This window comes from Lampris incognitus, chromosome 19 (genome assembly GCF_029633865.1).
Source record: "Lampris incognitus isolate fLamInc1 chromosome 19, fLamInc1.hap2, whole genome shotgun sequence".
NCBI classification, from domain to species: Eukaryota; Metazoa; Chordata; class Actinopteri; order Lampriformes; family Lampridae; genus Lampris; species Lampris incognitus.
In genome coordinates this window covers 31,424,484-31,496,572 of record NC_079229.1, presented here as the reverse complement: position 1 = coordinate 31,496,572, position 72,089 = coordinate 31,424,484, and positions in this window count along the sequence as shown.

Sequence of the window (72,089 nt, the reverse complement as noted above, 5' to 3'; positions counted from 1 at the left end):
CCCAAAACTGGATCCCGGGAACACTTAACACCTGGTCAGAATCAGAGGAGATGAATGTCCTTGACCAGGGCTTAGCACACAGCTGGGGCGTTGGTCAGACTGACTGGTATGATGATACACTCAAAGTGGCCAAGGCACTCCAGCCTTCATAAAGTAATAGTTATACTCATTGTAGTGGACGGGCAAGCGTCCCACAGCCTTGGAAGCAGCCGACCTCCTTGTGTACCATGTCTTCCGCCTCCATAGAATCCCCACAGATATTGTGTCCAACCATGGTCCCCAGTTAATATTGCAAGTCTGGACAACCTTCTGCCAAGCCGTCGTTGCCACATTGAGTCTGTCTTTTGGTTAATTCCCTAAGACTACGGTCAAATTGAACCCACCAACCAGGACCTGGGAGCGACGCTTTCTTTTGTTGCCTACAAGAAGCCCTCCTCCTGGAACACTCGCCTGGCCTGGATTGAGTATGCTCAAAACTCTCTGTCAAGCATAGCTTCAGGTATGTCACCATTTGAATGTGCCGCGGGTATTCAACCACCTCCGTTCCCAGCCCAGGAAAAGTAAATCCTCTATCCCCTCAGTCCAGCCCCACCTTTGTCATTGTCATAAGGTTTGGAAAGAGGCCCATGCCACCTTTCTTCACTCTGCTGACCACAACCGACACGTTGCTGACCGTCGCTGGACGCCGGCCCCCAAATACCAACCAGATAATAAAGTTTGGCTTTCCTCGAAGGGATCTACCGTTGCAATCCACTTCAAAGAAACTCACACTGCCTTACATTGGTCCATATGAGATTGACTCCATTATTAACACCACTGCTGTAATACTCAAGCTACCTTCCTGCATGAAGATTCATCCTACCTTTCATGTTTCTCAGCTGAAACCTGTCTCCTCCAGCTGCAGCTCCTTCACCCTGCACTATCAACGGCCATCAGACCTACACCATCCAGCGGTTGCTGGATGTATGCCACTGGGGCTATCAGTATTTAGTGGGTGGGGAAGGCTATGGACCAGAAGAGTGCAGCTGGGTTCCCCACCAGCACATCCTGTGCCTACCCCTGGTCTGGGACTTGCATCAGGAGCATGCAGACAAGCCCGGCGGGTCACCAAGAGGCACCCATTGAGGGAGGTGGGTACTGTTAATGGCTGTGACTGTATCCCAGCAGTATGTCCAGTGTTTCGCGCTCCCCCGTCTGGCTATCATAACGTCAGTTATAGTCTTCTATAGCTTCAGTCATTCTCCTAGTTCAGTCAGCTCATCGTACCCCTATCGTTATCCGTCTTCCTATTTTATTTTGAAGTACTCACCTGTCTCGTCGTCTCCAGTTTCTGCCACCGGTCAACCCCTTGTTTTTCCACACCTGTTCCCCATTCCCCAATTAGCTCCCTAGCACTTATATTCCCCTGGTTTCCCTGTGTCCCTACCAGGTTGACTAGTGTATTTTACTACCTAGGTGTCAGCATTTTTTAAAGTGAATTTTCTGCCCGACCTGACCATGTTTTGACTTCTGGATTCTGTGTCTTCTGCCTGCCTGGTTGCCTGTTTTGATATGAGTAACCTGAACTGTGTCAGAACCCGTTTTCCTGTCTGCCTGCTGGTTTGTCTGTTTTGGTTGCGTATCGTACTGATTTCCTTGTGTTCTGACCTCAGCTTACCTTTGTTCATTAAACTGTTACCGTGCCAGCCTATCTGGGTCCTTCCTGGACTCACAACACCCAGTAAGGACTCGATTGCCTCAGTCCACCATATTACTCATCAGTAACGACTGCACGTAACACAAAACCATCGGGAAAGTTTCTCTTTAAAGCTAAAACCAAGACACACAGTTGGAGTGGTTGCAGCACACTACGCCTAAAAAGGCCAAAAACACAAAGTTTTGAAGCCAACTCTGTATTGAGTAAGTTCTTATTCATGTAACAGCACAAATTCACAGAAGTAAAGCACAGAGTCAGGGGTCTTTTTCATCTCTAGGAAACCGCTACCTTTTATTCATGAATAGTTCATACAGTATGTAATTTTAATTCGGCTGTGGGTTTGGAATCTCTACATCAGCAGATTACTTGACTGAATGGATGGTTTGGATTGAACCGACTCGGTGTTTCTATGCTTTTCCCCACTTCTTTTTTTTTTTATTCTCTTCCTTTCTTTAAATCCCAGTTGTTGTGAGAGAGACAGCCAAAGGAAAACCAGACATAAGACTCATCATCCTTCTAAAGATGTCTTCCTGTCGTCCCGTGCTTGTCCTGTATATTGCTGACTCTAGACCCGCCAACAGTCTCTGCATGCGGCGCTGGTGCTTGGCCCATTCGTTAAACAACACCTGTAGTCCGGCAGTGTGGGTACGGTAAGCCTGCTGTGTGTTCTCCATCACCCTTATCGAGACCACGTTAAAGGCGTGGCGAATAGCCGTCGGTTTAAACGCCAACACGAGCGCCACATCGAAGTGCGTCAGCTAGGCCCCAGCATATCCACACCCTTGCTCAAATGCACGTCTTCCTCTCCTCTCAGATTAGTCACGCTCATTCTTCAACCGATAGCCGAGTCTGTGCAGTGCCAGCAGTGTTCTCCACGAGCAGGGCTCCCACCGTGTAAAGGCCACCAAAATTCCCTGTATGTCGCATTTGTTTTTGGCCCGGCTGCACATCCCGAATGTCCCAAAACTCTGGCCATGAAAAGTTAGACGTGCCCCCCCCCCCCCAAAAAAAAGAAACAAAGGAAAACAAATGTAAACCACATCTATGTAATGCTTAATCTGATTGTGTCATGGGGGTGTGAAGTCTATCCCAGCATGCAGTGGGTAGAAGAGAGGGAGACACTCTGCAGTCTCCATGCCCCTCCCTCCTCCTCACACACTCACACCACACAAACCTATGGACAGAGACTGAAACTGAACCAGCATGCATGTGTTTGGACTTAGAGATGAGACCGGAGTCCACAGGAGATCCGTGTAAACACGGGAGAGAACGTGAACGCCACAATGAGGGGCAGGGAGACAAACTCCAAAATATTTGAAATATCATTAATGAATATCAGCATTAATAATGAATACCTTACATACAATAAAACAAACACGTTACAACGTAGCGCAGACAAAATACATGCTAAAGTCGCTGAAAAGCAGGGGTTCGGGAGAACAAAACCAGCACAATTCACAAGATAGGTCAAGAAAAATGACATTAAAATCAAGATTTGTTAAATTGTTTTTAATAAATGTATTTTCCATTTGGTTATGAGGACCGTGCTGATGTGGTCATGGGAACATCAGTCAATCGATCATTCTGTTATCCATCAATCAGTCATTCAGTCAGTTCCATCAGTCAGTAAACCACTAAGTCAGTCAGGCGAAGATGTGGTCAGCTAAATCAGTTGCGACCCCAAGTAGGCGGATTAGAGCCATGGCTTAGTCTTTCTGGTGCCCACCTCGTACTCAACAGATTGAGGTACACATCTGGTTTACTGAGGCCGCCATCATTTCAGACCACGCTAAGGAAGCGAGCGTCGTACTTTGGCCGGGCTGTAAGTAAAGCATCTGTCCGCGCTAAGCCGAGAACCTCAATATATGTCATGTCATTCATGATCTGCCCAGGTTGTCCGTTACAATGCCGGTACAAAAAAAGAGCATTGGGGGGGAGGGGTAAAAAAAGAATTTAGGTTACGATTCTGCTTTGAAGTTTGTGGTGTCTACTTAGGTACCAGTAATGCTCCATTTTTTTTATTTTCCCCCTTTTTCCCCCCAATTGTACCCGGCCAATTACCCCATTCTTCCGATTCGTCCCGGTCTCTGCTCCACCCCCCTCTACCGAGCCGGGGAGGGCTGCAGACTACCACAGGCCTCCTCCCATACGTGTGGAGTCACCAGCCGCTTCTTTTCACCTGACAGTGAGGAGTTTCACCGGGGGGACGTAGCGCGTGGGAGGATCACACTATCCCCCCCCTCCCTCCCTCCCTCCCTCCCGAACAGGCGCCTCCAACCAACCAGAGGAGGCGCTAGTGCAGTGACCGGGACACATACCCACATGCAGACACGGCCAAATGTGCCTGTAGGGATGCCCGACCAAGCCGGAGGTAACCCGGGGATTCGAACCAGCGATCCCCGTGTTGGTAGGCAGCGAAATAGTCTGCTATGCTACCCAGACACCCGTAATAGGCCATTTTTAATCGATGGACTGCAGCACGTTGTACAGCACTACTAATATTCAAGACGTTTCATTCTATAGAAGAGACGGCACCATTAGCTCATACTTAACCCGTCTGCTAGCTTACTAAGGTCTCGTCACTATGGAAGAAGCGAGGGGGGACAAAGGCTCGATTGTTGGAAATAAACAGTTCCCAACATTGTATGTCCTTTTAAGTCCTCTGCTGTCAGAAGGCATGTAGTACTGCTTAACAGGTAGCCCTTTTTTTTCCCCCCTTTCAATGAAAACCCGAGGTAATGCAAAAGGATAACTGGGATGCATTAAAGTTGACAGGTTATCTGGCAGCTATTTCCAAATTTATTTCCTTGACAAACATCTATTTCGAATGCATCATGCGTTGCGCCAGGAAAAAAAAAATTAATCTCACCGACGGCAAGTATTGATACAAACAAGGTGTCTCGGCAATGGACATTAATCATTGTTTGGATAATGAGCCGCGGTTTTCACTCTGGGAAGGAAAAAAAAAGAAAAGAAAAGAGGGAGCAGAGTTTGAGATATAATCTCTCACCGGCCAAATACTTCTTGTCATTAGACTTTTAGAGGGGGGGCCACCGTAAAGCCACGTTTGGTGACTGTGTGGTAGAATAATAACAGCCATGATTAAAGACTGTCTTAATACCGGCGAAAGTTAAGCGTACCTTACATTATTTACGTGTTATGTTCAAGGGGCTGTTTCCTCGCACGCTGCATCACACATTATCTGGAGGGGGTCCTAATTTCTAACAATGACGGGGCACCGATCAAAGCAAATACAAACTCCCATTGATCAAATATTCTTTGAAAATGTAGCAGTCGTGACTTCTGATCTCTGTGTTTTGACGTTGTCTTGTATAATTGATAAACGATATTGGAATAAATTGCCCAGTATTTTGCAGATCCAATCCGGCCATTTGCATCCCTGCACAGAAAGTATTTCAGCCACGCCTCCGCTGTTAATTTTAGGATTTCTTCCCACTTTTTTCTCCCCAGTTGTATCCGGCCAATTACCCCGCTCTTCCGAGCCGTCCCGGTCGCTGCTGCTGCTCCACCCCCTCTGGCGATCCGGGGAGGGCCGCAGACTACCACGTGCCTCCTCCCATACATGTGGAGTCACCAGCTGCTTCTTTTCACCTGACAGTGAGGAGTTTCACCAGGGGGACGTAGCGCGTGGGAGAACCACGCTATCCCCCCCCCCAGTCCCCCCGATCAGGCGCCCCGACCGACCAGAGGAGGCGCACTCTGGTCTGGACATATACCCACGTCCGGCCTCCCACCCGCAGACACGGCCAGTTGTGTCCGTAGGGATGCCCGACCAAGCCGGAGGCGACACGGGGGTTCGAACCGCCGATCCCCGTGTTGGTAGGCGACAGAACAGACCGCTGCGCCACCCGGATGCCCACACCTCAACTCTGAAAAGCTTTCAGGTAGTTCATTTTATTTCAAACGATATGTTCTGTTTCATCTAGCTAAAACGTGTCATACAGAGGTGGACGCCCTCCGTGTACTCGAATTGATCCGTTTAACTGACACGTATTTGACAAGTGCAATATATCAGTGAGCGAATGTAAATGCATTTAAGCAAATTAAAGATGTGAATAATTGGCTTACTCTGCCGAAATTAAGGCGGCCGACCGTGCTCGCCGAGCATAGATTACCACTGTCATTACCAACAAAACAAATTGATATCATATCCTCCACCTGCTACGCCTCCCCCGCACCTGGACATAGGTGGCCTATTTGACACTAATAAGAACCTGAGGGGGAAGGAGAGCTGGGGAGGTCCAGCTGAAAGCAAGCCAGTTGCAGACAGCTGAGGCCTATTTGGCACCGAGCTCCTAACTGCCTCACTGAGAAGTTCACAGATGGCTCACTTATAGCAGGCTCGGGGTGCAAAGTAAACAAAACGCCACTGCTGCTGCTGCTAGTGCCGCTGATCTGACGCCCCCCCCCCCACCCCACGGCTACCTGTCGTATCTGCCTGTCAGGTAACATCATGGTGCCGAGCGAGCAGGTGTGATTACATCACTGTACACAGGGGATGAGCAGGTTGGGGGGGGGGGCACATTTCTGGATTTCCTAATTTCACAAGATTCTGAATTGTTTGTTTTTCTCTGGATTGGGCAATCTGAGTTTGGGTTATTTATTTATTTTACGTGCTCTGTGTTTTGTTTACTACTCATATATATATATATATATATATATATATATACATATATATACATATATATACATATACACACACATATATATACATATATACATATATACACACACATATATATATACATATATATACATACATACACACACACATATATATACATATATATATACATACATACATACACACACATATATATATATATATATATATATATATATATATATATATATATATATATATATATATATATATATATATATATAATCCGCTCCTCATTTGTTGATCACTTTTATCAACACCATTGACGGTTTCTGGGTGGAAAAAAATGCACTCTCTCTCGCGCCCTCTCTCTCTGTCTGTCTATCTACATATATATATATATATATATATATATATACTTTATATATATATATATATATATAAATAAAACTTTGATCATCAGGGCACATGTCGAGGACTGGGTATGTTAGATGATAAGTGAACAATCAGTTCTCGTAATCAATGTTTAAATATAATTCTAAATTTAATGTAAGTATAACGTGTGGGATGCAGGAGAAGAAATGGGCAGAAGTAAAGACCAAAGCAACTTTGACAAGGGCCAAATTGTTTTGGCCAGACGACTGGGTCAGAACATCTCTGAAACAGTAAGGCTTGTGGGGTGCTCCCGGTCAGCAGTGGTCAGTACCTACCGACAGTGGTCTGAGGCAGGACAAACCACAAACCGGCACAAGGGCAATCAAGGCTATCCCGTCTGGTCCGAACCGACACAAGGTCTACTGTGGCACAAGTCACAGTAGACCTCAGAGTGCCCATGATGACCTCGTATTCACTGTCGAAAGCACCTACAAGCATGTGAGCATCGTAACTGGACCATGGAGCAGTGGAAGAAGGTTGCCCGGTCCCACGAGTCCCGTTTTCTTTTAGACCACGTGGATGGGTGTGTATGTGGGCACCCTTTACCTGAGGAAGTGACGGGACCAGGATGCACTGTGAGAAGACGACAAGCTGGTGGAGGGAGTGTGATGCTCTGGGTAATGTCCTGCTGGGAAACCCTGGGTCTGGCCATTCATGTGGACGTCAGTTTGACACGTGCCACCACCTAAACATCATTGCAGAGCAGGTACACCCCTTCATGGCAATGGCATTCCCTGATGGCAGTGGCCTCTTTCAGCAGGATAATGCACCCTGCCACCCTGCACACCTTGTTCGGGAATGGTTTGAGGAACATGAGGATGTGTTCAAGGTGTCGCCCCGGCCTCCAACTTCTCCAGATCTCAGTGCGATTGAGCATCTGTGGGATGTGCTGGGCCAACAACTCTGATCTACAGCGGCTCCACCTCGCGACTTGCAGGTCTCGAAGGATCTACTGCTAATGTTTTGGTTACAGTTACCACAGGACACCTTCAGGGGTCTTACAGAGTCCACCCCTCGGTGGGTCGGCGCTGTTTTGACGGCACACGGACCATCAGCGTATTAGACGGGTGGTCATAATGTTTTGGCTCGCCAGTGTGCGCATCAAGAATGTGGGGCACATTAAAATGCAACGTTTCCTTGAGACCATTTGCATCTAATTTGGCACAATTTTTGCAAAAGAATCGCACGCTGCTACATCCTATGGCTGCCCACCTCATTGATATTCCACTGCTGTTTAGCGCTAAATAGCCACGGCTTGATAGACTGATTCACAATATAATGTCAATCAAACATTCTGGACAGTACCACCAACAGGCAGGAAAGATATTGGCCATGTTTTATTCATACAGCTTTAGATTTTTCATTTTCATTTGATTTCCCACAAAGTAATAAAACAGAAATAGCTGCAGAGAAAGGCAAAGGTGTTGCCTGTAACAAAACTGCTCACCGCTCCTGTTTGTGCGGCACCAATTTGTGTAATTGGCATCATTAGAATGATTTATTAACCCGCGTACAGACTCGGTAATATGAAAGCAAATGGATTAACTCTTAAGTTTCCCAAGGATAGCAGTTTTTTTTTTGTTTTGATGCGCCGGTTCGATTTCAGAGCTGGACGCCGCACGTGTTGTGTATCATGCTGATCACTTTGTGTTTTTGGGATTAGAATCAATTCAACGTGCACGCTGTGAGGAGAGGCCGTCTGGGTTTGCCGACCCGCCCGACACGTCGGCCTGACTTGAGACACGAGGCCCCGTATTAAGATACCTCGATCTTTCTCTGCAGGTCTGACCTTAATAAAAGGGGCTGCCCACTCAGTCTTCTTCTTCTTCTTCGGAAGAGGAATGATTTATGTCTCGCGAGCCGGCCGAGTCGCATACTTAGTATACCCAGCTGGTATACATCCTGCCCAGCTACATGCAGCTCGCCGCTTTCAGTACCGTTACAGCTCTTCAAAAGTCAGTGCACGGCAGGAATTAGAATAATGGCTTTGCGTTGAATATGACTCGTTATGTGGATCATGTTTAATAGAAATAATGTCAAAGGGGGCCAACACGGGGATCGCCGGTTCGAATCCCCGTGTTGCCTCCGGCTTGGTCGGGCGGCCCTACAGACGCAGTTGGCCGTGTCTGCAGGTGGGAAGCCGGATGTGGGTATGTGTCCCGGTCGCTGCACTAGCGCCCCCTCTGGCCCTCCCACGTGCTACGCCCCCCTGGTGCAACTCGCTGTCGTGTGAAAGGAAGCGGCTGGTGACTCCACATGTATCGCAGGAGGCGTGTGGTAGTCCGCAGCCCTTCCCGAATTGAAAGAGGGGGGTGGAGCAGCAACCAGGATGGCTTGGAAGAGTGGGGTAATTGACCGGATACAATTGGGGACGAAAAGGAGAGGAACCCCCCCCCCCAAAAAAGAAATAATGTCAAAGAAAGTTGAATCAGTTCATCCAGGTGAACTCTGGGCGGCACGGTGGCGCAGTGGTTAGCGCTGTCGCCTCGCAGCAGGAAGTTTCTGGGTTCGAACCCCGGGGTTGTCCAGCCTTGTTGGGGGGGTGGCTCGTCCTCTGTGTGGAGTTTGCCGTGGGATTTCTCCGGGTGCTCCGGTTTCCCCCACCATCAGAAAGACACGCATGTTAGGGTCAACACTCCGGTCTGTGCCACGGCGAGGCGGATTGGCGTTGGTCCCCCTGGGGGCTGCACGGCGGCTGCCCACTGCTCCTAGCTGCTCGGCTGGGATGGGGGAAATGCAGGGCGTGATTTCCCCTACGGGGATCAATGACGTCTCTCAAAATCTTTCCTCGGTTGTCTTACCTGGATTATTGAGCAGACAAAATAGAAACAATGGTCGCTGATTTACTGCAAAGTAAGATTTCAAGGGGGTCTATAAATACCCTGCGACGTCTAATGACTCTCTGGCTGTCTGTCAAACGAGAAATTATCCCTCCGCTTGTGCGGATAAGGGGGGCAGAGTGTCTGCAGGGGGCACCTACACGCGCGCGCGTGCCGGAATTCGTTCAGGCCATTCGGAGTCGTCGAGCAGACACGCGACGAGGGCGGTTGTCAAGGGGAACGAGCGCGTCGCTTGTCAACGTAGCTTTTTAATCGCATCATTCGGATAACGATTATCAGAGGGAAACACGAAATATGAGAAGTCGACGTCAAAATAATGATCCAGGAAAACACATTTCATTATAAAAGGGGGGAGGGGGAGGGGTTAAGAAGTTGTGGTATCAGGCTCCGATAGGTGACCTCCATCATCGAGGCTGGACTTGGCTAGAACGGGCCTTACTCTTGATTAGAATCAGGGAGGTGTAATTATTTTACCCCCCCCCGCCGCCCCCCCCACAGTTTTACACCCTATTTTAGCTTCGTATGTGCATATCGAGAAGCTGTGAAAGGGATTTCGTTTGCGGTGTACTTTACATTGTGACAATTAGCCCGACGTAATGACACGATGCTTCATAATTACACTGAAGAACGAGGGAGACGGCCGTGCCACGCGCGTACAAAGTTAGATCTACACGTGGGAGAAGTCGAGCGTAGTGTTAACTTTAATTACACAGCGTGATGGGGATGAAATGAGATTCAAGAAGCGAATTAACAGATTTGGAATTGATATAAGTAATTATACGGGGGGGGGGGGTTTGATGGTGAAAAGATGCTATATGATTTTGAATAGCTGTTTGTCTTGATTAGATTAGTTGCTTCTCCAGACAGAAACTCACCGTTACAGTACGCATCTCCCTAGCCGTGCAGGAGCGATGGTAGACAAAGCCGTGCCCACGAGACCGACGCGCGCATTATTGTCATGTTTGGCTACGCTCAAAAGGGACGACGACGTACGTCTTGATGATTTCAGTCAGGAACAGGAAAGAAGAAACAAAACAAACAAAACAAAAGGGCTGTTGTTCGACAGGCAGCCCTCAGTCCGCTTTGTTGTGTACTTCAGTACCGTGTGTTTTTGTTGGGTTTTTATGGCAGTTGGCGGCTGTTACGCGCGGGTGCGTTGTGGCGTAGAGGAGATGATGGTGCATCTAACTGCCGTGTGGACCTCCGGTTGTTCTGTCGGCCCCTTCAATATGAGATTGACGATGAGAGATGGCCGAGTTTGGTCTAACGCCACTGGCACCATTCCTGGCCGTGCCCCGTGACCCTCCAGTCTCGTGGACCACCTGGTTGGATAGCTTTTTTTGGGGTTTTTTTTTAGATACTTTATTGATCTCCGTAGGGAAATCCTTTCTCTGCATTTAACCCACCCTAGCGGTGTAGCTAGGAGCAGTGGGGCACATTTCACCAGAGGAAGATGAAGCAGAATTCATACAGATGTTGTACTGTTGTACATGCCCCTCCAGCCAGCCATCGCGTTGGACGAGCTCAAACAGGCATCGCAACAGGACCCCATACTAGCAAACCTCTGCACACACCGGATGGCCATCACAAGTGCCTGCTGAACTGGCACCTTATGCTAGAATCAAACATGAGCTCCCCTGCTCGGGAGGTGTCTGTCTCTGGAGGGCTTTGCACTGTGGTCCCGAGTGGCCTACATGCACGTGTTTTATCCATGGTGCACGAGGATCACTTCGGCATAGTGAGGCTCAAACCGGTATGCAGAGACCTGGTGTGGTGGCTAGGCGTCGACCATGACACTGAAGCACTGGTCAGGGATTGCGCCAAATGCGTCCTCACTAGCAAATCCAGCCAGCCACACCACCATTACAGCCTTTAGCATGGCCAACCCGTCCCTGGCTCCATGTCCAGTTGGACATCTGCGGTGAAGTACATGAGCAAAGGGTCCCTCATCATCAGCGGCTCCTGGTGGAGGTGTATGACCTCCATTCAAAGAGGCCGGAGGTTGTTGCTGTGGGAACAGTCACCAGTAGGGCCACTATCAATGTCCTTGACAGCTTGTTCGCAAGACGGGATCCCCCCCCCCCTGTCCATTACCACAGAAAACGCGCCGCAGCTAACCTCCGCACAATTTCCTTTCCTGCATCGCCAGCGGAGGCATTAACCACCACCGCACTGCCTACTTTCACCCCCTGGCCAATGGAGGGGTCGAGCGTTTTAATCGGGTGCATAAGAACGGCATTAGATCACGGCTGCGGGGGGTTTCCTCCAGGTGCTCCGGTTTCCCCCACCCTCAAGAAGACACGCATGTTAGGGGCAACACTCCGGTCTGTGCCCCTGACCGAGGCAATGGAGTTGGGTTGGTCCCCGGGTGCTGCACGGGCACGGCGGCTGCCCACTGCTCCTAGCCACACAGCTAGGATGGGTTACATGCAGAGCATGAATTTCCCCACGGGGATCGATAAAGTATATCGGACTACTAATACTACTACTACTACTACTACTACTACTACTACTACTACTTTCGGCTGCTCCCGTTAGGGGTCGCCACAGCGGATCATCCGTTTCCATTTCTTCCTGTCTTCTGCGTCTTCCTCTGTCACACCAGCCACCTGCATGTCCTCCCTCACCACATCCATAAACCTCCTCTTTGGCCTTCCTCTTCTCCTCTTCCCTGGCAGCTCCATATTCAGCATCCTTCTCCCAATATACTCAGCATCTCTCCTCCACACATGTCCAAGCCATCTCAATCTTGCCTCTCTTGCTTTGTCTCCAAACCGTCCAACCTGAGCGGTCCCTCTAATATAATCGTTCCTAATCCTGTCCTTCTTCGTCACTCCCAGTGAAAATCTTATCATCTTCATCTCTGCCACCTCCAGCTCCACCTCCTGTCTTTTCGTCAGTGCCACCATCTCCAAACCATATAACATAGCCGGTCTCACAACCATCTTGTAAACCTTCCCTTTAACTCTTGCTGGTACCCTTCTGTCGCAAATCTCTCCTGACACTCTTCTCCACCCACTCCACCCTGCCTGCACGCTCTTTTTCACCTCTCTTCTGCACTCCCCGTTACTTTGGACAGTTGACCCCAAGTATTTAAACTCAGATGTCTTTGTCACCTCCACTCCTTGCATCCTGACCATTCCACTGTCCTCCCTCTCATTCATGCATAGGTATTCCGTCTTGCTCCTACTGACTTTCATAAAGTATATCGGACTAAAGATAAAAAATCATTATGTTTCAATACTTTTTCCTGTTTGAGTGACAGGAAGGTGTGTGCCGCTGCAGCAGTGTTCGTCCCACCCCGCTGAAGATACCAGTTAGTCTTCTGTAACCTGGCTCCATGGTGCAGATGGTTAAGATGACTATTTAGTAATGGAGGAAAATCCCGGATTTCAATTTTTAACATAGTCGATCGATTGTAGGATCGCTTTGGAAGTGATTTAGTAGTAACTGGATTTAGTAGTAACTTGATTTAGTAGTAACTTGATTTAGTAGTAACTTGATTTAGTAGTAACTGGATTTAGTAGTAACTTGATTTAGTAGTAACTTGATTTAGTAGTAACTGGATTTAGTAGTAACTTGATTTAGTAGTAACTTGATTTAGTAGTAACTGGATTTAGTAGTAACTTGATTTAGTAGTAACTTGATTTAGTAGTAACTGGATTTAGTAGTAACTTGATTTAGTAGTAACTGGATTTAGTAGTAACTTGATTTAGTAGTAACTTGATTTAGTAGTAACTTGATTTAGTAGTAACTGGATTTAGTAGTAACTTGATTTAGTAGTAACTTGATTTAGTAGTAACTGGATTTAGTAGTAACTTGATTTAGTAGTAACTTGATTTAGTAGTAACTTGATTTAGTAGTAACTTTATTTAGTAGTAACCTGATTTAGTAGTAACTTGTGGGTTTCGGGTGTCATCTCAGCTGCCGGTGCAGCGGCAGTGCGGTGGTAGTCGCACACTGTAAGTGAATGAGTATGAAATGAAAAATGAATAAGTTTGAAATGAAAAGTGTGTATCGTTAGCTCTTGTTCCTGCACTTAAATCAATTTAACATTGTGTTTTAGAAATTCATGAAAAAAAAAATCATGTTCGTGTTTATGTGGACGATGGTTTTGTGTTTGTGAGAAATAATAATGACTTCTTTTCATCAAGTCAACCTGCACGTGTGTTTATTGGATGAATGGGAGCAAGACGGGGCGGCGGAAAATTATTATATATTTTTTTTAATGATTTTTTCCTCCTTTTTCTCCCCAGTTGTACCCAGCCAATTACCCCACTCTTCCGGGCCGTCCTGGTCTCTGCTGCACCCCTCTGCTGATCGGGGGGGGGGGCTGCCTCCTCCGATACATGTGGAGTCTTTTCACCTGACAGTGAGGAGTTTCACCAGGGGGACGTAGCACATGGGAGGATCACGCTATTCCTCTCCCCTGCCCCGACCAACCAGAGGAGGCGCCAGTGCAGCGACCAGGAGACACACCCACACCGGGCTTCCCACCCGCAGACACGGCCAACTGTGTCTGTAGGGATGCCCGACCAAGCCGGAGGTAACACGGGGATTCGAACCGCCGATCCCCTTGTTGGTGGGCAACATAACAGACCGCCATGCTACCTGGACGCCCCCAAAAGTGAGTTTGTTGTTTTTTTTTAATAACCACCAAAGTGAAACGAGCCAATGGCGCGTAGATGTTCAGATTCTTCTAAAATGGCCTGGAGCTCAAACCCGCAAATGTTTGCCGTGCCGTAAATTATCTGCAAAAATCCTTTCGGGGTCTTTTGTGAGCCTACTTTAGGGGAGCACCCGTGACCTTCGCCGTCACCTCTGACATCCAAATCCGGCTTCTGCCTTGAGGGGGGCCGGCCTCCTTTTTAAGTGCGAAGCGTACTTGGTGCTGGCCTGGGACCGCTACCGCGAAAGTCGCTGACCTTTCCGGCCCCGCTCGTTCGATCGGCCGTTAAAAGTGCGCACCCTTAATACGCCCCCCGCGAAGCCCACGCCCCTACACAGCGCGGGGGGCAGTGTGTGGGGCCTGACGCGGTCTGACTGACGGAGCGAGTAGTCCCCTGATATCTATCTCATGTCAAGTGTCCTTCATAGTTAAAAGACTATTAAAGCCTTAATGAAGTGTTCAGTGATGGCTGATTGAACGCACATAGGCAAATGGAGTGATTATTATTCAGTTTGCCCGGCTACGTTTACACAATACCCTTCATAAACACCTGATGCGGCGCTGTTATTTATTTATTTGTGGGAATTAAACGTCTCCCAAAAGGAATTATAGGGAAATAGATGCAGCCCGCGCTCATTTCCATAACCTAATGCCAGGTTTATCAGCCACTGTGCTGCGATCTGAATGAGAATGACTCTTGACAGAGATTCGGGGAGTGACGGCGTGGAAGACCGCCTCCCCGAGCTCCCCGAGGTTTCCCTCCGAGGCCTCGCCGGAAACACGGTCCGAGCGGCGCGCCTTGCTCCTCCTCGCCGCGCGAGCGAGGGTTGAGGTTTTGTGCGTGCAGGCGATAGAAAATGAATTATGGCCTAAACTGCATCGTGCTTTATCAGTCGTTCCCCGTGTGTCGGTCTCGCTTTCGCTTGCCTGCAATTGTGCGCGCGCCCACACACACACACACGCACGCGCACACACACACACACACACACACACACACACACACACACACACACACACACACACACACACACACAAAGACTCTGGGTTAGCAATTCAGTGATAATTGGATACACAGCTTGTTTTCGGGATTATATATGTGTATGAGAGAGAGAGAGAGAGATGGGGTAGAGGCAGAGAGAGAGAGAGAGAGAGAGATGGGGTAGAGGCAGAGAGAGAGAGAGAGAGATGGGGTAGAGGCAGAGAGAGAGAGAGAGAGAGAGATGGGGTAGAGGCAGAGAGAGAGAGAGAGAGATGGGGTAGAGGCAGAGAGAGAGAGAGAGAGAGAGATGGGGTAGAGGCAGAGAGAGAGAGAGAGAGAGAGATGGGGTAGAGGCAGAGAGAGAGAGAGAGAGAGAGAGAGAGAGAGAGATGGGGTAGAGGCAGAGAGAGAGCGATGGGGAGAGACAGACAGACAGACAGACAGAAATGGAGGAAAGACAGAGAGAGAGATTGAGATGGAGAGCAAAAGACGGAAGGAGAGAGAGAGATGGTGGAGAGAGAGAGAGCGGGAGAGATGGAGAGAGATAGGCAGACAGAAACGGAGGGGAAGACAGAGAGAGCGTGATTGAGATGGAGAGCGAAACACAGAGAAGGAGAGAGAGGGATGAGAGAGAGATGGGGAGAGAGATGGCAAGAGAGAGAGTCAGAAACGAGGGAAAGAGAGAGAGAGAGAATGATTGAGATGGAGAGAGAGAGAGAGAGAGAGAGAGAGAGAGAGAGAGAGAGAGAGAGAGAGAGAGAGAGAGAGAGAGAGAGAGAGAGAGAGAATGATTGAGATGGAGAGCGAAACACAGAGAAGGAGAGAGAGGGATGAGAGAGAGATGGGGAGAGAGATGGCAAGAGAGAGAGTCAGAAACGAGGGAAAGAGAGAGAGAGAGAGAGAGCGAGACAGAGAGAGAATGATTGAGATGGAGAGCGAAACACAGAGAAGGAGAGAGAGGGATGAGAGAGAGATGGGGAGAGAGATGGCAAGAGAGAGAGAGTCAGAAACGAGGGAAAGAGAGAGAGAGAGAGCGAGACAGAGAGAGAGCGATGGGGAGAGACAGACAGACAGACAGAAATGGAGGAAGGACAGAGAGGGCGTGATTGAGATGGAGAGCGAAAGACGGAAGGAGAGAGAGAGATGGGGAGAGGAGATGGAGAGATGGTGGAGAGCGGGAGAGATGGAGAGAGATAGACAGACAGAAACGGAGGGGAAAGACAGAGAGAGCGTGATCGAGATGGAGAGCGAAACACAGAGAAGGAGAGAGAGGGATGAGAGAGAGATGGGGAGAGAGATGGCAAGAGAGAGAGAGTCAGAAACGAGGGAAAGAGAGAGAGAGAGAATGATTGAGATGGAGAGCGAAAGACAGAAGGAGAGAGACAGATGGGGAGAGGAGATGGAGAGATGGTGGAGAGAGAGAGCGGGAGAGATGGAGAGAGATAGACAGAGAAGGAGAGAGAGGGATGAGAGAGAGATGGGGAGAGAGAGAGTCAGAAACGAGGGAAAGAGAGAGAGAGAGAATGATTGAGATGGAGAGTGAAACACAGAGAAGGAGAGAGAGGGATGAGAGAGAGATGGGGAGAGAGAGAGTCAGAAACGAGGGAAAGAGAGAGAGAGAGAATGATTGAGATGGAGAGTGAAACACAGAGAAGGAGAGAGAGGGATGAGAGAGAGATGGGGAGAGAGATGGCAAGAGAGAGAGTCAGAAACGAGGGAAAGAGAGAGAGAGAGAGAGAGAGAGAGCGAGACAGAGAGAGAGGGATGAGAGAGCGATGGGGAGAGAGATGGCAAGAGAGAGAGAGTCAGAAACGAGGGAAAGAGAGAGCGAGAGAATGATTGAGATGGAGAGTGAAAGACAGAGAAGGAGAGAGAGGGATGAGAGAGAGATGGGGAGAGAGATGGCAAGAGAGAGAGTCAGAAACGAGGGAAAGAGAGAGAGAGAGAATGATTGAGATGGAGAGTGAAACACAGAGAAGGAGAGAGAGGGATGAGAGAGAGATGGGGAGCGAGATGGCAAGAGAGAGAGTCAGAAACGAGGGAAAGAGAGAGAGAGAGAGCGAGACAGAGAGAGAGGGATGAGAGAGCGATGGGGAGAGAGATGGCAAGAGAGAGAGAGTCAGAAACGAGGGAAAGAGAGAGAGAGAGAGCGAGACAGAGAGAGAGCGATGGGGAGAGACAGACAGACAGACAGAAATGGAGGAAGGACAGAGAGGGCGTGATTGAGATGGAGAGCGAAAGACGGAAGGAGAGAGAGAGATGGGGAGAGGAGATGGAGAGATGGTGGAGAGCGGGAGAGATGGAGAGAGATAGACAGACAGAAACGGAGGGGAAAGACAGAGAGAGCGTGATCGAGATGGAGAGCGAAACACAGAGAAGGAGAGAGAGGGATGAGAGAGAGATGGGGAGAGAGATGGCAAGAGAGAGAGAGTCAGAAACGAGGGAAAGAGAGAGAGAGAGAATGATTGAGATGGAGAGCGAAAGACAGAAGGAGAGAGACAGATGGGGAGAGGAGATGGAGAGATGGTGGAGAGAGAGAGCGGGAGAGATGGAGAGAGATAGACAGAGAAGGAGAGAGAGGGATGAGAGAGAGATGGGGAGAGAGAGAGTCAGAAACGAGGGAAAGAGAGAGAGAGAGAATGATTGAGATGGAGAGTGAAACACAGAGAAGGAGAGAGAGGGATGAGAGAGAGATGGGGAGAGAGAGAGTCAGAAACGAGGGAAAGAGAGAGAGAGAGAATGATTGAGATGGAGAGTGAAACACAGAGAAGGAGAGAGAGGGATGAGAGAGAGATGGGGAGAGAGATGGCAAGAGAGAGAGTCAGAAACGAGGGAAAGAGAGAGAGAGAGAGAGAGAGCGAGACAGAGAGAGAGGGATGAGAGAGCGATGGGGAGAGAGATGGCAAGAGAGAGAGAGTCAGAAACGAGGGAAAGAGAGAGAGAGAGAATGATTGAGATGGAGAGTGAAAGACAGAGAAGGAGAGAGAGGGATGAGAGAGAGATGGGGAGAGAGATGGCAAGAGAGAGAGTCAGAAACGAGGGAAAGAGAGAGAGAGAGAATGATTGAGATGGAGAGCGAAACACAGAGAAGGAGAGAGAGGGATGAGAGAGAGATGGCAAGAGAGAGAGTCAGAAACGAGGGAAAGAGAGAGAGAGAGAGAATGATTGAGATGGAGAGTGAAAGACAGAAGAAGAGACAGAAAGCTGTGTTACCGTCTCATCCCTCTGGTGTGACTACCCTGTGACTACCAGCCCATGTACATATGATGAAATATTCATCTGCTACTGTAAACCCATTATTCTGTGGTGTCTTACCTTTCTTTTCCTTGGCAGCCCCCTGAGAGAGAGCCGCTGTGGCCCCCGTACCGTACTTCAGATGACGCTCCACATGTCTCCAGGGCCAAACTGGGAAAAGGCAGGACCAGGGACCCCCTCGGAGAGTTTCGAGGGGAGGATGGAGCAGGACGGGGGTGGGTGGGGGGGGGCTATACAATGCGTACGAGATAACACGGGAACAATGGGAAATAAACCCCAACAGAGTCTCTCAGTGCTGAGCCCATCTCCAGCGGACAAGAGGAGGCGTCGAGGAACATTTTTTTGGCCAGATTCTAATAATGCACCACAGCCGCAATACAATGGGCTCTATTTTCGTGCTGGCGCGCCCCCGCGGAGGTGCAAATGCAGGCTGATTAGCAGCTTCCTGGGGTGCAAGGTGATTTTCTTCCCCCCCCCCCCCCCCTACCTGCATGCGTTTGGTAATTTCGGGGCTTGACGGGAATCCGCCTGTACCAGGATGGGTGGTGTGCTGCAGCTGGGGGGGGGGGTTAATGCAGATCCACGGGCGTAGTACAAATTGGTGTCCGTTTCGTCTTGAAATTGTGCCTCCGCCCACCCCCCCCCCCACCCCCCACAGGTGCAGTGAGCTGTTTCCGAGCAGCAATCTACGGATCTGAGCCTGTGCATGTCACCACACTGAAGGTAAAACGTGAAACCAGCGGCGGCAAGCTGATCCAGTTCAAGCGAAGGAAAGAACATGCGGGTGTGGAGTTTGACGGGAATCGTACAGAAAATCCCAGCGAACCCGACAAAGGGAATGTCTGTCCGGGCCTGACGGATGGATCCACCGGTACGAACTGTCTACGCCGGAGTCTGACATCTGGTCAGGATTGCCATGGGTCACGGGGCTCCAGCAGAATTCCCGCGGGATGGAGGTCAATTCTGCTGTCCATCCTGGAATGAGCAGAACTGGTTCACGGGATTGGGATGTGAAAATCCACCCCCCCCCCCGTGTCAGATGTTTGACTAAGCTGTTGTGTCCATTGTCAGTCTCTGTTGATTTATGCGCTGAGTGACAACGCTGAAGCCAGTTTGAGAGCTATGCGAGCCAGGCTGTTAAATATCCATCCATTATCCGAACCGCCAGTCCTGCCCTCGTGGTCGCGGGGATGCTGGAGCCCATCCCAGCAGCCATTGGGCGGCAGGCGGAGAGGTACCCCAGACAGGCCCGTCACAGGGCTAGCTGTTGAAGAATGATTTTTTCTTTTGTTTGCCTCTATTTCTCCCCAGTTGTATCCGGCCAATTACCCCACCCTTCCGAGCCGTCCCGGTCGCTGCTCCACCCCCTCTGCCGATCCGGGGAGGGCTGCAGACTACCACAGGCCTCTATGTATATCTGTGTTTTGTCCCAATATAAAGGGATGCAGAGGCGCACCGTCAGCAGAGGCAAAGCAGGCAAATGTTTGCCCCCCCCCCCCCCCCCAAATGGCTTTCTTTGCCAGGGGCCCCCCAGAGTCGAGGATGGCCACTGCAGGGATAGACTATATAATAGGAAGATTTCATTCATCCGAGTTAATCAATGCAGGGGGTTCTAGTGGGCTTCCCTCTTCATCCACCAGGAAGATGACAGCGTGTGCCGTGGTGCGTCTAATGGCTATGAGAGGAGCTGATGTGATTTTCCAAGTCGACGCCCGGCCCGACTCCACCTGTTTATTATGTTTTTAATCCTGATGCAACCTCTTTTTCAGCTGCCTGGCGCCACTTTGGTCACCAAATGACCAAAGATATTGTAGCGTGTTTGTGGGGTGGGGGGGAGGGGGGGGCAGAGTTTTCCAGCATGCCCTGTGATAATGTGTTTATGGACGTAAATTAAGCCGATTATGCGCCAAATGACCACAGATGTTACCTGTTACACGGCGGTTAGAGTTACTGTCATGCGCCAGGTTTCAAGTAGGATAGTTGCTGTTCTGAAGGAGTCATTTTACACCGTGAGTGAGATTATGTGCACATATTACGCAGGGTCGGTGGTGTGTTGAGCGGTTTTTCTGGAAGGGAACATTTCTGGGGTCATCGGGAATCAGCAACATTTTATTTGTCATTTAATTTCACGTACGCAAGTACGTGAAATTAAATGGGAGTGTCGCTTCCCCCCAGCCCACAGCAGTGCAACACAAAGACAAAAACACAACCAAAAACTACAAGAAATACAAGAATACACATCTCTAAACTAACACATATATGCAAACTAACACATATGTCCAAACTAACACATATATGCAAACTAACACATATGTCCAAACTAACACATATATGCAAACTAACACATATGTCCAAACTAACACATATATCCAAACTAACACAAATATCCAAACTAACACACATATCCAAACTAACACAAATATCCAAACTAACACAAATATCCAAACTAACACATATATCCAAACTAACACATATATGCAAACTAACACATATATCCAAACTAACACATATATCCAAACTAACACACATATCCAAACTAACACATATATGCAAACTAACACATATATCCAAACTAACACATATATGCAAACTAACACACATATCCAAACTAACACAAATATCCAAACTAACACATATATCCAAACTAACACATATATGCAAACTAACACATATATCCAAACTAACACATATATGCAAACTAACACATATATCCAAACTAACACATATATGCAAACTAACACATATATCCAAACTAACACATATATCCAAACTAATACATATATCCAAACTAACACATATATGCAAACTAACACATATATGCAAACTAATACATATATGCAAACTAACACATATATGCAAACTAATACATATATCCAAACTAACACATATATGCAAACTAACACATATATCCAAACTAACACATATATCCAAACTAATACATATATCCAAACTAATACATATATCCAAACTAACACACATATCCAAACTAACACATATATCCAAACTAACACATATATGCAAACTAACACATATATGCAAACTACCACATATATCCAAACTAACACATATATGCAAACTAACACATATATCCAAACTAACACATATATCCAAACTAATACATATATCCAAACTAATACATATATCCAAACTAACACACATATCCAAACTAACACATATATCCAAACTAACACATATATGCAAACTAACACATATATGCAAACTAACACATATATGCAAACTAACACATATATGCAAACTAACACACATATCCAAACTAACACATATATGCAAACTAACACATATATGCAAACTAACACATATATGCAAACTAATACATATATCCAAACAAAAAAAAAAAATCACTATCCAAGGGAATGAACGCCAGCCAGGATGACTGTTGGGACTGCCGGTCTGCAGGGGCTAGCAGTTAGCTTAGCCTGTCCCGTTTCCGCGTCCTGTCAGACCGCCCTCGGTGTTTCCTCTTTGGGCGCAGCTCCGGGCAGGGGCTGTGGTCCTTGGGCCCACCAGACGAAGCAGACCAGGCTCCATCAGCCAATCCAACGCCTCCTCTTCCAGCCAGACGTCCTCAACACACGCATGGGCTAGCAGTTAGCTTAGTCTGCCCCGCTTCCGCGTCCTGTCAGACCGCCCTCGGTGTTTCCTCTTTGGGCGCAGCTCCGGGCAGGGGCCGCGGTCCCTGGGCCCACAAGATATAGCAGACCCGACTCTCCCAGCCGATCCAGCGCCAGCTCTCGCAGCCATCAAACGAAGACAAAACGTAGACACAGACGTGGACAAGGACACCGCATGGACGGTACTGGGTGAGGCCGCCGCAAACGGGAATTCGTGCCGCCGTCTTCCCACACCGGAAGTGGAGTGCGGCGTATGGAGCACACGGCCTGCTACACAGGGAAGATGATCTGTGTCTTGAGTTTTCGCCGCTGCAAACCGCCGGCTCGCTGCAAGTCTGTCCAACCCGCCTTTGTGCGCTTGCACCTGCACCCAGTTTTCATGAGACCGGAGCCCTTTGTGCGTCCGCGTCACGTCTTCCCGCTGTGTGTTTTGTGCTCTCACCATAACGTCCCCCGTTGAACCTCGTTGCGTACAATACATACATCATCGGAGGCGCTCCCGTTTAGTGATGGGGGGGGGGGAAGCGTAGTAATTGTAAGCGCATCCATCATTTATGGCGCTGCATTACTTTTAGATAAGAGCAGCGTCGCCCGGCGTCAGATATTTGGAAAGGCCGTCTTCAGCCGTGATTTCGCACAGGGGCGACCGACGCGTCGCAGGCTCGTGCACACAATGTAAACTGGCCTCTGCAGCGGCCTCGTCCAGCGTCCCCCGGGGGGCGCCGCGTCCAGAGGCGTCATTCGCCAGTTCAAGAGACCCGTCATTTCCCCGGGGTCAGAGCCTCGCCGGCCCTTCGTCGAGGCCATTGAAAAATACATTCAAATCAGGCCTCTCGGAGTCAAAGACGGTGTCTGATGACTAATTTGATTTTCATGGATTTCTCCCCCCTCGCTCGCCGTGATTGAGAATGGTGTTTTCCTTTTATCGGCGGCTGCGACCTAGCTGCCGCTACAAAGGCGCCCCTTTTAAGAAATCTCATTAAAAAAGGGGGGAACGACACGGCGTCAAACTCGGGGGGGGGGGGAGAAATAATGATTTGTCAAACGAGGAATGATAATAATAATACAAAAAAAAAAACCAGAGTTCGCTTTTAATTCTTTGATGCTTGTCACGCCACAATAGCAAAGTTTGATCTGTGTTATTTTTGTCGATAGGAGTGTATCCTTTTGTGCGTAGTGTAGCGTGCTATGGTGGTGTGTACCTCCTGTATACTCCTGGGGTTCGTCACTCTCGCATACTAGGGAGAAAGAAAAAAAGCCACTTTATTCCTCATTGTATTCTTACGGCGAAATGTGTCTTCTGCATTTAACCCGTCCTGTTGTACGGGAGCAGCGGGCAGCTGCAGCACCCGGGGACCAACTCCAGTTCTTCTTTCCACTGCCTTGCTCAGGGGCACAGGCAGGAGTATGAACCCTAACACGCATGTCTTTTGGACGGTGGGAGGAAACCGGAGCACCCGGAGGAAACCCACGCAGACGCGGGGAGAACATGCAAACTCCACACGGAAAGGACCCGGGACGGCCGGGGGGTTCGAACCCACGACCTTCCTGCTGTGAGGCAGCAGAGGGCCACCGTGCCGCCCGGTGTCTATTATTGCGACGTGGCTCAGGAGGAAGAGCGGGTCTTGTGTATGGTCTGGCGGCCTGACCAGGGTGTCTCCCCTCCTGCCACCCAATGACTGCTGGGATAGGCTCCAGCATCCCCGCGACCCTGAGGGCAGGATAAGCGGTGTGGGTAATGGGTGGATCAGGCACGGATCTATGGGGACACAGTCTTGCCACCCCTGTTGCCACCCCAATTATAAATCAGATAATATGTTTTTAAAGTATATTTTATGTATATGCATGGTGAAGGTCAATGAGACCCGCACCAAACTCATCTCAAACAGAAGTCGCCGATTTAGAATCCCCCCTCCCCCCCCCCTCACAGGCACGGATCTATGGGGACACAGTCTTGCCACCCCTGTTGCCACCCCAATTATAAATCAGATAATATGTTTTTAAAGTATATTTTATGTATATGCATGGTGAAGGTCAATGAGACCCGCACCAAACTCATCTCAAACAGAAGTCGCCGATTTAGAATCCCCCCCCCTCACAGGCGCGGATCTACGGGGTACAGTCTTGCCACCCCTTTACCAGCCCAGGAAAAAATCTCTAGATCCGCCACTGGGGCGGATGGATGAATGTTTCCTCTGCAGCCGCCGAATCCGCAGGCCCGGAATTTATTTTTATTTATTTATTTATTGAATTCATTTTTCTTAATATCCATAATTATGAACTTACAGGCAGTATAAGAACAATAAAGAGCATAAATGCCAGGGGCCAGGGGGGCCAGAGGCCCGGAGATTCCCCACGAAAGGGAAGAAAGCCGGTGACGTCAAACCCGAGCGGAAGCACAGTGGCCGCGGAGAGAGAGTAGCGCGCGCGCGAGGCCGTTCAGCCGGCGGCTCCGACGCGCGCCCCCTCAATTGGCTGGCGGTCAGAGGTCAAGTGAGCGATTATCGGCGTTTGCGCTGCAGGTGTCGGAGAGGCTGACGGCGGCAGGTGGTCCCATCAGGTTGCCGCGCCGCGGTGTTGCTTGTAGCAAGTCATGTGGAAAAGTGGAGAGGAGCGCGCGGGGTTGTCTGTGCTTGATTAATAAGGACACGGAGAGGCAAATATGTGCACACAGTCACTGGGTAATGAGCCGCAAATGTGATTAGGTCTTTACGCCGCACCTGCCTCCAATTGAGCAGAGAGCTCAGCAAAAACCTGTACGTACACACCCTCCCCCCGTGATAAACAACAACAACAACGACGGGGCACGCGCGTGCTCGTGCTCGGGGTGTTTTGAAACCTTTGCAAGCGTCGACAAGTGAATCCTTGATTGCGTCGCTGCAGCGTTGCCTCGGCATGGCGGAAGACGCGCCCACGTGTCTTTCCGCCATGCCGGCGGCCTCGCGGGATTCGCGGCACGGCACAATGCTCCATCAACGCTCGTGCAAAGAGGAGCTCGGCTCCATTGGCGCTGTGCGGGCTCGCGATAATCTTAACGTCTGTAACTTCCGCCGCCGTCGCGCCACGCAGGTGCACGGGGGGGGGGCGCGATCCACGAACACGTCAATTAAACGGTGACGAATGTCTGAGGCCGAGGGGGGAGTGAAGGTGCCTTTGGAGCGCGCGCGCGCCGCGGGTCCGCCGCTAAACCGACTCTGACGCGCAGACGCTTTTCTCACCCGCTCTGGCTGCAAGCAGCCGTGGCGCGCGCCGAGATCGCCGTTACATTGACACGTCCGCGGCGGCACGTCAGGCGCGTTTCGGCCAGCCGCTCGGTTAATGGCGGCCTCGCCGGGCAGCGGTTGTTCCCAGGTTATGGCACCTGTCTGGTCGGAAGTGACGTCAGCTTATTCGTAACGCAGTTCAGTAAATGACAACAAGTGCCGCTGTTTCAGACGGGCTGCAGCCTGCAGCACGTCTGCCAGTGGCCAGCATGCGCACAGAAAACCATATTCCGACCCCATGTGCTCACTTGTCACAGACGCTGTTATAACCAGTCGCCTGGCACGTCCCACCGACAGCGAGATTTACAAACTTATCTAAATTGTCATGTGTAAAAGTGTTATTCTTCCTCCCGCTCCTTCTCGAACAGCCACCCATCCAAATCGCTTATCCTGCTGTCAGGGTCGCGGGGATGCTGGAGCCTACCCCAGCTGTCATTGGGCGGCAGGTGGGGAGAAAACCTGGACAGGCTGCCAGACTATCACAGGGCCCACACACACACACACACACATTCACACCTAGGGACAATTTAGTATGGCCGACTCCCTTGACCTACATGTCGTTGGACTGTGGGGGGAAACCGGAGCACCTGGAGGAAACCCACGCATACACGGGGAGAACATGCAAACTCCACACAGAGGACGACCCCCAAGGTTGGACGACCCCGGGGCTCGAACCCAGGACCTTCTTCTGTGAGGCGACGGCACTAACCATTGCACCACTATGCCACCCCTTCTCAAACATCCATTCATTATCCGAACCGCTTATCCTGTTGTCAGGGTCGTGGGGTTGCTGGAGCCTACCCCAGCAGTCATTGGGCAGCAGGCGGGGAGACACCCTGGTCAGGCCGCCAGGCCATCACACAGGGCCCACACACACACACAGGGCCCACACACACACACACACACACACACACACACACACACACACACACACATTCACACATTCACACCTAAGGACAATGTAGTACGGCCGATCCACCTGACCTACATGTCGTTGGACTGTGGGAGGAAACCCACACAGACACGAGGAGGACATGCAAACTCCACACAGAGGACGACGCCCAAGGTTGGACGACCCCGGGGCTCGAACCCAGGACCTTCTTGCTGTGAGGCGACCGCGCTGACCACTGCACCACCGTGCCGCTCCTTTTCGAACATGTGACAAATAACCTGATGCATACGGAGATTTGTGCGCTGTTCGAAGTGTGGGTTTGTTGACCCCTTCAGATTATCGGCAGGGTCTTATCTGTACGTTATATATCCTGCTTATTTACATGTTTGAAACAAATCATCGTCACCATCAGAAGTAGGCTATTTTACAGCTCGCCGCCATCTAAACAAGTGAAACCCTCAGTGTTCCCCTGTAGTGGTTTATTATGGCACTGATTTTTTGCCTCAGAAGGCGAGAATACGCCTAATCTGTCGTTGTTCACATGTCCCAGAGTACGCCTCTACTTTGGAGGTGCAGGTGTCTGTTCTGAAGAGAGCGTCCCGTCCTCCCGCTTCCTGCGTTAGACGGGCAGCTTGAGAAACGGTGGGGGAGGAGATGAAAAACGCTCGGCTTTCCCCGGGTTTGTCAGTCTCTGAGCGGCTCTCCATCACGGAGGCCGGGTCATAGAAGCCCAATGAAGCCGTCTCTATCAAGTTATGGCGGTGTTCACACCCACGCCCCCCGACACGCTCGGGCGGGCGGCTGAACCCGAGAGTCGTATTTTTGTGGCACCCCCCCCGCCCCGCCCCGCCCCGCCCCCTGACTGCTCATCCAGAAACCCGTTAAAAAGGTGAATTTGATTTTCACTTAGCCGTCGATTAGCTTTGTGTTTTCTGTGTGGCCCTGCGCCGCGGTCGGGGAGGAGCCCGGTTCGGCTTGTTAGCCCACTTGGCTGTGGCCAGTCGCCGTGATTTAACGCGATGTCAAAACTCCACTTTAACTAGGCCGAGTTTTAAGAACGGCTGTGCTCTTCTTCTCTGAACCCGGACGAGATATTTATCGCTACGGCCGCGGGGCCTTATTCACAGCCCGTGTTGAAAATTTCATACAAATCTTGAATCCTGGCTGAATATGGACGCTCTCGGTGCTGCCTTCCGGTTCTGGTGGGCAGCCGTGGGAAAAGAAGATAAACAGCTGTAAGGAAGGAAGTATAAAAAATAAAAACACGTGTTTCTATTCGGATCAACAGGAACAGTGAGGGGCTGGATGGAGCTCAAACTTACATAAGGGCCGTTCTTCCTGGTGAGACTCTCTCAGCTTGAAAGTGTTGATTTTGCGCTGCCGTGGCAAGTGTGATGTTTTTGTGTTGCATTTGATGATGAAGACGTCCCAACGGAGCGCTGGATGTGAGCTCTTGCTGACATCTCTTTGCTCTGCTTACACAAAAGAGGCAGCATCTGAACAGAAACGTGCAAGAAACAAGACTTTTCTTCTGGCGGCAGATGCACAACAGCCCGGTTACTCTGTGTGTGTGTGTGTGTGTGTGTGTGTGTGTGTGTGTGTGTGGAGGAGGGAGGCCGCCGCGGCCCTTTACCACGTACAGCTAGGCCTTGTTAAAGCCGCTGTAGGTCATTGCTTCAGTTTGGGTTGGATTGGGAATCAGCCGGTGCTCTCAATAGCTGGTTTTCATACCATAAAGGGTTGCAGATTTTGGTCCGACGCCAGCGTTTGCATCGTCTGTCGCTTCCTGCTCCGCATCGGTCGTCTCAACGCGACTCAGCGTGCTAGGAAATGCATTAGATAAGAGTCATTAGATCGTCGCATGCTGTCCTCGCCATCTCTGGCCTGCATGTAGTAATAGAGGGATGCTTAGCGTCACCCGTCACAGCATCGAGTCAGTCCACACGCCGTCCCTCCATTTTGTTTCGCTGAGGCTCTCTTAACCGTCAGCTGATTCCGGAGTCAAAGATGTGTCGGTCACATACTTCCTCCATCCAGCCATCCATTTTCCAAGCCGCTTATTCTAGTTGGGGTCACGGGACACCGGAGCCCATCCGGGCATTCGTCGGGCGGAAGGCGGGGAAGCACCCCGGACAGGTGGCCAGTCCGTCTCAGGGCCCACACGTTCACACCTGGAGACCATTTTTTTCTTTTTTTTAGCACGGCCGATCCACCTGACCTCCATCAAATCAAATCAGATCAATTTTATTTGTGTAGCCCAATATCACAAATTACAAATTAGCCTCGGTGGGCTTAACAGCAACACAACATCCTGTCCTTAGACCCTCTCATCGGATAAGGAAAAACTCTCTAAAAACCCCTTTAACAGGGAGAACCCCTTTAACAGTGACCTACATGTCTGTGGACTGCGGGAGGAAACCGCAGGAACATGCAAACTCCACACACAGGGGACGACCCCCAAGGTTGGACGACCCCGGGGACTCGAACCCAGGACCTTCTTGCTGTGAGGCGACAGCGCTAACCACTGCACCACCCACATGCTCCATGTACATGTGCAATAGACAGTGACATGATTTTTGGAAAACTCCAAAAACTGTGCAACAACAGAAATGATAATAAACAAATAAAAACAATAAAATCCAATAAATATTAAAAAAAAAGACTTTATATAAACATCCCGGGAGGATACAGAGGTTATATCCCAACGAATACGTTTAAACAGCGTGCAGCCACTGTGTATGGCACAAGTGCACGTGTGCAAATAGACTGAACGAGTCAGATGGGACGCGTCTGTGGGAAGTGTTACAAGAGTAATTGTCGCTGTTGTGTTGTGTTGAATAATAATAGTAATAATAATGATGGTGGCCTGTACAGGGTGTCTCCCCGCCTGCCGCCCAATGGCTGCTGGGATAGGCTCCAGCATCCCCAGACCCCGGTTGGGATAAGTGGCTTGGCTAATGGACGGATGGAGAATTTTATTTGTACAGCACTTATCAAGCTTTCTTTTATTGGGGGGGGGGGGTTGTGTCCTGTGGAGGCGTCTGCCTGACGGCAACGGCTGAAACAGTCCGTTATTGGGGTGATGGGAGATCCATAACGATCCTTCTAGGCCTGGTCCTGCACCGCCTGGTGTATAAGTCCTGCAGGGGGGGGGGTCAACGTGGACCCGGTGGTGCTCCCTGCGCCTTCTTCAGAGTGTTGGCACGGTGATTCGCGTTTGATTCTGCTGACTCCGTGGTATTTCTCCTCGATTCGGCTTCACGTTCGGACGGCGGAATAAGGGCAGATAGCCGCAGCACGCTGAAGTGGATCCCAGCCCGCCGCACTAATTGAATTCAGAAAGGCGCCCCTGAGTTCGCTGGCAAGGCCCCAGTGTTTATGGCAGAGGATTAATCAGTGTCCTCAGCTTCGTTTCGCTCACCCCACTTAATTCAGGCCGCACAAATCAACAGCTACCCCGGCCAGAGAGCCGGGCTCTGTCTGTGATCGAAGTCAACGGGGCACATTACGTGGCGCGCATGCAGGCGAGGACTTGGACTTCCTCCCTGGGCGAGTCTCCACGTATCCCGTCTGGAAGCCACAAGCGACGACACGCCAGCATGACGGATCGCCAGAGAAATGGGACGGGGGGGGGCTCAGAAAAGTGTTTCTGCAGAATGCTGTTTGACTTGTTTGATACTTTGAAACTTCTCGGCCACTTAAGGGTTAAGATGCATTCTGGGAAACATTACGGCGTGAATTGTGGGGGGTTTTTTCCCCCCACAGTGAAGCGTTTGAGGAGAATCAGGGTGATGAATTATCACGATAAACCGTATTGTCGCCCTCAAAACTGATGGATGGACGTCTCTTAAAGGGTTTTTTTCTCCCCTTCCCCACAACGGGCCTTGACGTCTCGAGGTGCTAAAGTTTGACGTTAAGGAGAGCTGGAAGTTGTTAGGAAGCGATGATTCGTCTCCCCTAATGTGGATATACTACATTCAGCCAAAACACAGATGGATGACTGGTAGCGGGGGCACATTCAAATCAGCTCATGCATCACGCCGCAGGCCGGAGAAAATGCACACGTCTGTTTTTTGTTGTTGTTGTTGTTTGTTTTTCATATCAAGTCTGAGTTAAAATGAAATGGGCGCAAAACACTTTTAACCTTCTTGCAAAAACAAACAAACAAACAAAAAAAATCTTTAGGATACTCCATCCAGTAGGGATCATTAGGTCTTTAACTTTGTAAGCCCTTTACATTTTGTTTGCAGCCGAGTAAGTTTGCACATATTTGGAATTTGTCTCGGTGGGTGGAACACGAACTCGTTTCAGAGAGGAAATGTTATTTCTAACAATTTCCGTGGTATAGCGTCTGCACAACAATAGATTGTTTTTTTTTGTGGAATGCAAAAATGGACAAAATCTGCATTGTGTACAGTCTGTCTGTGGTAGGCACTTCTAAGAGTGTCAAAATATCAATGTGCTGGCCTTAATTGCCTCTCACATAGCTGATACGGTATTTGATATTAGCAATATAATATGATACCAGTTCTGCAGTAGGCTGCTAGTACTTGCAACCTCTGTGTACCTGAGATTGCATCCTACTATTTATTTATTTTTTACCAACAGATTGTAAGGTCAAAGGTCAGAATGTATTATTCATATAATACATGCAATATTGTGTGTATGTGAGTATTCTGTAAATAAGCAGTGCTGTATGTATTTCTATCTCTAGCTATATGTCTAGTATATATCTGTCTATCTATCTATCTATCTATCTATCTATCTATCTATCTATCTATCTATCTATCTATCTATCTATCTATCCATCCATCCATCCATCCATCCATCTATCTATCTATCTATCTATCTATCTATCTATCTATCTATCTATCTATCTATCTATCTATCTATCTATCTATCTATCTATCTATCTATCTATCTATCTATCTATCTATCTATCTATCTATCTATCTATCTATCTATCTATCTGTCTGTCTGTCTGTCTGTCTGTCTGTCTGTCTGTCTATCCATCTATCTATCTATCTATCTATCTATCTATCTATCTATCTATCTATCTATCTATCTATCTATCTATCTATCTATCTATCTATCTATCTATCTCTTACAAACACCAGAGATAAGTGAGAATAAGTCCCTCATAATGAGCTCGACAGACTTGCTCCATAAGGAGACCACACCGATAGGACACAACCACAGTTTCTCTTTTCCTCTTGGATGCCGGTCACTCATAACACCCCCCCCCCCCCCTAATGAACCCGAGTGAAAGAGACAGTAAGCATCCCTTACGCGAGGGGCGCTGGCTCCGCGCGCGCGTGGAAATAGATGGCTCAGAATTCCCCAACCCAAGCGGGAAGAGCCGGGAAGAGCCGGGAAGAGCCCGGAGTCGGTGATTCTTCCCCCGAGCTTAACGATGTGCCGCAGCGGTGCCGGGAGCGTGTGTCTAAATGCTGCGTGGCTGGTTGAGATGTGTAAAGATGAGTGTAAATTAAAACGTGTTAAATAAGACACGCGAGTAAAACTGTAAAGCTTTTGACTGGGGATTCGCGGCAGCGTTTCAGATGGTTTGATTTGGCAAAGAGCCGGGACCGCGGAGCATCTTCGAGGAGTCCCGCCATACGGGGTTTTAAAGTGGGGGGTGAGGAAACTGCACAATTTGATGGACAGTCGCACACGACGCTGGTAACAAACCAGCTCTCAGCTCGGCGGTGCTGTTGCTGGCACATCTGTCCAAGCTGAGCGTGTCGCCTTGGGGGGCGGTCCACGTGGCGAAGGGGTCACTGCGCTGACGCCTGTCATTCATTGTGAATGCGCACGCCCGCCCGCCTCCCAAGTTTTTGCAGTTCTCGCGACGTTGGACTTCCTTGGAGCTGGCCAATCAGGATAGCCCGTCTTTATTGACCAGCGACATTACGGTTTACCTGTTGTTAGATTGGGGGTAGAGGTTCCGTTTATGTGGATGCCAGCTCGTGTAGGTATTAGGGGAAGTGAAACAGTGGGCCAACTGGCCCAAAACGGACCGAAAGCAAGTCAGGTAGAACTGCCAGGACCAATCAGCAAAGCAGAAACAAAATCATTTATGAGACACAAAATCAAGGCACAATGGCAGGAACTATGGGACAATAATCGAAAAGGAAGACGTCTGCACCGGATCCTATCAATCAATCAATCAATCAATCAATCAATCAATCAATCAATCAATCAACCAGTCAGTCAGTCGGTCAATCAATCAATCAGTCAAGTTGCAAAGTAGGAGTATAGAAAGGACTTGGGGGAACAGCAGGAGAGAACAGAACATCATTAGCAGGTTAAGATTACGTCATACAAGTGTTGGTAAATAAGGGTTTATCTCTTTAAGAGCAAGATCTGGGGTCGGCCTCTGATTGGTTGGTAGGGAGGGGGAAGGAGGAAGTTGTTGGTAAATAAGGGTTTATCGCTTTAAGAGCAAGATCTGGGGTCGGCCTCTGATTGGTTGGTAGGGAGGGGGGGAAGGAGGAAGTTGTTGGTAAATAAGGGTTTACCGCTTTAAGAGCAAGATCTGGGGTCGGCCTCTGATTGGTTGGTAGGGAGGGGGGAAGGAGTAAGTTGTTGTTGTGTGGCGCGAACGGTATTGGGAGCTCCGCGCAAGTGAAAGGAAATATTATCACTAAGAACTGTGATATATTGGACCTATGTCAACGTTTTGTGCAGCTGTGAAGAAGGATTAAATGTGTTTCCGAAGAGAGAAGACGGCGCCCTCGCCATTTTCAGACGAAGTGAACTATTGACCTGTGTTGGGGTTGTACTCCGGAGTTTAGCTAGCTAGCTAGCTAGTACCAGGCAGTGACGGACAGCGCCAGCGAACTTCGGCCCTGGATCCCAAATAAATTCGGTTCCCCCGTAACTTCCGGCGAAGGTGGTCGGAAGACGGAGACAGGGAAAGTAACACAAGACTGAATTCCTCATTGCAACTCATCGGGAAACATCAGACTGGGAACTATGATGTTCGCCGCCAACCAGAAACTAGAACATGTATTGTTTTATTTGCCCAACATGTGCAAGAGAGAGAGAGAGATTCATACTACAAACTATATTAGAACAACAACGAATTATGCACATGGACCTAAACTCAATTTTCCCAAGGAAGACAGGGAATGATGTACTTAAATATATCTTCAGCTTTCTCAAGCATACTGGGCTGATGGGAAGGCCATAAATTAAGGACAGTAGGAGGCGATAACGCTCCATCTGGTCGCAATTCGCCAATAAAACCGACGAAGAAGAAGAGGACGCAGCAGAAGAAGTAAATTTACCTGGATGTGTGAAAATGGCGGAACAACTCGTCCATATTTCAAAATTGATTTTTATATTTGTGCAGTCTGACAACGCAAACAGCAAGATATGTCAGCGGAAACACCTGCGCCGCGTGTTCGGCTATAATGAAACGGAGAAGAGGCGATTGCGGCGAGTCAGAGATGACAGGAAGTCGCTGATAACGGAGAGCACCGAGTTGACGGCTGTTTGTCGGCCATGTTGGGCTTGTGTGTATCGTTGTCACCGCGGGTAAAAAACAACGAGACAGGAGACGTGAGAGTAGACGTAGTCGAGGTAGTTTACTAGCTCCAACTTAGCATGTCATACATTCGACAACGACACTGAACTCAACTGTCAACCGGAAGCGGAAGTGCATTATCTGACCCCTCGCCTCTTCCCTTAAAGGTACACCGTCCTCTTAGGTGAATGTCTCTTGTTATATAGATGTGGGTCACCACAGCCTTCAGTTAACTGTGACGGACAAGTTCCCGGTGTAAACTACTAATAAGACGCGTTAGCCCCCGTTAGCCCCTAGCTAACGGGTCCGACCCTTTAGCCGAGCGGTTAGTGACGTCGCCTTGTGGTGCAGTACACCCCGTACCGAATCCCGCACCGGGCAACAAAATAACCGGTTACCCCAGCACTCCCCCTAAGCTGATACTCTAAGCGGGCTAAAGCGAAACGGCAAGTGCTGTTTTACCCGGGCTTGTATTTCACATGGACTCTCGACTCACAACCTAATCTCTCCCCATCCTCACACATCGACCCTCCTGCCTGTGAGGCACATCTTTCTTTTTTTTTCTTTTTTTAAGTAAAAATCAACAGCTCAGTGTATTCAGGTATTGCTGCTTGTGGCTAGTGATTATTTAAGGCTTGTTTGGATCTCGGTGCTCTTCTGTGGCAAAAAAAAAAAAAAAAAGTTGAAATATCCTTTATCTTTTAGGGATTCTGCATGCTGAGTGCAAAAATAGAAATGTAGCTTGCAGAGCTGTTGAAAACACACACACACACTTGTCTTTTTTATCCCCCCCCCCACTTTGTAAACAATAGGGAATTCTGTGTTCTGAGAGAGAGAGAGAGGTTCCTAGTGAAGAGGCAGCCGATGGAGTGTCTGGCCTACGCATCAAGGAGATAGCGGCCCTTAAGTAATATGGACACCTGCCCCCATCTGCACCAGTTTACCCTTTCACAGTAAGTCCCCCGAGGGTCGGCAGTTTCCGAGGAGGACGAGGCTCAATCCCACATTATCGCCCTTTTGGATCAGGACTAAAGGCAACAATTGATTCAATATCTTTGGGCATCAGCTCCCCGAGGTAGAGATGGATACTTGTCAGAGACGCCGGCGCTTTAATTGGCAAACACTCCCAAGGTCACAACCAACAAAGTAGACGGAGGGAGAGATTAAACGGTTGGCTGTTTAAATTCTTGATAAAGCCGTCAGTCCCCCATATATTGCTCATTAGCATAAACATTTTTTACAAAATTCAGCACTAATCCCTGGTAATTGACCGAAGGTCGTAGTTGGCTGATTTGTATGATTCTCATTTCATAAGGGGTCCACAGCTTCCGTGGTATTTATACACACGCATATGTATTTTAGGACCCCTTTCCGGAATACCTTAATGATCACATCTAGTTTCATCTATCTGACTACAGCAGCCTTTCAGCTAAACCATCCAAAAGAGCTCGGGTTATTTTAAAAAGAAAAAAAAAATCCCTCGATGACCTGACGTTATAAATACAGAACTTTGAATTCTTCACATCATTATTATTATTATTGTTATTATGCTTCCAAATCGAAATTTCCCCTGGTTCAGCGACTCTTACTGGAACGGTATAATCTTCGCTGTTTTTAAACAGAATTCCCTTCAAAAGCACTTTTTGGATCTTGGTTCACTTCCTCAAAAGGCAGCGGGAAGATCTATTTTCTTGTTCAAGGGAATTCAAATAAGGGAAGGAAGAGAGTGGCTTATCTGATCAGAAGCAAGGCCTTTGAACAAAAGTGCTGACATGATCATTAAATTGTAGAGCAGAAAGACAGTAATATAGTACAGTACTGATACTTTTGTTCACCTATTGGTAGCATAATAGATTATAGGACCCCTTGACTCAACATGCTCGCCTTGCAGTTTTTGTTCTTTAAAAGCTTGTGATGGGAATGTTCTCCTTGTGGTTTTGATAGAGTATCCATGCTATGAATACTTAAGACGCCTCTTAGCCCCCCTTAACCCCATCTGCAGCAAATGGCTTTGACCACTTAAAAAGGGTTTTTTTTTTTTTAAGCAGTCTGGTCTCTTGCCACATCTTCGGTGATGGATCCTCACCTGTGCCTTGTCTGCAGACTCACTGCAGCTCTGTAAGGAACATGTTAACACATAGATGTGCAGCGGTGAAGAACCGGATTTGGACCCCCGCCCCCCCCCGTTGAGGAACCACGTGACAGTTAAGGTATTACCGACAGGTTAGTAAACACAAGAAAAAAAGTCTCGAGGCTGTCTGCAGGAATATATTTAGACTCATGCACTTTATCAAAGGTTATACACTAATCCTTTAGTGTCTCGCAAACAACTTCTTGGCAATGTTAGCAAATGTCACATCTCCTTCTCCTTTGTGTCTATCTGCGTGTCTTGCACGGCTTAAAAGAAGCAAGCCCACGCTGGCCATTGACATCGTTTATTTCATTTAAAGCCGAAGGAAAACCAGCGACTCAAAAATCCAGGATTTATCAGATTTACACTCAGAACCCAAAGGTAGAAAAAAACCATTTAATGGGAACGGAGATTTAACAGAAGAGTACAGTAGGGCGTCCAGGTAGCGTGGCGGTCTATTCCATTGCCTACCAACACGGGGCTCGCTGCATCGCAAACCCCGTGTTACCGCCGGCTTGGTTGGGCGTCCCTGCAGACACAATTGGCTGTGTCTGCGGATGGGAAGCCGGATGTGGGTGTGTGTCCTGGTCGCTGGACTAGCGCCTCCTCTGGTTGGTCGGGGTGCCTATTCGAGGTGGGGAAGGGGGAACTGGGGGTAATAGCATGATCCTCCCATGTGCTACACCCCCCTGGTGAAACCCCTCACCGTCAGGTAAAAAGGAGCGGCTGGCGACTCCGCATGTATCGGAGGAGGCATGAGGTAGTCTGCAGTGGATCGGTGGAGGGGGGTGGAGCAGCGACCGGGGCGACTCGGAAGAGTAGGGTAATTGGCCAGATACAACTTGGGGGGGTGGTGGGGGGGGAGTACAGTGCAGGTGAACCAGCAGAGTATGTTCTGACTTTAGGTGAATATATTCTGTGCTGCACAGGCGCACAGTCAATGCTCATACACAGACGCACAAACATACATACTCAGGAAAAAGAAAATCAACCTTACTTTGTGCTGCATGCTTTGTACATTAAAGTGGAATGCTCTGTGTGATGCCGTCCCGGTTTTAAAAAAAAAAAAAAAAAGAGGGAAAAAAATGCAAGCGAACAAATGATATCAAAGAAAGTCACAACAACAAAAAAAACAAGTAAATTCATCTACTGAAATATAAAAAACAAATTCACTTGGATTAAAAATATCCCAGTCAGACCAGTGTGGTTTGACTGATGGTAAGAGCATTTTTTTTCTCCCCTCATGGCCCCGGCTGCTTCGCACGGCAGCTCCAGAACACAATGAAGGAGATGATCGAGTCTTACTGTCAATACATCAACCCCGGAAAATTACCTCCTCTCTGCTTGGCCCACTTTAATCTGTAGCCCTCTATAGAAGGAGTGAACGCTCTCTCCTCCGTCCTATTGACGACTTGAAATAGGTTTGCCAGCTTTGACTGACAACTTTGTCCACCTGACAAAATGTAATGCAGTGGAGGACAAAAAACAGATCAGGAATTCTTTGGACCTAATCTGGTGCTGCCGATTACATTTTCCCAGCCGTCCTCCTCCTTATTGTATCAGATGGTCTTTTGAAGAATTGAGGTGCGGTGGGTTTTTTTCTTTTTCTTTGCGTGTGTGTGTGTCTAGTGGCTGGGAGAGGGCACATGCTTGCGTTGGCAAATGTCTCCACATCAGCAGTAAAATATTCTACCCGGGCTTTAAATTAGCCGAAAATACTTCATAAACACGTCGTAGCGTGTATTGTACACTGTTAAAGGCGAGACTAACTGTATCACAAATAAGCCGCCTCTGACCGGGGAGGCTATACATGCTAACATGCCAAAACACATTAAGGTGATTCTGTTAAGACACTAATGTTGATCCACAGAGACACGGTGAATTTAGAAAGACGACAAATTCTGTTAGAGGAACGGGCCATTTGGATGAATGGAGAGTATCTCTTGTCTGGACCTGATTTAATATCCGAGTCACAGTGCAAAGCCTCACACCACACCGACATCCCTTTCATGCATTAACTACAGACAGGCTCGGTCTGCAGGGCTGAGCAAAGGCCCACATTTCTCCATCAAAACGGTAGCATAACAGAAGACGCAGATTTTGTGTATTAAAAAATGCCCGCTACAGTTATCGAAACAGACCTTGAATGCAGTTAGTAAATAAAATAATCCTCATAAATGCACCAAGAAGTATACTATAACTGCAGCTCTATTTTACTGTAGTCGAAAACTTGGAAATAAATGCAGTTATTTGGTGCAAGAAACCGGGGCTGGGAAAATTGTTTGCAATGCCCTTAAAGATCCGGATGCAAACGTCAATCATCTGAAATTAGCTGAGGAAACAACACACGAACCAGCCATTATGACTGTTGTTTGATGCTGGCTCAAACATACACCGCAGCATGGTGAGTGAATAGGTACTGTGCTGCACTCTTCAAAACCTTGCAAACCTGAAATGTTGCTAACATGTTTACTATTCTATAAGAAGTGCAAGGCATCATGCATTCTTAATCTACATCTGATGCAGAAAAGATGATGCATTTTGTCTTTCCAGGATGGAACAACAGCAACCACTGATCTCTTCTGTAACTCCTGATGGAAAGGAGTATTTGATATTATAATGTCTCGGCGGGTGGCACGGTGATGCAGCGGTTAGCGTGGTTGCCTCACAGTAAGAAGGTCCTGGGTTCAAACCCTGGGGTTGTCCAACCTTGGGGGGCTGTCCCAGGTCGTCCTGTGTGTGGAGTTTGGGTGTTCTCCTTGTGTCTGCATGGGTTTCCTGCGGGGGCTCCGGTTTCCTCCCACAGTCCAAAGGCATGCAGGTCAGGTGAATCGGCCGTACTAAATTGTCCCTAGGTGTGAAAAGGTCAGCCCTGTGATGGCCTGGCGGCCTGTCCAGGGTGTCTCCCTGCCTGCCGCCCAGTGACTGCTGGGATAGACTCCAGCATCCCGTGACCCCAATTGGAGTAAGCGGCTTGGATACTGGATAGATGGATGGATATGTCTCGGCGTTTTTTGATCCACTTTAACAAGAAGTCGCTGAAAGAGTGATGGCAATGAGACACATATATAGAATTAGCTGGTGTTGAAGGAAAGAAACACAAAAAACAAACATATCTTTCCAATGCAGTTGTTGTCCAGGTGAAGTTGGCCTCAAATGGCTTTTCACCGAGGTCCATTGGTGCACCGGCAGCGTCCAACAAATGTCACCATAGCAGTCTCCTTCAGAAGTCTGCCGAATATGCAGCACTGACATTGTCGCAAAATGTGTGAACGTAATTGAATTAGCAGAGGCTAATAATGGCGAGCCGTGGAAAAGTGCGTGCCAACAGTTAAGGAATATTCAGACATGCACCCGGATAGTGCTGACATACTCCAGCTGACAAAATTGACCTTGTAAGACGGCATTTTGCACGTGTGGGGCGCTTCCAGTACATGCCGTCATTCTTTATCTGGACGAGGGAAAATGCACAGGCAGGTGCAGTTTTTTATTCCGGTTCACTATAAGGCCACTGTAAATTATTAATCAAATGGCATGAGCATTGATGAATGGTTCGATCTTTGGGGCATGTGTCAGCCTTCCAGGTTAGCTGTCAGACTTGACAAGCAGAAGCCTTTTTGATAACGTATTTAGACTCTGGCCAGGCACCACTATTCTGGACAGGTGATGAAGAGGATGATGATGTCAGCGGAAGAGTCTTACAGCTTGTACGAAGAATAATGTAACCGCCAGGAAGCTGCATTGTATCATCCCTATATAGTTCATATCCCTTTATAGCTTCATCATTACTAAGGGTTATGAGAATCAATTGACCACTGGCTAACCAGGTTAAGTAGAATATATCAGAGAGAGAGAGAGATGAATAGACGGAGAGAGACAGATAGACAGAGACAGATAGATGGAGGGAGAGACGTATAGACAGAGAAAGAGATGGATAGAAAGAGAGAGAGAGACAGAGAGAGACGGATAGACGGAGAGATAGCTGGAAAGAGATGGATAGACGGAGGGAGAGAGAGACAGATAGCCAGAGAGGGAGAGACAGACAGACAGATGGAGAGAGGGAGAGAGATGGATAGACGGAGAGAGAGAGGGAGAGCCAGAGAGAGAGAGATGGATAGACGGCGAGAGAGAGAGATGGATAGACGGAGGGAGGGAGCTGAATAGACGGAGGGAGAGACGGAGAGCCGGAGAGAGAGATGGATAGACAGAGAGATGGCTAGATGGAGAAAGAGACACACAGATACGTAGATAGAGAGAGAGAGACGGATAGACAGAGAGATGGCTAGATGGAGAAAGAGACACACAGATACGTAGATAGAGAGAGAGAGACGGATAGACAGAGAGAGAGAGAAGGGGGTTAATTATGATTCTTGCACTTTGCCAACATAACAATTTCTGTAAAGTCATGGGTGAATATGATATTATTTGACCTTTACTTAAAGGTCAGCTGTAGTTCAGCTGTATGGATATCCTCGTTCCTGCCATTGAAACAATGGGACGACAGTCATAATTAAGCAGACATATCATAAGTGCAAGGTTAAGGTCCATCATCCCCGCAGGTCAAGTGGGAAAGACGTTGGTTCCATTTTGTGGACATTGTTGTGAGGGTGACCGTCCAGCTCAGCAGAAATATCTTGGGTCAATAAATCGCATAATGTCTTTCTTGCACATCATGGCAGTGATAAACATCATGTCAGAGGTCATGTGACAACATGTCCGCAGCATTCACATGTCTATGTAGTTCACATACTGATTATTCACCTTCACATGTGAATAGCAAGAGCTCCCTCCTACTTCAGTCTGGACTTGGAACAAGAATTAGGTGTTAAATCCTTGGAGAGCAACAAAGTTTTAGAACAAGCTGTCTTTTTTTCTCCCTTTGTTACTGAACAGAACCCTTTGCTTTTCCTGCAGGGACTTAAGTAAAGGAGAAACTCATCTTAAAGGATAGAATCAGGTTAGGGAAGTGAGTTCACTCAAGGAAAACTTCCAGTGAAGGTTAGCCCGACTCTGTCTGTCTGTCTATCTATCTATTTATCTATCTGTCTATGTGCATCTGTCTGTCTACATCTATCTGTCTGTCTGCATCTACCTCTGTCTGTCTGCATCTGTCTGTCTACATCTATCTGTCTGTCTTCATCTATCTGTCTGCATCGGTCTGTCTGTCTGCATCTATCTTGTCTGTCTGCCTGCATCTATCCATCTGTCTGTCTGTCTGTGCAGCTGTCTGTCTGTCTGCATCTGTCTCTCTCTCTGCATCTATCTGTCCATCTATCTCAATATTAGGGCTCAATGATATTGAAAAAACGACAACATTATGGTAGCTTTGTAATATTTATTGCAATATTATAGACTAAAAATCAGCGACATAGTTTCTGGTTTCATTCGCAAATAATTGATCTCTAGTAATGAGAGGGATTTTAGAGAGGGAAATAAGGCAGTTGTCCAAGAAGCCACCACATCAAGTTAAATTATATTATTTTTCGGATGTGTTATGCCTGATAGAAAACTTTTTTATGACTACTCTTGAAGAAAAAAATATTATAACAGCTTTAGCCTAACATGAATAATGGGACCAATTTGTCATACATTGCTTTCTTTGCGTATGTGACTATTGCACTTGTGTAAACTGCAAAGTTAATTCTGAGACCACACACATACACACACACACTTATAATATAATATGATATGATATGATATAATATGAATGGTACATAGGATTTTAGTGGAAGTTTAAAACAGAAACCAGTTATTTGACAGAAGGGTTCACTCACTTGAAGACTGGTGTAATTCAATTTAAGTGTCATTGTGTCACATACCATTGTCTGTTCATCAATTCATCAGCATTGAAATGACTCTGTGAGAGCAGCTTGCATGCCCAGTAAATCCCAGCCATCGGAGGCCATTAGGAAATGCTCTGCCCTTCACCTACCAAACTGAAAACTATTCATATAATACTGAAGAGATCCGGCTATTTTCTTTCAGAGATGGCAATTTCCAGTTTGGGGGACATAAGCCGGTCAAGGTTGCTGTCTAATAAATGAGCTCTTGTCATGTTTGCAGATGCTCAAGGTCCCCGGTGTCCACCAGCTGGGATGCAGAGGGGAGGGGCCCCAAAGCCGATGTCGCAGTGATCAAGAGCGTGTAACAGACACATGCCTCTGAACTGGCCAACAAAAGGGAGGGGGTTTATGGGAGTCCTCAATTGTTCCCTCCTCTCATCTCTTTCAATCCCCTTGCCATGTTCCTCCTCTTCTTCCCACTGTTTAAAACCAGAAGGCATATTCATGAGGGGAGCATAATTAACCAGTCATAGCTTGGAAGGCTTCCAGATGGATGAGTTATTATTGCCATTATTGATACTGGCTGGTATGAGGCCCTGCTTTCTGGGATTAATGCTGTTAGAATTTAGAAGCTCGACACCATCACCACTTAGTCCCATGATGAATAGTGTTAGGCAAAGTCGTTTGCACTGACACTCACTTACTTCCCCTCATTTTATGTACTTTGCTTGCCTTATTAAGGCTCTTACCATTGGCTTAATTGCCTATTTAGAATTCTCCTCTTTGTGACCTAGATGTGTTTTATTTGGTGAATGTAATTAAGTTACCTGTAAATATCTTCGCTGGGGCACCATTCATCTCTGCTATGCAGGTACTCTATTTTTATTTTAATTAATTTAATGGCTGCTGTGTCTGGACACTGTTAACCTCAATGAAGCCGACAGGAGAAATTGGTTTCAGTCGTGTGAAATGCAAAGCGTTCACCATATGGCTTCTGTAGCTCGATTGATATGACAATGGACCTCTTGACTTGCAAGACATGTTCCACAAATGCAGGTTCATGTTCCATTTTTATTTTTAGAACTTTGTTGGGGTTACAGAGACTTGTTACAGAGAGTGTTTTTATTTTATTTTTTATTTTTTTTGAATGGCTCAAAGATGACAGAAAGTTGCACCTGAAAGTAGAATATTTAAAAATGACTTTGGATTCACATTCTTTTGTTTTTGATAATTCTTTTGTAATTCTCACAGCATCAGTTCCCTCAGCCAGCTCCCAAAATGGACATCTTTCCGATTTATGTTCATTACTGCATGTGGACGGTGCAGATTATGTGCCATTAGCCAACACTCAATAAACACACAACCCTCTGAGGGAATCCTGATATGGGGAGTATCCATTAAGGAATGGTACATGTCTCATCACTCTCCCCACCTCCCACCCCGAAAGAGCAAGAAGACGTGGAGGATGCCCCCAAGAAAGACTTAAATGGCACAGAGGAACAAGCACTCCTTTTATTAATGTGCTCTTTTACAAGGCGACACACTGTGCACTGATCCCTCCAGGAAAAGGAAGTGCAGTGACTGTGGAAAGTGGGTCTGTTCACTGTTTTTTTTTTTTAGTTAGGCAACCTGTTCTTAAAGGTACCCTGTTGTCTCCCCCCCAAGTCTATTCGACACTGTATGGACAAAAGTATTGGGACACACCTCTTAATCATTGAATTCAGGTGTTTCTTTCAGACCCATTGCCACAGGTGTATAAAATCAAGCAGCTAGCCATGCAGTCTGCATTTACAAACGTTTGTGAAAGAATGGGTCTTTCTGAAGCGCTTACTGAATTCAAGTGTGGTACTGTTATAGGATGCCACCTTTGCAATAAGTCAGTTGGTGAAATTTCTTCCCTGTTAGATATTCCACCGTCAACTGTCGGTGGTATTACTGAAAAGTGGAAGCATTTAGTAACAACAGCAACTCAGCCACGAAGTGGCTGACCACGTAAAGTCACGCAGCGGGGTCATCGAGTGCTGAGGCGCATAGTGCGTAAAAGTCGCCGGCGCTCTGTTGACTCAATAACTGCAGAGTTCCAAACTTCCTCTGGCATTAACATCAGCACAAAAACTGTGCGCCGGGAGCTTCATGGAATGGGTTTCCATGGCCGAGCAGCTGCATGCAAACCTTACACCACCAAGCACCATGCCAAGCGTCGGATGGAGCGGTGTAAAGCACGCTGCCACTGGACTCTGGAGCGGTGGAAACGTGTTCTGTGGAGTGACGAATCACGCTTCTCTGTCTGGCAGTCTGATGGACGAGTCTTGGTTTGGTGGATGCCAGGAGAACGTTACCTGCCTGACTGCATTGTGCCAACTGTAAAGTTTGGTGGAGGAGGGAGGATAATGGTATGGGGTTGTTTTTCAGGGGTTGGGCTAGGCCCCTTAAGTTCCAGTGAAGGGAAATCTTAATGCTTCAGCATACCAAGACATATTGGACAATTCTATGCTTCCAACTTTGTGGGAACAGTTTGGGGAGGGCCCTTTTCTGTTCTAGCAGGACTGCCCCAGTACACAAAGCAAGGTCCATTAAGATGTAGTTGGGTAAGTTTGGTGTGGAAGAACTTGACTGGCCCGCACAGAGCCCTGACCTCAACCCCACCAAACACCTTTGGGATGAACTAGAAAGGCGATTGCGAGCCAGGTCTTCTCATCCAACATCAGTGCCTGACCTCACAAATGCTCTTCTGGATGAATGGGCAAACATTTCCACAGACGCACTCCAAAATCTTGTGGAAAACCTTCCCAGAAGCGTAGAAGCTGTTATAGCTGCAAAGGGGGGACCAACTCCATATTAATGCTTATGGATTTAGAATGGGATGTCGTAAAAGCTCCTGTAGGTGTAATGGCCACATGTCCCAATACTTTTGTCCATATAGTGTATTTGTCAAAGAAAAGTCAAATGAGCATGCATGCTCATTTCTAGGGATGCCCGGCTTCACATCTGCGACATTCACACATTTACACACCTTCGTTTTCTGATAACTGCCCAACAGAGCTGCAGTATTCTGCAGCCACTGGGTAGTTCTGCTGCAGCAGTTGTTGACTGAGTGAATTACTGATGGGGAGAGCTCTACTCATCTTCCATTTCCTGTTCAGTGGATTTGACCCGAAGACCTTGCATCTTGAAGCCACGTTCACTAATCTTTGGCTTCGCTAATCCCTTGGTCAGTCCCAAGATACAAGACTTGAATTCACCGGTAGGTCATCGTGTCTAACCCCTGATGGGTACCTAAGCCCCCAATCTCTGATTACAGCTACCTCAGAGGTCCACACAAACCCCTTTTAGAAATGATTTTTTAAATTATTATTATTTTATCCATCCATCCATTATCCAAACCGTTCATCCTACACAGGGTCGTGGGATGCTGGAGCCTATCCCAGCAGTCATTGGGCAGCAGGCAGGGAGACACCCTTGATTATTTTATTTTATTCTGAAATACGTCTTGACAGGTGTCATCACATCGTTAATACAAGCATAGATTGTTTATGCAGGTAAAGCTTTATTTGGTAAAGAGGCTGCTTTGGAGAGAAGAGTCCTTTATTTAAAAATAAATGACACAATTTGGACAAAATAATTGGAGAAGTGAATAAAATACATTTTAATACAGCGATGCATGAATCTCTGCAGCAGCTGATGTCAGTGTTTGGCGGTACTTGAGCCTAAAAGGAAGCATGCATGCTAAAAAGTGAGTGTGACCTACCAGTGATGTCGAGTAACGCCTGGCTCTTAACATGGCTCCTTTTCGGTTTTGACCACGATACAGGTCCACAGTCCAGGGGACAGGGCTTAATGCCTGGCTGCTGCTGTTGTACCTATTAAAGTCAGTGCTTTAGAATGGGAGAACTGCTTACTTTGATTTCCCTCAGGCTTTTTGCTTTCTGAGCTGAATGAAAATGGCCCTTCTCTGGCAGCATTAGAAGATACAAACCAGCACAAAGAAACGCATGCACGGTCATACGCATGCACACACAGGGATACGCGTGTGTCCGCCCACACCGGCACAAAAGTGTGTGACAAACGTGCAACATACATACACACACACACACACACACACGCGTGTGGGCTCACACACACACATGCAGACTCACACATATACTTATGGGCCCATATGCCTGCAGTCCACAAAAAAAATGTAAAAGTTAAAGCAATAATTCATTATGGAGTGACTTTATGTGCACTATGGAATATGATGGATTTTGAGATAGAGTGCACCATGACAAGAGGATGGATTGGGTAACACAAGTAAGCAAATAAGCCTGCTCTTGAAACAATGGCACATTTTAGAGCAGAGTGTCAGAAAAAAACAGAAACACATTTATTCTGAGCCTTGTTTTGAACAGCACCCCGCCTACCTGCACAGCTCCCATACCCCCAACCCCCCCCCTCTCTCTCTTCCCCCCTCTCTCCCTCCAGTGATCAAAACAAAACACAGGGGGATATTCATGTGACATCCTGATCTGAGATCTCTGATCCCTAATTGCAGGTGAACGATGGATGATTCTCAGGGGTGGAATGAGCAGATGTGCATCGTGGCCAGAAGCGCTTTGAGTTTGCATTGCGGAGGATGGCCACTGGCGATGAATTCATGCCAACCTCACTCACTGCAGGTGGCTTCGTGTTGTAGGAGTGCAAAGGTCTTTGTGTGTGTGTGTGTGTGTGTGTGTGCACATCTGTGTTTTATGTAAGTTTGAATATATTATTTTGTGTTTATGGCACGTGTGTGTGCCATGTATATGAATGTTTGAGTGTGAATCTTTGTGCATGCATATTTGCATTTTTGGCACACGTGTCTATGTTTGCATGCATGTTGTATGTATATATTTTTGCGTCCGAGTGCTTGTGTGTGGTCAAGGGAGATGGATGTAGACTGAGAGAAAAAGAGATGCCTTTGTGTATGTGTTTGTGTACGTGTGTGTGTGTGTGTGTGTGTGTGTGTGTGTGTGAGAGAGAGAGAGAGAGATGGGGAGATAGTTAGATTGCCAGCAACTGTTCCCCCAAGACTCATCTCCACATGAGTCTACGGGCTGTTATTAATCATTTAGCAGCATTCAGACTTTGGTTCACTGCACGTGTTCAGCACCTGTCAAACCAAACGGAGGCAGGAACGACTCCATTTGATTAAGTCTCTTTAGCCTTCACGTCCTCCTATCAAAGGTCACTATGCCTCCTCGTGTTGATTGCTGCACTGATACTCACTCTTCATTTTTTGGCCGTGCACCTTAAACATGCTATTCAAACTGAACTCGGCTATTTCTTTTGCGGCTTTGAACCTGTCGTATTACCTCTGATATACAGCAAACAGATGTCGTTGACAACTCAGGATCAGGAGTAATTTATTTTATCGTTTCCCCCAGCCCACAGCAGTGCAACACAAAGAAAAAAACATATCCAAAAATTACAAGAACCCGTATATAAAACTACAAAAAAAAAATCACTGTCCAAGAGAACGAATGCAGAAAGACTGCCGGAACTGCTGGTCTGCATGAGCTAGCAGTTAGCTTAGCCTGCCCCACTTCTGCATCCTGTCAGACCGCCCTCGGTGTTATCAGAACTGCCGGTCTGCATGGGCTAGCAGTTAGCTTAACCTGCCCCACTTCCGTGTCCTGTCAGACTGCCCTCAGTGTTATCAGAACTGCCGGTCTGCATGGGCTACCAGTTAGCTTAGCCTGCCCTGCTTCCGTGTCCTGTCTGACCGCCCTCGATGTTATCAGAACTGCCGGTCTGCATGGGCTGGCAGTTAGCTTAGCCTGCCCCGCTTTTGCATCCTGTCAGACCACCCTCAGTGTTATCAGAACTGCCGGTCTGCATGGGCTAGCAGTTAGCTTAGCCTGCCCTGCTTCCGTGTCCTGTCTGACCGCCCTCGATGTTATCAGAACTGCCGGTCTGCGTGGGCTGGCAGTTAGCTTAGCCTGCCCCGCTTCTGCATCCTGTCAGACCACCCTCAGTGTTATCAGAACTGCCGGTCTGCATGGGCTAGCAGTTAGCTTAGCCTGCCCTGCTTCCGCGTCCTGTCAGACCGCCCTCGGCGTTATCAGAACTGCCGGTCAGCATTGGCTACCAGTTAGCTTAGCCTGCCCCGCTTCTGTGTCCTGTCAGACCGCCCTAAGTGTTATCAGAACTGCCAGTCTGCATGGGCTAGCAGTTAGCTTAGCCTGCCCTGCTTCTGCATCCTCTCAGACTGCCCTCGATGTTATCAGAACTGCTGGTCTACATGGGCTAGCAGTTAGCTTAGCCTGCCCTGCTTCCGCATCCTGTCAGACCACCCTTGGTGTTATCAGAACTGCCGGTCTGCATGGGCTAGCAGTTAGCTCAGCCTGCCTCGCTTCTGCCTCCTGTCAGACCACCCTTAGTGTTACCCCTTTGGGCACAGCTCCAGCCAGGGCCATGGTCCCTGGGCCCACAGGATGCAGCAGATCAAGCTCTCTCAGCCAATCCAGTGCCAGCTCTCCCAGCCATCAAACAAAGACACAAACTTAGACGTGGACAAAGACACTGCATGGATGGTACTGGGTGAGGCCACCGCAAATGTAAATCTGAGCCGCCATCTTCTATACTAATAATAACTAATACCTATATTTATTTCATATACATTGCAGTTCTTTACCTACAGAGAAGACCAAATATGTAAGACTTGTCGGTAACTTTAATGTGATATGTCTGACTGGCCCAGTCAGTAGTACCACCAAGTCAAATTCCTGGTCAGATGTACCTGGTTGATAGAATATGGTCTGATTCTGATGTGAATCTGTCTCACATACTGTATACCACGTTAAGCCAGGGGGCCATATCAACTCACTTGACATATTTTTTTTTTCATGTACACATACTGTAAATTCATATATAGACAGAAAGAAGTAAAGAAAGATGGAGAGAGAAGTGGGTTTTTTTTGTTGGAGGGGTTGGCTGGTCAGGGCAGCAGTGTCAACAGCGACTAAGATCCATGGGCGTAAACAGGACAAGCCCTTTGTATTCTCTCTGAAGTGGGATCAGAGAAACTACTACATACGTAAATTAATGAATACACACACACACACACACACACACACACACGGAGACTCACTCTGACAGACACATATGTATATATACACACACACACACAAGAGACGTTTGCATCACACTGATGCAACAACAAAGCAATCCAACACTTGTGTGGCTTCTGGTTACTGTGGTGTGAGAAATTTCATGCACTAATTAACATGTTGTAGAAATGGAGGCAAGTGACAAGGAGTGTCACCACTCGCCCCTCAGGCTGGATGTCAGTTTGAACTCCATGCCCTCACCCTCTGTGTGGTATTGATTGATTTCTGCGGGATTGGTGTGAACGCTGACGATGTGTGGTCACGACATGGTCTCTCTCAGCAACTGCACATTGTATATATGTGTTTATCGGGCTATACCTTCTTTGTGTGCCGCCCCGTAAAGAAGATGTGGGGCAGAATACAGTTCAATGTATTATAAGTCCCTTCGCTCACAACACTGACATCAGCTCCAGTGTCGATGTTGAATGCAACTTCTGTATCCCCAATACTAAGCTGCTCTGTCCATCGCTTACGGCTTGTATCTATTTCAGTAGCTGAACCCAAATAGAACCTTTGTTGATTATTTTCAGTCACTTCACACGCCGGTTTAGTTTTACACATCCTTCCCCAGTGTCCTAGTTTGCTGCATTTGTTAAATGTGGTGTTGAAAGCCGGACATCTCTCCTGCTTTTTGTGTTGCGTATTGCCACATCTGCTATTCTTTTATCCCTTTTCTTAAAAGTTTGGTCGCTGTAGCTTTGTTTGGCTCGCCATCTTGGATGTCTGCTGCGGTCTCGTGCTACCTCTTGTACGGCACGCACCGCATCCCCTTGCTGGCTGACTTGCGCATTTACCTCTTCTGACTGACGGACTTCTTGTACTGTAGTTTCCAATGTGGACGAGAGTTGCAGTTTACGAGACGGTTTTTCATCCTGGATACTCGCAACGAACCGGTCCTGAATATTCTCATCACGTGTAGTAGAGCCAAAATCGTAGTGCTCCGATAGCTCGTACAAAGCTCGAATGAAAGTCTCTGCCTTCTCTCCTGGCAGCTTTACTCGTTGATAGAAACAGGCTCGCCTATGGATAACGTTCCTTTTTGGGACAAAGTAGGCATCAAACTTCGCCATTACCAAATCGTGGTTATTTTCCTCGTCTGTCTCATCACAAGAGAATCACCTGAAAAGATTCTCGGCCTCATTGCCCATAGCATATGTGAAGGTGCTAACTTGTACTTGCCCATTCTCTTTGTCAAGCTTGTTAGCCGTCCGGTACCGAGCATAATGTGTTTTCCCATTCTGCTGGCCGATTAAAGTTGAAGTTGTCGGGTGGGTTAAACTTCACCGTTGTGTACTTTCTCAGCAGATTGGAGGATCCTCACACACTTCTGACACCATGTAAAGTAAATAGAGAAACACAAATAGTAAATAGGGAAGTAGGGACTACAGACATGGGACCAACTGTTATATAGAGCTCCTGGCGGCCTGTCCAGGGTGTCTCCCCGCCTGCCGGCCAGTGACTGCTGGGGTAGGCTCCAGCATCCCCACCACCCTGAGGGCAGGATAAGCAGTTTGGATGGATGGATGGATGGATGGATGGAGTTCAGCTATGTGACTATTTTTTTACACATATGGGGACAGTCGCGTGATGTGGACGCAGGCTCCACCAACATTGGCGATAAGTTGAAATGTTGATATGAAACACATTTTTGGTTCAGAAACTTTGACATTTTATAACATATCTGTGGTTTGCAGAAACATAAAATACCAACATTTTATTCTGGTGACTGGGTTTTTGTTTTTGTTTGTTTTGTTTTGTTTGACTGGAACGCAACACCATCGATTTCCATTGAAAAGCCCTGTATGTTCAAAACTGACGCCGAAGGGGAACCTCGAGCGTCATAACCGAAACCGCTTTCAGGCACACCGTGATTTGCACTGCGCTCGCCGCTGGGTTCAGCGCGGAGGACAGAGCAGAAAAGGCGGACTTTTCAAAACTTCCAGCAGGACAAGTTCGTTATTTTGTTGCTGCAAAAAAAACCTAAACTAATTCTCAAGTAAGAAACTTTTAACACGTCTGCACAGCTACCGAGGGGGAACACTTCAAACCATATAACAAGCCTAAGTTATGTTGATCATATAGGCTGCACATACTGGCTACCTGCAAGCTACCTGACTGTTAAAACACATCTGATATGCCTGCTCGGTTGGAAACGTGTTTCCAAGTGTGGGCTTTCTTCTTGAGGTCACTATACAGTTATAAACGTGTGTTGTACAATTCAGGGACTTGTGAGACACACAATGCTAACTTTTCCTTCAGTTTGCCTCCCGTGTTTGGCTGGCTGCCTCGTTTCTATCGGCCTCCCGGGTATTCGTCACAGCGCGCTGCGCTGCACCAGGGCTTTGCTCAGCGTAGCGAAAAGCCGTCGTGACGCGGCACAAGCCATTGGAAATAATGGGTTTCAGAGCGCAGCGGTGCCGTTGTCACGTTGTCTGAAAGCCCCGTAAGGCCACGGAACAAGCTGCCATATTTGACGAGCTGGGAATGAGAACACGTTGATGAAGTAGGTGACAACTAAAGTTTTATTTTTATAGCACTTTTATAAACACACAGTTACAAAGTACTTTACACTCAATCAGAGAAAATATGAGTACAGACATAAAATAAATTGAATATAAAAGATAGCATGGGGAGTAACAGACCAGGCTAGAAACAAAGCAAAATAGGTGGCAGGGGGTGGGGATCTATAAAAAAAAAAGGCTTGCCTGAAAAGATGTGTTTTTAGAAGCCACTTAAAACAGTCCCAAAGATTCAGCAACTCTTAATGGATCGGGGAACGTTATTCCAGAGGCTTGGGGCTAAAGCTACGACGGCGCGCTCACCTTTTGTTTCGCAGTTGGATTGTAGGATGGATAAAAGGCCGAGGTTTGAGGATCGGAGTGGTCGCGAAGTGGAATGTGGAATGAGAAGATCAGAAATGTAACCGGGGGCAAGATCATGCAACCTCTGTGTCTTGACTCTTGCTGCGTTATGGGTTTGCCACACCTTCAGAACCAGGTCCGGTTCATTCACTGTGTGCTGCACAGCACATGCAGTGGTTTGTCTTTTTGCTTAACCCTGTAAGAACGAAAGTACAGCAGTATGTAAGAATATACAGTGAGTGCAGTAGTGTCGTGTATTTGTCAAGAAATGAGAACAGTTTTGCACTGAAATCCATCATCTTATTTGACTTGGGCGTTGTAACTGACACGTTTTAACTCAAGTTATTTGGGCAGAATTTTGGTTGGAGGGGCATCTGGGTGGCATAGCAGTCTATTCCATTGCCTACCAACATGCGGATTGCCGGTTCGGATTGTAGGTCGGGCATCCCTACAGACACAATTGGCCGTGTCTGCGGGTGGGAAGCTGGATGTGCGTATGTGTCCTGGTCGCTGCACTGGCGTCTTCTTTGGTCGGTCGGGGGGTGCCTGTTCGGGGGGGGGGCTGGGGGGGAAATAGCATGGTCCTCCCACACGCTACGTCACCCTGGCGAAACTCCTCACTGTGTGGTGAAGAGCAGCTGGCGACTCCTCATGTATCGGAGGAGGCATGTGGTAGTCTGCAGCCCTCCCCGGATCTGCAGAGGGGGTGGACCAGCGACTGGGACAGCTCGGAAAATAGGGTAATTGGCCAAGTACATTTGGGGAGAAAAGGGGGGTGGGATCAGTCAGCAGTCCCTATTTGATCAGATTTTCATTTAAGTTTTAATCATCCACAGATGAAACCTTGGTTGTCTCAGCATCAAACATTATGTCATACGAGCACAATGTTCAATTTTTTTACATTTTTTCCCCGAGTTTGTGACACTGTCGTGGACACCAGCACATTAGCACATTGATGATGAAAATGCAGTTTAACGCCTACTCCTCTGTTTTTCACCATTTTGAATCCATCATCGTCATCATCATTCAGTCAAAACAGAGCTCAACTTTTTGTTCCAGTCATAAGATAATCTGAACTCTCAGGGGTGGCAGATGTTGGAAATTAGTTACCTTTTTGTTCGTATCTTCATGGAGGAGAAACATTGGAAGTCTTCTCTGGGGACTAGCCCCGCCACGTGCCTTAAAAGTAAAACCAATAAGTTCCTGAGATGAGGCTGAAGATTTAGATTCCAGTGGAAATGCCGACTAAATCAGATGTGGAAATACCGGCGAGTAATGAATATTTCATTGTCGAGCACAGATCCAGCCACGTTTAGAGGAAGAGGGGAACCTGAGCAGACTGAGAGATCATGGCGAGGCGCTTTTCTGTGAAATAAAGCTAATGTTGTTAAGACATTTATTTATTTAATTAGCACGGCACTCTGTGGAAATCCTTGTTTATCCACCTGGAGGGAATACCGGAGTCAGGAATGAATTTTATTGGATAGCTGTCAATATCAAACCTTTCCATTATACAGTAGATTACCTCCAGTGATCTCCCGGGCATTTATCAACAGTCAATCAAAGGGAGTTTATGCACAGCCCGGATTCGGATTCCTCTTCTCTACAAACACAATTTGAATACCCGAGACAACAACACAGCGGAGCCGCATTATGCATTCACGTTGCCCTTCCTCTCGCTATCATTGGAGGGTTGTTCTTCCTCTGTCAGTCAATCAAGGACAATCAGGGATGTTTGTACCTCACAGCTGCAAGAGGAGGGGGGGGTGAGACAGACAGACAGATCTGGTGCACGCAAAATAGGATAAAACTCATCCTGTCACAGTGTTACAGATCTACAAGATCAACTTGCCCGTGAGGGATGCTAAAGTTTCCTCCTGCCTCTGTTGCCATGTCTCCGCGGTACCTTGCGCAATGGGAACATTTTGGCCTTCGTTAAGAGATTTGCTCACAAACAAGTCACTATCAAGGTAAAACGAGAGTTAAAACTCCTGGTACTTTAATGCTACTTGTGATACTATTGCAGCTAGTAGTTGGACTGCCCTTGTAGTAGTATTACTAGTATTAATTACTACTAACTCTATTTATCTATCTATCTAGGTATCTAGGTATCTGTCTATCTTAATAGTAGTATTACTAGTAGTATTATTACCTCTAGCAGTAGTATTATTATTACTACTAGTACAACTACAACTGCTACTATGACTTCCATGAATGGTTGCTATTTTTACTTTAGACAAAACTTACTTTGTCACTGCATAAGAGAAAAAAATACACTATTTTACATTGCCAGTTACAAATATAATATCGAAATTAACGCTGAAGAAGACATTAATGGTAGAACGAGTAGGATTTTCCTAAAAATCGGTGTAGACTCAGACAAAAATAATCCCTCTCAATCATCACTTATGACCCACTAGACGTGTGTGGCGGTGTCTGTATAATAATAGTAGTCATTACATTTATGTAGCGCTTTTCTAGACACCCAAAGTGCTTCACATTGAAGTGGTCACTCACTTCAACCACCACCACCAATGTGTAGCACCCACCTGGGTGATGCACGGCAGCCATTTTGCGCGAGAACGCTCACCCACACATCAGCTGGAGGTGAGCTTGAGGTATCTGCACAGACCCTGTCTTCAGCCTGTATTTTCTCATTTGTCGTGTTTTGCTGTGTACGAGACGTTTCTGGGCATCAACTTTTGAGCAGCGGGACTCTATAAAAACGTAGCGACCTGCTGCCAGATCGAGATCGTAAGCGCGCCTCCTTTTTCTTTTGTTTTGAAAGCCGCATTGCTTACATTGGCTTGCAATCTTCTTCCTCTTCTCTTTTTAATTGGCAAATAATGGCACGTTATTGCGACCACTTGTTGAATTGTCTCCCCAATATTTAAGTGATCTCCTTCTTTACCTTTTTGTTTTCTCCATTCTATATTACATTCTATATTCTATATAATTCTATCCTATATGTCTTTGCTTTCAAAAGCAGTTAGTTGCTGCACTGACAACGGGCTGCATGTTGTTTTCTTATTCGTTTTCTATCCGTTTTGTTTCTGCAGAAAGTGTAAAATGTCACCTCCGTGCTCATGGCTTGCGTGCGCATCCTCATGTGCATGCTTTTAAGAATGAACACAATAGAGAAACAATACAGGGACCCACTTTTCTTACTGTGCTTTCCAGCGCCACTGTTAGTCAAAAACTCAATTGAATATCGTTGAATGTCACCAGGGCCGCCCATAAGGGTGGGGGTTTGGGGGTGGACTGCTTTCTGAGGCCCAGCCGCTAAGGGGAGCCCATGGACGACAGCAATAATCCTGTGCCAGAAAATTTTTCATTAAATTTAATTAAATTAAAAAATCATGTTCATCCTCAATACTAACAAATGTGTGGTGTAAGTGTAGCAAATCTTTGTCGACTTCAGTGTGTATCAAAGAGTTCAGGCGTCCAGGTAGCGTAGCGGTCTATTCTGTTGCCTACAATCACGGGAATCGCCGGTTCGAATCCCCGTGTTGCCTCTGGCTTGGTTGGGCGTCCCTACAGACACAATTGGCTGTGTCTGTGGGTGGGAAGCCAGATGAGGGTGTATGTCCTGGTCGTTGTATTAGCGCCTCCTCTGGTCAGTCGGGGCGCCTGTTCAGAAGGGAGGGGGAATAGCGTGATCCTCCCATGTGCTACGTCCCCCTGGTGAAATACCTCACTGTCAGGTGAAAAGAAGCGGCTGACAACTCCACATGTATCAGAGGAGGCATGTGGTCGCCTGCAGCCCCCCCCCCCCCCCGGATCAGCAGACGGGGTGGAGCAGCAACCAGGACAGCTCAGAAGAGTGGGGTAATTGGCCGGATACAACTGGGGAGAAAAAGTGGGGGGGGGGGGCTTTTTCCCATCCTGTGCTGTTGGGGGAGTATATTCAAGTGAACTCCTAGCAAGGCACATTGTTTCTGAGGTCTCGTGACCAATGGTAATGCAGCAGCAGGGAAGGTTTTTGCTCTCGCATATCATCATTCAACTCATTTTAGTGGCATAGTATGATGGCTGTGGGAGAGTGACACAACAGGTCAGTTGTTTTCACTATGCAGTTCGTCCGCCACTGGCACCGAGCCCCCCGGGAAATACAGGGATTGCTTTACGGCGAACAACAAAAGTATACAGATTTCACTGCGGCTCATCTGTGAACATAGCTTGTCTTCTTCGGTGATTGCCTGTTGAGCTGTGGCTTGTAAATAAATGCACATATGTTTTTGTTGAGCTGTGAAAAAAACAAAAACGCTGCTGTCTTTGTGACGGTTGACAAAAAAGACGTGTTTCTGAAATTCAAATAGTCGGCGGTTGCCCGTTTAAAGCAATGTTTGACGTTTTCCGTGTGTCACTTATGAAGACGTCTCACCGCCTGCACAAGCTGTTTAAAACGTCAGTAGACGGCGGCGCTGTTATGGCACGTTAACTCGCTCTCGCTTCATGTGTACACATTTGTAAGAGTCCTCCTCCTTACACAAATTAGGTGACCCAGTTGAAGTCCTCTCATGAACATGCCTTCTTGCTATTCTCCCCGCACGAGCTGCCTCGCGTCTGCTCATATTGAATTCAGTGTCCGGATGCCGGCCCGCGAGGCTGCAAGGGGATCAGCACCCTCCATCCTGTACCTGCAGGATACGGTCCAGCGTTATGTTCCTGTCACTACCTGCCACTCACTTTTTTTCCCCTTTTTTTTTTCCCTTTCTGGCCATGGTGCCAGCAGGTCTGTTCTCCACGTTCTTTTCTTAAGGGCTCCCCTATGGCACAACTGCTCCCCCATCTTCTGTTAGAGGCTGAAAACTCATCTTTTCAACAAGTACCCCTTGTCTCCCTCTCCCTGCCGAGCAAGATCCCATCTTCTCGCTGTAATTGCTCAATTTAGAAAAAATAAATCCTTCTTTCACCCGTGGTAGTTGTTATTTTAGTATGTCTTTTCCCCAATGTTATGTGATTTGTTGATGTCAACAAACACCGTATAAGGACAGTTAGGGCACCGTAGTACTATGACCTTTGCATTGCTTATTTTTGATCGCTTGCAAATTTGTCAATCCAGGAGATGATATTCTGCCCACCGTTTGTCTTTTTTTTTTTTGGAGGAGGATTCCCCCCCCCCCACTTTTTATCCCCAATTGCATCCGGCCAATTACCCCACTCTTCCAAGTCATACTGGTCACTGCCCCACCCCCTCTTCCGATCCAGGGAGGGTTGCAGACTACAACACGCCTCCTCCGATACATGTGGAGTGGCCAGCCGCTTCTTTTCGCCTGACAGTGAGGAGTTTCACCAGGGGGTGCAGCACGTGGGAGGATCACGCTATTCCCCCCAGTTCCACCTCCCCCCTGAACAGGCGCCCTGACCGACTAGAGGAGGCACGAGTGCAGCGACCTGGACACACCCACCCACATCCGGCTTCCCACCCGCAGACACGGCCAATTGTGTCTGTAGGGATGCCCGATGAAGCCAGAGGTAGCATGGGGATTTGAACCAGCGATCCCCGTGTTGGTAGGCAACAGAGTAGACCGCTATGCTACCCGGACGCCCAGTCATGCCTATTTTAAGTGACACATGACATACTTTGGTTTAACGGACGTTGGTATTTTTCATGGTATAAAAGCACAGCAGAGTGGATTCAACTCAAAGGAAACAACCCAAATCACTTCAGGCATTAAGACGATAATTGCCAGAAGTATAATTATTTGAGTGGGTTTTTATAACAAATGCACTTGCACAGAAACTGTCCAAGTGGTGCCCACACACCGTCTTAGCGGAATGCTCTGGGAATGATGGCTAAGTTTAGCTGCAACTTCAAAGGCGTTCCATGTGCATATATTTGGTTTCACTTGGAAAATTAAAATGTTATCATTGTGTTTACTTTAAATCTCTGTGAGATAAAATGGAGCATTCAAAGTTGCCCATTCCTCAGTTACTTCTCTGACTTTCAACAGAATTTTTTTTTTGTGGCCTTATCCAAAGATTTTTTTTTTTTTTTTAGCATCTGGGCTTACTTTCACACCTTGACCTTCACAGTTATCACAGGCAAAGTCACTTTAGCATTAGGAAATCTCCAGGCCCCAAAGCTCCGCAAAGATGTGAGAGGACTATTCACCCATTATGTTTGGAGGGGTCAAGCCTTGAAGCCTGTAAAGACAATTTCACGGGTTTTCTTTTTCTTTTCTTTTTTTTTAAATGCAAGAGGCAAGTGTCAAAAAAAAGCATCTCACACGATGATTTGCTCTCATTATCCATTATCCAAGCTCATTTGATGAACCAAAGGCATGTATCTGAAGCATTTTCCGTCAGTTAATGCACTGAAGAAAGAAAAAAAAACGCAGAAAACTATTTCCCCCAGCAGTGGGTCCCTCCCTTTTACACAGTCTATAGCTGAGAAAGCAGCATGCCGCTCAGCCATAGACGCTGTAAGAGCCTAGGATGATTCATTTTTCTCTAAAACATCTGATTGAATAGTGGTCAAAAGATATCTCCAATCTCATCCTGTTCTGAAGGATGGCCTTTGTGGCAGATATGCAATAAAGCAGAATTCAAGAAAACCCACACCTTACATATCTGAAACCTGTGCATACTCTTCCAGGGTTAGCAAGTTCAACTTATTTCCAATTCATGACCGCCTCTACAGAATTATAGATGATATATTCCCGAATAAGATCCTGGAAGGGTATTATTGTTAGCTAGCGTCAAGTATCTGCAAAGGACCGCACTACAATTAGTCCGACTATTTGGACGGAGAGAGACATAAAACAATCGCTCCGAGTAATAACAACCCCCGTTAACATTTTACAGCCAAGCTCCTACTCTATTTAATGAAGAATGGAACAGGCAAACACGTGATAACGTGATAAAATTAGTTGAAGGGTACAAACAAAATCGCGTGTAATGGGAAGGAGGTTGAGTGAAATAAATGATATTTTGCAAATGGGAGGAGGGGGGCGGGCAGGGGGTGCATATCAGCCTGTGTTTATGCAGGTCCCGTGCCCTTAATTTGATTTGACCCGAGTTCATTTCTCAATGCTTCCAACAAACACGGGTTGATGCTCAATGTTAATGGTGTGATTAGTGCTGTATCTTTCCCTCGGTGTGGCAATTTATTTTGCCCCATTAAGCGTTTAAAGCTATGCCCTGCTGACTCAGATGCTCTTAGTAACAAACAGTAATATTAAAAAGGCTATTACCACTGAAATCTATCATCCAAAATGGCCCATGAGGTCAGTGCCGAGTGAGCCCCTGGTGAAATATCCTAAAAGTAAGCAATAAATTCGCTGGTATGTTTTCAGTGGAGGAGTTGTACCGCTTTCGCCTTTAATGAGAGATGATTGGGAAGTTAACCTGTGTCCCCCTTATTGTAAGCTGGCTGAGTGGTCACACACTGGGAGAGATGTATCAGGTTAAAAATGAGATGAAGGGGCGTCCGGGTAGCATAGCAGTCTGGTCCCTTGCCTACCAACAGGGGGATCTCCGGTTCGATCCCCGTGTTGCCTCCGGCTTGGTCGGGCGTCCCTACAGACACAACTGGCCATGTCTGCAGGTGGAAAGCCGGATGTGGGTATGTGTCCTGGTTGCTGCACTAGCGCCTCCTCTGGTCGGTTTGGGCGCCTGTTCAGGGGGAAGGGGGAACTGGAGGGAATAGCGTGATCCTTCCACGTGCTATGTCCCCCTGGCGAAACTCCTCACTGTCAGGTGAAAAGAAACGGCCGGCGACTCCACATGTTATGGGAGGAGGCATGTGGTAGTCTGCAGCCCTCCCCGGATTGGCAGAGCGGGTGGAGCAGCGACAGGACGGCTCGGAAGAGTGGGGTAATTGGCCAGATACAATTGGGAAGAAAAAGGGGGGAAATTCAAAAGATAAAAAATAAAAAATCAGACGAAATCTAAATTTGGCCCTCTGGGTGACTCATCAAAAGTAAGGACAATTATTTAGATTTGGGATTCATAATATTTTGCAGCCTCTAGCGTCACCTTAGGTACTAAGCTCATTAAACCATACTCTCATAATGCAGGAAATTGACCAAAGTAATTAAAGAATAAAAGAGTGACTCATATGAGGTTGGACCCAGAAACGCTTGCATAGCATAAGCTGAACTCCAGAGAACGGCTGTCGGCGTCGGTATACCATATCAGCAACCTGCAGTTTTATAAAGTTGAAAAAGATGCCAAGTGATCGGATCAAGCTCGTTATCCCTGATGATGTTGGACTTCATTCAAAGAGCAATCACATTTTGTCTCCTCCTGCAGAATCATTTTTAGCCGCACATAATGCATCAAAGGGAACCTATAATAGAGTTTCTGATGTGGCTGAGAACGTGTTCCCTTCAGTTGGTCAAACTATATGCACAGGAAATGGAGCGTGCAATTTCCAGTTGTCAGCCCAGCATCGGACATGCCACCATGTTCAGCACAGCTGCTGTGTGTCTCTTCACAAATGGTACTCTTTGTTTTTGACTCAAACTCATTAAATATTTCCGTACAACCCGTATCCGAATAAACTGTGCTCGTCACAGATTAAACCGGTTTTCGCTGGGGACCCGAGTCGAAGCTGGCCTTTGTGTTTTCCAAGGTTTAATGGAATTAGTAAAGATTGTTGCCCGCCTGCTCAGTGATCTGGCCAATCAGATGGCAAATTTAGAGGCCATAATCGCATTTTATTTGATATCAACACAGCTCTCTGGACTGAGCCCAAATACTGGCTGGGGGGATAAGACAGGAAGGATTCAACCAGCTCCGTGTCCCGTGAGCAGTTGTTCTGAGGAGCGGATCTGCTCAAATAATAATGTCAACGGGGAAAAAAAATTATAATTTGCCCCCCCCCCCCCATTTTTGATGTCAAAACTGAAATCCAAAGTTTACAAATGGTTATAGCATTGCGGGGCCAGGATGTGTTCTGTTTTGACTATGATGAATTGCCTGCAGCTTATCAGCATGAGCTGGCATATGGTGCGAGGACAGGGCCTGATGGGGTGTCAATCAATCTGTCTAAGGTTTGAAACCACTAGTGTGATTTTGTTTCTCCCTCGGCAAAGGGTAATCCCAGGATGCATCTTAAGTGAGCATTAATTCAGTGTCACATGTTTTCCAGCTGGATTAGCTGTATGTTGCAGCCCACCGAGGGCAGAGGGGTCTCGCTTTGTTGCCGTTTTAATAATACAGAGTACAAAGATGGTGGTTATTTAAGCAAACAAAAAGCATTCGCTAGTCCGTTGAAGTTTCTATGAGTGCTCTCTCTCTCTCTCTCTCTCTCTCTCTCTCTCTCTCTCTCTCTCTTTCTCTTTCTCTCTCTCTCTTTCTCTCTCTGTATGTCTGTCTTGCTCTCTGTCTGTCACCCTGTCTGTCTCTCTTTCTGTCTGTATCTGTCTGTCTGTCTGTCTCTCCCTTTGTCTGTCTCTCTCTCTCTCTCTCTCTCTCTCTCTCTCTCTCTCTCTCTCTCTCTCTCTCTCTCTCTCTCTCTCTCTCTCTCTCTCTCTCTCTCTCTCTCTCTCTCTCTCTCTCGCTCTCTCTCTCTCGCTCTCTCAGGTTCCATGACCTTTTCATGTCCTTTAAAAACCCCAGGCCTTTAACAAAACCAGGCTAATGAAATATTTTGAAATATGAAAGGGGGATGAAACGAAGGCAGAAATGAAGCAGTCGTTTTGTTTTTAGGATGACCACGGATCAAAAAGGCAGGTCCTATCAGCTATATTTGGTGCTGTAGATGAAATATTATACCAGCAGTACCCCCGAAGATATGAATCACCAACCCCATAGACACAAACACAAACAGCCCCACGAACACACGTGTGCATGCACACACACTTAGACCCCCCTCCCCCCAACCAGCCAACATTGAAAAGAGAGAGTGAATAGTCAGATGGATATGCTCGGTAATTTGACTCGTAATAAGTGTTTTTAGGACTCAAATAATATATCCTTCTATTTATAGCGTTTTCTGATGTACTGTTTCAAAGGAGGTTTGAGCCTATCCTTCCTTGCTTTCGCTGGACAAAGAGACTCCCTGCGAGGAGGTTTGCTATTTCAGGTCAAGGTCTGCAAATAAGATACACATTTCACCGACTCCCATTCAAATGTATGAATATTTCCGGATCTCCAACTCCAACCTGATGTAAATATCTTTGGGCTGCGGGAGGGAACCAGTGCACAAATCAACTCCACACAGACACCGTGGGTCTCCCCTGCTGTGAAGTTAAAATGCTTCCCATAGTCACACCGTGTTGCCCCACATCAACAATATATTTTTAGTCAATACAGATTCAGCTGTGAAATGGACAGGAGGCATCCTGGGCAGCTGTGGATGTGACCTATACTTACAGTGTATTGTATATTGCACTTTTACACCGCCATCATTGAGTTTCGTCCTCACCTCCTCCATCACTATCTGGCACGCTGTTGCCACTGCCAAGGACAAGGGCAGACTGCAGCGTATCATTCGCTCTGCTGAGAGGGTGATTGGCTGCAACCTGCCATCCCTCCAGGACCTGTACGCCTCCAGGACACTGGGCCAGCAGGAAAGATCATGGCCGACCCTTCCCGCCCAGGCCATGGTCTCTTCAAAACACTCCCCCCTGGCAAGAGGCTAAGGTCTATAAAAACCAGAACCTCGCACCACAAGAACAGCTTCTTCCCTACAGCAGTAGGCCTTTCTAACAAGCCCCCAGACACCCACAGAGCCTGACACTGCCCCCCACCCCCCTTTTATCTTCCTACTGTGCTCTCTGTATATGGACACCCTGCATAAAATCTTCACTACCCTGTAAATAACTCTTATTATGTAAATAACTTCTTAAAATTCTAATTTAACTAAATAAATACAGCTTCTGCCACCCAGCGCTGGGCCGCCACGTGGTCTCTTGTTCAACTCTGAACCAGTGGTGATTGCACCTTATTGCACCTTCCTTTTATTTTTATTCTATTTCATCTTAAATATATATTTTATTTATTATTCTTCCTATCTTTTATCTTTGCTTTTTATTTGGCACAGTGGCCCAGTGGTTAACACTGTTGCCTCACAGCAAGAAGGTCCTGGGTTTGAACCCCAGGCTGTCCCAGATCCTTTCTGTGTGGAGTTTGCATGTTCTCCCCCTGTCTGCGTGGGTTTCCTACCCACCATCAAAAAGACATGCATGCCTCTGAGCAAGGCAATGGAAAGAAGAACTGGAGTTGGTCCCCGGGCGCTGCAGCTGCCCACTGCTCCTATACAGTAGGATGGCTTAAATGCTAACCTGTACAATGACAAAAATAAAGTGGCTTAAAGTGGATTTATTGTTAATTTGTCCCTCTTGTACCAACATACCAAGGCAAATTCCTTGTATGTTCTTCACAGAAAGGTGGATCAGTTTAGGGCTGGGCGATATGACCTAAAATTCATATCGCGGTATAAATTGAATCCCTTCACGGTAACGGTATATATCGTGATATAAACTTAAGTGTAAAAATTATAATGGAAGTGTTTCTGAATGGGTTATATAGTCCCTTAGCAAAGCTAAATTGATAAAAAAAACAACAACAAAAAACAAAAACAGATATCATGTAATTTTGAGAACATTTATTGTGCAGATCTCAAAACTCAAAATTAAAACTCAGCACTCTATGGTGCAAAATAGTGCAAACGAACACAAATAACATTGCTGGTATTTTAAATAAAAACAGTACAACAGGCTGTTTTCTAAATGCAAAATAGTGAAAATGTTGTCAACAACAATTGCTCACTTCTTCAAGAACACAAAAATAAAGTGGATATTGTAAACAGTACTTCACGTAAAAGAGGTTTTCTATAATGTAAATTGCAAAAACGGTGAAAAGGTTGCCAACAACAATTTCTCACTTCAAGAACACAATAATAAACTAGATATTGTAAACAGTACTTCAAGTACAACAGGTTGTTTTCTGTAATGCACAATAGTGCAAAAGTTACCAAACACTAATTTTTCTACATCTTAAAGAACACAAAAATAAAGTAGATACTCTAAATAACACTACTTCAAGTACAACAGGCTTTTGTTCTATAGTGCAAAAGTGTTACTCAACACCAAATTTCTCAAGTTGCAGATATTTTTTAAGAAAGAAATACTTAAAGTACACTTAGCATCTTTTCAGTTAAGAAAAAAAACAGCATATTTCAAATTAAAATCAAGCTGCAAACACAAACACTAAACTTTGGTGTTTACTCCAGTTCACTTGCTTCGTGAGGCTGATATAAGGCTCCGTGGTGCAACTCGACCGCAAGTCCGTAGTAGTTGCGAAATACTTTAATTCACGGAGGTCATTTTCAACTTTCTCTCGGAGCTGGCCGTACAGTTTGGGCATTTCTGTCTCATTAAAGTACTTACGGCTCGGCACTATGTATCGTGGATCAAGGGTTTTAATCATGTCTTGAAACCCGCTGCGTTCCACTGTTTGGAAAGGGACCGTGTCTTTGCATAAGTGTATCGTAATGGCTTTTGTAATGTCAGTCCAACGCTTACTCTTTTTATCATAGGGAGTACTCTTCGAAAAAGCTTGCGCAATAGAGGTCTGCGGTTGGGTAGTAGGGCAAACTTTTTTCTTCCCTCCTGTGTTCGGAGACTGACTGGGCGTTTGAGTCGAGCGCATCCTCTGGCTCTCCTCATACTCGAGGACATGTTTTGTTTTTAGATGGTAGAACAAATTGCTCGTGTTACCTTTGTTTGCAGGCACTGTCATTCGACACATCTTGCAAATGACATTTTTCTGCTCACTATCCGACTTTTTAAATCCGAACCAAGTCCAAATCACTGATGTAGCACCGGTTTTTTTAACCAGCTCCTCCTGCTCCGTGGTCTCTGTGCTTGAAGCCATTGTCACACTGAGGCAGATACGATGACGTCATCAACAAGCGTTATCGCGATTGGTCGGTAGAGTCCAAATCTCTACGTAGGCCAAATTTATATCATTTATACCATCTACCTCATATACCGCGCACCCCTAGATCAGTTCATCTGAACACAATGTTTATTGTTAGAGAAATGCTTCATCCCTCATCTACGTGACCTCTTCAGCCTCAACTGATCCCCACCCTTATAAACAACACAGCAACAACGACCGAAACCAACAATCGGTTTCATATGCAAATAGGCGTAGCCATTAAGCAGCGTTCCCAACCCAGTCCTCAAGGAACCCCTATCCTGCAGATTTTCATTGTAACCCTGCATAGGTAGCCCTGCTTGTACTTACTCAACCAATCATCTCACAGCACTTAATTATGCAAGGTGTGCAACATCTGACATAATTCATTGCTGATTGGTTGAATAACTACAAACAGGTACCTATTCAGGGTTGCAAAGAAAATCTGCAGGATAGGGGTTCCTTGGGGACTGGGTTGGGAAACACTGAATTAGAGTTACAATGGCCATGTGTACTATTCACAGAGGATTTGGGAATAGTTGCAATCACAGCGTTGTAAGACGGCAACAAATGTACTCTTCGCCCCCCCCCCTTCCCACCTTGGTTCAGGGATTGTCGTTCCCTCTTCACATAGATGGCCTCTTTGACTCCCCATTCAAACCAGCGTTCCTCCCTGTCAAGGATGTGCACATCCTCATCCCTGAACGAGTGGCCACTGGCCTGTAGATGGGTGTAGACTTGGGGGGGGGGGGTGCTAAGAGTACATCTATTGCCATCGTACAATGCTGTGATCGCAACTATTCCCAAATCCTCTGTGAATAGTACACATGGCCATTGTAACTCTAGTTAATGGTCATGATAATTTGCATATGAAACTGATCAGTGGTTTCGGTTGTTATGCCACTGTATTGCTTATTAGGGTGGGGATACCTGCAGTCAGTTGAGACTGAAGAGGTCACTTAGACGAGTGATGAGATGTTTCTCTCAATGAATGTTGTGTCCAGATGAGCTGATTCACCTTTCTGTGATTTATACACCTGGATTGTTGAGCATGCATAAAGACACTTGTATGTTCTTGTACTTGGCAGTAAATATGGTTCTGATTCTGATTCCTTGATGCTGTTTCAGATGATCATTTCTAAAGTTTACACTGTGGTCCCATGTGGGAAGGGTGGTGAATTTGAATGTACTATTACAATGTGACTTCGCAGGTTCTCTCCCCGCCCCCCCCCAAAAAAAACAGCTGAAAAAAGCAGAATGAAATGGAAAGAGAAGTCAGCTGCTAGCATGTGAAGCAGTATTATTCGTTGAGTGTCGGGGCGACATGGTGATTTGAATAGGCGTGAGTGTGATTGTGTGTCTGCGTGTTTGTTGTGACACATAATGGCAAACCTTTCCAGAATATCTCCTGGGCCCTTCAAAATCCACACCCTCCTATTCTGCAGATCTGGTTTTATTCATCCCTTAACTAACACACATCAAACTGTATGGCGTGTCGCTATAGGTCAAGTTCATGCCTTTATTTCTTCTCTTTAATGGCTGCGGCAACAACTCCTGTTTGTTTACCCATGCTTTTATGGTGATGCGAGAATAAGTGTCTGATACAGTTCCAGTGTAACTGCCCTGGTAATACGGTACATCATTTTCTATGGTGCACCTTAAAACATCACAATATGGGTCCCACTCCATGCACCGTAGGAACTCTTGTTCCACACTGTACAAGGTCATAGATAGATAGATAGATAGATAGATAGACAGACAGACAGACAGACAGACAGACAGACAGACAGACAGACAGACAGACAGACAGACAGACAGACAGATAGATAGATAGATAGATAGATAGATAGATAGATAGATAGATAGATAGATAGATAGATAGATAGATAGATAGATAGATAGATAGATAGATGGGAAAGTTGTTCTGATTGAGTGATGGCGTCATGTGAGAGCAAACTTGAGTTTGTGGCTATGGAGTAACATAAAATGGGCCTTGAGTACCGTGGGGCTCCGAAGAGAAAACACAGTTCATGAAAACTGAAAGCACTGATGCACAGAAAGCATAGAAGGACCCCACCACCACCACCACCACCACCACCATCATGAATAAACCCCCCGACTAAATCAAATTTGTACTTTGTATACAGCAAATAGAACTTTAATCGTTTGAAAACATGTCTAACAAATGCATTTATGTGAACGGAAGTGCAAATCACCGGCCAGAAAATAAGGCCATAATTTTGGTACCCCAGTGTTTTGCATTTGTCAGCTGATTGCAGCTCAGATTCCACCGGGAGTCGTCTGACATCACGTTAGCAATTTGTGTTGTGCGACTGCTGCATGTTTAATACAGTCACTCAGCATTTACTTCGTCACGTAGCATGCCTGTCACATAATGTATATCTATTTTTTCCCCTGATAATCATTTATATTTATTTATTTATTATTTAAAAAAAATGTTCAGGCACGTGAGGTGAGTAGCAATGTCTGTTTTCATCATAGGGGGATGTTGACGGTGTGTCCTGTCTGTGCTACGTCTGGCTCTTGGAGCACTTTTTTTATTTTTTCCCTGACCTACATCTGATTCCTTTTGTAATTGAAATAGCATTATGTTGGTTCTAATAAGACAAAGGCCCTCATTTGCTCTTTCTCACAAAGCGGCCGAGTCTTCAAATGCATGCATTGCTCTTACCATATGTATGTCTTATTCGTATTGTATGCACTTACATACATATTTTGCATGTGTGTGTGATTATATGCATGTCATTTGTACTGTGTGTGTGTGTGTGTGTGAGTGAGTGAGTGTGATGGGCGTTATGAGACTAACCATGTTTTTGTTCTCATTTACCAACCTGGGAATTTAACCCCCCCCCCCGAAAAAAAAATGAGGAGAGAAATAAATCCTACATCTTCAACAACAGACAATATCAAGCAAACTCAAAAATAAATTAAAAAAAACTCAAGATGTTATAACATGTTGAGTTTACTTGATATTCATTCATTCATTATCCAAACCGCTTATCCTGCTCTCAGGGTTGCGGGGATGCTGGAGCCTATCCCAGCAGTCATTGGGTGGCAGGCGGGGAGACACACTGGGCAGGCCGCCTGTCCGTCACAGGGCCGACACACACACACACACACACATTCATACCTAGGGACAATTTAGTACGGCCGAGTCACCTGACCTACATGTCTTTGGGCTGTGGGAGGAAACCGGAGCACCCGGAGGAAACCCTCTTACTTTTACTTTTTATTTATTTATTTATTTTTATTTATTTACTTGGATTATTCCTTTAATTATTGCAGCAGAACACGGCAGCAGAGCATGCTCCGCAGGCCAAAGCACCCTGTGGTTCTGCAGCCCCTGTGGTTAAACTGAGCTGGAGCGTTGCATAGATGATGGGAAGCCAAAGCATCCCCATGGCCTGCTGTTGTAGTGCAGCGGTGCTTGGTGCCCTAACCCAAATAGACTCAACCATGTCGAAGAGCACACACACACACACACACACACATACACATACACACACGTTTTTTCACAATTCACTTGCCTCCTTAATAGAGTATGAACGATTGCGGGGGCAACTGCTGAATTGAGATATATCCAAGAGCTATGTTATTATAGAACAAACCTTCACAGAGGAAAAACATATCTCTTTTGTTGAAAACATCCAAATAGCTGGGAACTCATTGATCCGTTGCTTGTTTCCTCAGTTTTAGTTTAATACAAAGTTATTAGAGGCCTGTCCATACTTGAATTGCACTGATCAATTCCCTTACCTTGTATGTCTCTACACCTCTCGCTCTCTCTCTCTTGCTCTCTCTCTCTCTTTCATCTCTGTCTTTCTCTCTTCCTCTCTCTCATCTCTTTCATCTCTCTATCTCTATTCCTCTCTTCCTCTTTCTCCCTCTCTCATCTCTCTTTCATCTCTGTCTCTTGCTTTCTCTGTCTCTTCCTCTTCCTTGCTCTCATCCTCTCCCCCTTCCTCTCTCTCTCTCTCTTCCTCTTCCTCTCTCTTTCTCTCTCGCTCTCGCTCTCTGTGTGTGTTTATTGCTGCATTTGGCAAGAACAACACTATGAGGCATTATCAGGCTGTCGCTGAAATCGATGTGGTTGATGAAATAGGTTCTCTGAATGTGGCACTCAAGCACATCTTGAGGGCTGAAAACATTTCAGAGTTATAAACATGTAAAAGAGGTTATAAAACTCGGTTGACGAGCTGGTGTTAACCTTCCTGGTATCTATAAGTGCCCATCTGCATTTATATTTGCAATTATTTCAGCTTTCTAATAAAATTCACTAATGATTTAAAGTCGACGACAGTGATGGCGCACTTGGCTTTTAATTTCATTTTTGGTTTAAACGAGTTCAGAGATGTGTCTCGCATGAGATAATCAAGGTGACTCTTTATTTAATTATTTTTGAGTCCTTTTCTGAAGCGACTGGGAACGACAATGTGTACGATGTTCTCAAGTCCTCTTATTTATTCATAGTAACGTGATTCTCGGAACATCATGCAACATTTAAAATGTTACAGGGCTGTTAAATTTGATTGTGATATAATTGTGTTTTACTTAAGTGATCTATGTTGAAGATCTTTCATTTTCTGCAGTAGGGAAGTAGATGCACAGGGGCGAGCTAGGCTGGGATGTAGTGTCATGCTACAGTATGGTATGGGATGCTCACCAACATTGGGCCAGATCTTTGAGCCGCTGGTTAAAATATCCATCCATCCACCCATTATCCAAGCCGTCTATCCCAATCGGGGTCGCGGGGATGCTGGAGCCTATCCCAGCAGTCACTGGGCAGCAGGCGGGGAGACACCCTGGACAGGCTGCCAGTCCATCACAGGGCCTTGTTAACACATGATCTCTCTCATTGTAAGTTGGCATGCTGCACAAAAAAGATTAATGAATGTTGAGTGAATGAACTGTAAATCTTTGAGGCTTGCATAGAGTGTTAGAATAGTGGGAAGAGCAAGAAGGGATAATGGGAAATATAACAAGTCAATAGATCTGATATACTTTATCAGTGTAGTCTCTCTCTATGCAGAATTTACCCGAAGGGGTTCTCATTGTTAGTGACTGTAGGAATTTGCCCAGTGGTAGAAGAAGGAGACATGGACGCAAAACTTCACCGGGTGCTTTGTTTATTGCCGTCACCAGTGTAACCGGTGGTGTCTCGCGTGCATTGTGTTTGATGAATTGGTCCAGACCAGGATATCTTTGGAGGCGATCTCCATTTATTCTCTGGCAAAGTTAAAAAAAACCAAAATCCTCCGTTCAATAGCAACGTATACTCTTCAGCCCCTCTCATGTACAGTACAAAAGGCCGATAATGTTGCAGTCAGTACATTAAAATATATAAAACATACCTGACAAAGTTAAAAAAAAAAAAAAGAACCAAAATCCTCTGGTCAGTAGCGACATGTACTCTTCAGCTCCTACACAAATTAAATGACACAGGAATAAGTTAGCATGCTACATGGTAAGTTTAAGCTAGCAAGTAATTTACAGAAAAACTATACACAGATTTTGTGTAATTATAATACCACATATTACGACGGTATAAATGAGACTGTTACACCAGTCAAATGCAAAGTGCGGTTGTTCAAATGAACACAAGAAAAATGGCCGACACTAGGCCACTGACTATAGGGCTCTAGCACCTGCTGCCTTTCCAGACCCAAGCTAGGCTCCCCAGAGGAGCCCCTACCCCTGACTTTATGCTGGAAGCCCCCCCCCCCCATGAGACAAATCACAGGTAATTGATATCAATCAAACAACCTATGCAATATTTACATATAAAAACATTTCTGTGCACATCAACACATCACTCAGTCTATCCTGACACAGAAATATCATGATTGCATGCTTATTTAGGGTCCCTGATAGAGCATTTCAGCAGTACTAATAGAAACACCCCTCTATATACTGGCTTACATATGGTACATAGATGTAAGCCAGGTACATACTATGTAAAACTTTTTTTTTCAATTAATACTTGTGCATTTACTCGGTCAGCAATTTTCTGCCACGCCAGCTCGTTCTTTTGCTGCTGCTCCTGTATTGCTTTTTTTATTAAATATAAACTCATATTCTGCATATGCATTCATTAATATTTCTTACTCCAGTGGGGTGGAGTAGGACGACCTTTTTTTCTCGCCGGTTGCCATGGTGAATCGTAGTATCGGAGCTCGATTGATGATGGCGGCGTAGTTGTCACGCACGCGCTAGACTCAGGGTGAACACACTCAGAGTGGGCTGAACTAACTCAGATCAGCTGTACTGAAACTGAGTTTGACAGCCAGAATTAGTCAACCCAGGGTTCAGGTTTAAACTCAAGAGTTTGTTAAACCTGCTTTCTGGAACAGGCCCCAACTCACTGAGAAGACTCACAGCAGCCGGTCTAATTTAAAACAACAAAACAAAACCTTCTAAACATTGCCCAGATTATAATTTTTGTCAGTACATAACACAATATTGATCCTCTGTTTGTACTGTAGGCTACAAGCTGACACAAAATGGATATTAGATTTGAACTCATCCCAGTTACGAGGCAGTGTAACCCATGCTATCGCTGCATGGTCAACAAAAAACAACAAAGAAGATGGGAATGATGCCATTACAAAGGCAGTGTTTGTACCAAATAATCCTTGATTTCTGAACAGTATGTGTTATTATGAAAGTTAAGTAAGGGATAATTCCACGTCCACATCCCGAGGACCAGTCTGCGATGCTGGAAGTCGGCACGTCCCGGTCCCTGCCTTTGCCTGCCACCCAGCCTGCATTGCACCCTACCCCAATGGTCATCCCTGCGGGAGGTAGGTCCACGGGGTGGTGGCTCCATGTTGCTTTTTCAGGCCAAGGCCCAATCACCAGACGCTCGCTGGCGAGCTCCCTTCCCAGGTCTGGCTCCAGGAGGGGACCCGGGTTTCCCTTTTCTGGGCGAGGCGCTGTAGCTTTGCTTTTGTAATTTCATTGGGTTTCTTGGGAATCGCTCTTAGTCTGGCCCCTCCCCTGGGACCAATTTGCCTTGGGAGACCCTACCAGGAGCTATTGCCCCTGACAACACAGCTCCTAGGATCACCGGGACACCCAAACCCCTCCACCACATTAAGGTGGCGATTCTCGGGGAGATGAGATGAGATGAGAAGTGAGGGATAATGCACGAGAAGTTGATGCTGAGGCGAAGAACTGCCCGACACGAAGGAGGTTTGCCTTCACAGAGGGTGTGAAAATCCTTTAGTGCACACCTTGTCGTGGATTCTCCCTTACTTGACACATACCCTTCAGCCAGTCAGAAACCAGTGTTCTCCAAGACCAAACGTTACTTATAGGGCTTTCACACTATAGAATACATCCACATCAGTCTTGCACTGTCAGCTGTTTTAAGTGTGAAAGCTAGTGAATACATCCGGATGGCACGGTGTCCGGATGAGTCTCGCAGAATGATTATTTCCTTCACAACAATAGATAAATAAAAAAGATTTTTTTT